Source organism: Lissotriton helveticus, chromosome 9 (genome assembly GCF_964261635.1).
Source record: "Lissotriton helveticus chromosome 9, aLisHel1.1, whole genome shotgun sequence".
Classification (NCBI taxonomy): domain Eukaryota; kingdom Metazoa; phylum Chordata; class Amphibia; order Caudata; family Salamandridae; genus Lissotriton; species Lissotriton helveticus.
The window spans coordinates 458,166,097-458,238,185 of record NC_136070.1 but is presented as its reverse complement, the minus strand read 5'-3'; positions in this window follow the sequence as shown (position 1 = coordinate 458,238,185).

The following is a 72,089-nucleotide window of genomic DNA, read 5'->3' as shown; positions in this document are numbered from 1 at the left end:
CTAACGGAACTCCCTAGGCTGCCATTACTTTTAACCATCCAATTCGAGTAGGACCCTCGTCCAAATTAACAGAGGCTGAGCGCTACTTGGATCATTCCATTGAGAGACCTTGTTTGTTATATCAATAAACTTTCTGGAGAGTGACAATCAACTCAATCACGTCATTGAAATAGATCTTCCTTGCCTGATAACGCATTGGCAAGTTTCAGGAGGCTCATCAGTCCTGATGATGATCTAAAGTCATATAGATCGAAACGCCGTCGACCTACCCAAGGAATTTCACTCATTCCATTGTATATAATTGTTGTGTTTTTAACCTTGTTGATGTTGTGTGACAGTCCGTTCACTTTGATCACTTATGTCACGTCTTGCACCTTATCACTCACTTGAGCACCTGAAATACAGTATAAAGATTTGTGTATATATGTATATATAAAAGAAAAAGAGAAAGAGAAAATAAAGATTCCTACCTGTACCTACATTTCTCGCTCCCTAGCGTTTATTAAATACTCGCTATCTTTACCTCTCCCCCTTTTTTAGGACCTTGTTAGGCCTACCTTGAACCATTGTTTCTTAAAAAGCCTATCTGCATCTCTAACTTCGAGGAATGCCCGAGCATACTGGGAGAGTTCTGGAGTAACCCATAATCATCTTCAGTTTGCTACTGGTCTATATCGGGCCATATCCTCCAAGCGCTGATATCCAGGATCATAGAGAAGGGGAGTCAAAGAGGTTGATGGGGGCCAGACCTGAAATTCCACGCATACATTTATTCTGTGCACCAGTCAAACGAGTGAGGTTGCTAAATCCCCACAATTCTGCCCCGTAAAGAACTGCTGCACCTATCTTGGCATCGTAAATTTTAAGAACTGGGGTGATTGGCCTAGTGTGGGATAGGAAAAACTCTTTAGTTAGTGCCCCTGCTAGTTGTGCATGTTTCGTGGCCAGTTGGTTAGTGTGGTGTTTCAAGTCTAGTTTAAAAGCTAGGGTAATCCCCAGATAAGAGAAACCCTGGGTCTGATCTAATTGCACCCCATTCATGGCTACCTTCCCTCTAACATACTTGGACTTGTGAAGGACCATGAACTTGGTCTTACTTACATTTACAGTGAGTCCATGCTCTTTGTAGAATACCTCAAAAACATCTTTGGCTTTTTGCAGGCCTTGTTGTGTCTTTGAAATTAATAGGGTATCATCTGCAAACATCAACAGGGGGATCAACTTACCATCCAGCTTAGGGGCATCAGTTGGTTATTGCTCATAGTAGTTGATCACCCTGTTGATGTATAATGAGAAGAGGGTCGGTGCCAGTACGCACGCTTGGCGTAAACCCATAGCAATTGGGAACTTGTCAGTTACACTCCCCTGTTGGTTCCATCGGACTTGAGCGAAATTATCCTCATGTAATTTGATTAGAAAGGACAAAATGTCCAAAGGCATGCCCTGGTAAGCAGAGGCAGCCCACATTTTTGCTCGAGGCACCAAGTCGAATGCAGATTTAAGATCGACAAAAGCCGCAAAGAGTGTACCCCCCAAACACTACCACCCGCCAATAAATTAAAACAAATCTAAACACTTTATCAATCGTGCTAGTATGGCTGCGGAACCCAGCCTGGAGAGGAGACAGTACTTCTTCCTCCTCAATCCACCCTTGGATTCTCTGCAGTACCAGCCTAGCTACCACCTTTTGTATACAGTCGATTAAACTGATAGGCCTGTAATTTCCAGGGTCTGAGCACTCCCCTTTCTTAAAGATCGGAATGATCTCGGCGCCCTTCCAGGTGTCAGGTACGGGTGAGCCTGTGGCGATACCATTTACAAGAGATTGAATATATGTAGCCCAGACCTCCTTATCATGCATAAATAAATCGGCAGGGACTAAGTCCAGGCCGGGGGCTCTACCCTTGGGGATAGAATTCAATATCTTACTAACCTCTGTTCTATCAAAACACAATGGGAGAATATCCCAATTGGAAGTGATGGTATTCACACTCGCTTCACCAGCCAAATCTGTTTAGGCAAACTGGGACGCATAGTGAGAGACCCAGAGGTTGGGTGGAACGTAATTTTGAGGTTCTCCCCTATTAATCCCCCTGCCCCACTTTACCATATCCCAGAAGGAGCACATAGATCCTTTGTTACTTGCGCATAACAGCTCCCTCCAGTAGTCCTCATCCCATTCCCGTTTCGTATCATATTGGGCTTTTTTGTAGAGGGCGCAAGCATTCTTAATTAAATCTCTATCTTTTAGTTTAACGGCATCTGCTAATACTTTGTATGCAGCCCTACAAGACTTCCCGTACCATTGATCTTCCTTTTTGACTGGCAAATCAATAAATGCACGATAATGCCACAGACAGTGCTTAATTTGGGCCTGTGGTTTCTGGTGCACTGCGCCAGCACTTAATTGTCAACACCGGCGCCTGTGACAATCTGCCACAAGGTGATGCTGTCTGGCTTATTTAGAGGTGATCACAGCAACAGTTAATTATTAGTTCAACGTACATTAAAAATGACTATTACCTGCCGCCCATGCCATTCTTGTAGATTAGCAGTTGTGGTGTTACTATCATTGGCAGCTCGGCTGTGACAATGTGTGGTGCAAGCAGCAGTGACCTCCTGGCGAGAGCCCTGGCACTTTAGGTTTACAAATTAAGCATATGCCACAGACATAGCAAGTAGGAGTTACAAGCACAGCACCCATACCGATTTACACACGCACAGGGGTTCACATATTGTGCCCATTTAGTGTTGTGGCTACAGGCAATGCTGCGGTGGTACTTGGGAAACCATGAATGCTATGGCAGGTGTTTCTAGTTCTCTGATCTTTTTGTCTTGTTTGGGTGTATAGCCTACTTCCCCCATTTTTATTAAGTGATTGTATGCCTTCAAAGAACCCAAGGTTGGTGTGTGTCTGTGAAATACCTGCAGGAAATATCTACTGAAAAAAATATACAGAAACTCAACTCCCCCTTTCAAGTAACGTGTATTCTCATCTCTTTCACTGCCTAGCATTTATCTGCCAGGTTTCCTACAATGTTCATCTGAAACTTCTCCACCTTGACTAGTCCCAGGTGCCAAAATGTGTGTTGGTTTATCTGGACTTTTTTCTTCCCTGCGAATGCACAACACATATGAAAAATCATCATGATGAGAATGTGGAGGTATGTTTTTTCCAAATTCCCATGTTTTGTGGGTGATATTAAAAACTGGTGTATTTGAAGCTGGCTTTCTTGCACAATGGAGAAAACTGACAGCATTTTGTGTAAGACCATCTAAAGGGTTGCTGTGAATTAATGAGACATCCTATATAACTGTGGGTTTTTCTATGATTTGATACTGTGTTTCATTATTGAAAGGGTACCAATAAAAACTACATTAGAGATTCATCATAAGATACCATGAACAGTGCATTGGCACATAATTTATTCACTCTTCCTGCGTGCTGTAACCCCAGGAAAGGTACAAGGAAATGAAATATCTAATGTTGAAACAAGTGCGGGCTTAGAACATAACAGCATAACAGTATAACTACAGCGTATAAATTCCCTATCTCATCTTTGCTGATGGAATAAATATTTCAGACAAGCAAAGTACTTTGGAAATGATGCCCCGTGCAGCGTTGCCTGCTCGAGTTCAATTATTTCTAAACCAAGCAATTTTCTCATATCAGTGAATCTGTTTTTATTGCAAATAGAGTTGTATAACAGGAGGCGGATGCATCGATGATACACTTACTTTATCGTAACATTACCAGCTCATACAGATTGTGGGTGCTTCCATTCACATACGCGTGCACACACACACGTGCGCGCGCGCACACACAAAGAAAAAGGAAAAGCAAAAATGTGCTGAAAATCAATTAGCAAATGTCCACTAGCAATGAAGTAACTATCTGCAACAATACAAATAAGAGGTCATCCAATACCATCCAGACTGCAGTATTGTTGTAACAAAATGTAACACATTCGTGTTCTCATGGAGGTCATAATTACTCTCCATACAATTCCATGCAGATTGTAAATTTGTTGTAACTAAATACAACACATTAGTGTTCTCGTGTAGGACATATTTACTATAAATAAACAATCAGAGAGGCTCCATTGCCAGCGATGATATTCATTAGGATTAGTGAGCTTCCATCCTGTCCTTCCAAAATGTGTTTTTCAACTATTGAAGAATATGACGGACCTACAGTGTTGGAATTGTCCCAGGAAAAGCTTCAGTGGCTTTTGGTGCTGGGATTCCAGAGGACTAGAATTCCAGATTCCATGTGTTATTTCCACAACAAATTGGGCTATTATGATTTTTCTCCTAGAAAGGGAATAACAACAAGGATCTGGGAAAACTGGGCCCTACTCTGTGTGGTTTTCCCAGATTTCGGAGAGAAAACTGGTGACATTTTTCACCTTGTCTGAGTAGGCGGAAAGTGTCAGTTTTTTTTTCAGAGTTTTATATAGCGCGAACTAGAACCAAACCGAATCAGTTATCAGAGCGCTTTACATAGCACCAGTTACGTTACATGAGGACACACTTTCATTTTAGGCACGGGGAGATTAAGTGATTTGCCCAGAATCAGTAAAGGGTTGATGGGGGTCAGACATTTTGGGGTGCGGTGATGTGATGGGGTTAGGGAAGGGCAAGGTCAGTCTAAGGGAGCATGATCTGTTCCCTCTTTTGGCGCTGCTGGGAAAGGGAAGGGAAGGGGCTGAGTTGTGCTCATGTCCCAAGCTGCTCCTGTGTCGGCAGCACTTTTACATTGTATGGATGTGCACCTTTTGAAACCATGGCCTTTTTCAGTGGGTCTAGAATTTCTGGGTAGGGAGACACTGGGTTCCTCCTAATGGCCATAAGCAGTATTCCGCCCAGAGCTATCAGTCTGAGTAGGATTAAGAGCAACTCAACCAATAGACTCAAATTAGACCAGCATTATTATTTTTGTGAACATGTCTACTGTTCATCACATGCTCATAACTACACTTAGTGCTCTTTTGATATTGTGGTGGTAAGTTCAAACGTGTGCCCTACGAGCGATAAATTATTAGTGACATACATAATAATATTTCTTTATATATACTGAAGCATTCAGTACTATCTGAACATTAGATGTACTACCTGTAGTATACCGAATGGAGCAATCTCTTATTTTTCATTAAAATATTTTGTTTTGCATCACACTTCCACTGAGCTCTGCAATGGATCCAAGACGTTTCAGATTTCAGTGCATAAGTAACTCATTTAGAGTCAGAACGGAAAGAGACAATTCTCCAATTTCCGTAGCAAAAAATGTAGATGAAATAGATTGCTCCGGCTGAATTTGCTCTATTATAGTAGTGGACGAAATGTGGTTAGTGGATTTTATGCTGCAATTAGATTTTCATTCAGAAGTGTAAGGATTTCAGTCCCCTCTGAGCACTAAACTACTTCTTAAATGTATCTAGGTATATTTTTAATTAATCAATGGTCCAGTGCTTCATATATCTGACCTTTGTCTAATCTTCGCCATGGCAACTATGCGGAAATTACTGTTGAAAGTTATTATACCGCAACTTCATTGTACATCCTTGACCTAAAAATATTTTTCGCATGGATACGATTTGTATTAGACATAAAAAGGAAGTGAAGAACTGGCTGTCCGAATCAAGATAACTGTGTAATGATAATCAGATTGTGGTTGTTTATGAATTCATACTTATAGCCCTGGCCCTGATGAAACAACATTCATAAAAACAAATGTTGACCTGCTCGTTGTTCTTGAAATGTCAAAATAGGAGTTGTAATAAATAGTTGGTGCCCTTTTATAGACAAACAGTTTGTCCAACTTTTTTGAGTCTTCATTTAGCAAACATAAATAACGAGTTGATTAACGCACTACCAGATCATTTGAATGGAAGCAGATACAATACAGCATTTTCAAACCTCGGTTGTTGACTTAAATTGAGCTAGTGCTCATCAAGGCCTAGTAGTAGATTACTTTCTCCATTTCTCTTTGATTCAGTATCAAGGCACAACAATATCTGTGAATGTTAGTGATCCTTTGAATGCTAACCACAATTTTATTTTGTTCTGGTGCTCTCTAAAAGGAGATGGGTTGTTACTCTCCCGGTGTCTTTTGTATTATGTTCATACACTTTAACTTTAAGTAAAGATATTATTAACATTTTGTATACTTTCCATATATTCTATACAAGAGAGGCGAATACATCATTGCTAACCAAATACATGTAGTGTTAAATTGACACAAATATACAACTATACATCTGTTTTCGGTGAAAGAGTCTCTTTATCTCTTTCAAAACCATTACATCCTGTAGGAACTAAGAATTCTACTTCGAAATCCCTACATATTTACTTAGTGAGATCTCATGATCAGTATATTTTCATTCCACTATAATCCTATGTTTAATTGATCCCACCCAAGGATTTGGTGAGAAAGTCAATGTTCTGTGAATATGTAAAACTGATTGGCTCTGCCATGAGTTCCTGCTCTACTTTTCAGTCCTGACACACCCTGTTTTGTGTAAAGCAAGCATTCAGTGTACTTTGTCCATAGTCACAGGCACGCTTCCCATCTATCAGCGCAGGATGTATGACGGTACGACGCGGGCTATTACCACGCGTACCGTTACAACGCGTGTTTTACAACGCAAGTCGTTACCACGACTTGCGCTGTAGGGTGCGGACTTAGGAATAGTTTAATTTACTATTCCAACACCAGTCCCTGTGGATAGTAGGGAAGGTGTTGGAATAGTAAATTAACTATTCCTTGTCCTTGAGCGCCCTCCTGTGCAAGTCGTGGTTACGACTTGCATTGTAAGAGACGCGTTGTAATGGTAGCGCGGGATAACATCCGCATCGTAATGGTAGCGCGGGGTAACATCCACGTCGTAAAGGATGTTCCCCATCAGCGCCACCTAACCATCCTCTAATGTTTTTAAACAAACAAGAGGAAACACCCTGTTGGACTTGGCCCTTTTGGCAGGTTCACCCTGAAACTTTTTGCAGTCTCCTAGCCTGTTTCTGTAACCTGCTGTTGGTGCTATTAGGCCCCTGCGCACTTTAGCACTGTGGTCCAGTGTAAAGTGCGTGCGCTCTCTGTGTATGTGTGGTGAGACTGGCCTGCCCACCCATAGGAATGCATGGGGGATAAGTGTGTCCATGGTAATTCCTAATATGAGAGGAGTGCGGGCGAGTTTAGTATGTGCAAACTCGTAAGAATAAATGCTGCGCAATAGTGGGTGCAGATTTATTGTGGTTATTTTAGAAATGCCACTTTTAGAAGTTGGCATTTCTGTGTGCTGTGGGATGTGAATTGCATGTCTGGCTTGTGATTGACAGGGGCTGGATGGTGTGGTTGGCTCCAGGAGCCAGGATGAGTTTGCCCAGTGGTGAATAGGGAGATCTGCAAGTAGATGGGAGGGAGAAGTTGCACCTGGGACCTGAATAGGGCTGTGCCTTCCCTCCACAATGCTGGCTCCTCCCCCTGTGGTGCGTCTGAGCACCTAGCCCCCACCTGACAAAGGAGAGAGGAGCTGAGCACAACAAAGTGCTCCAAAGCTCCCGTAAACCAGTTTAATCTGGTTTTTCCCCAAGCCCTGTGCTGTGTCACAAAGGGAAAATGTTGTATAAATATATGGGCTGTGACCCCATGTAAAGGGTCAGTGCTTCGCTGCTGTTCCTGCAGAGGCCCGGGGTGGCTGCCATGAGGGCTTGCCTCCCTGGGCCCTGCATTGCCCTTCACCTCTAAGGACGTTCTTTTGGGACCTTATTGCTTGTCTTTGTGCCTTGATCTCTTGGAACTTACAAAGACTTCTTCTGCATTTCTGACCCCTGAGACCGTTGTGTGCTGATGACCTTGGATGCCCTGTGATGGCATCTAGCACAGGGGGAGCGCTGTGCTCCTTTTCCTTTTTATTGCCCCGGAGGAGAGCGAGGAGATGACGGCATGCAGTGCGCTGCTGTTGTGAATCGAGGGAATCCCGACGTAGGGAATCCCCCATTCTGCGAGGTATTGCAGGTGCCCACCCCGCGTTTGGATGGTTGATTGCAGTTTATGGAGAGTGGGTACCCACCCCGCTCCCCTGCTATTTTCAATGGTGGGTGCCCACCCCACATAGCCACAAGGAATTTATTCATGGACTAGCGGGACCCCACCCCACTATATATTTTTCAAGTATAAGGGAGCTCACCCCTCGTTGCTGCAGAGAGAAGAGAAGAGCCGCTGACATCACCGCTGTGCCGCGCTGGGATTGGCCCCAGCCGCCGGGGACTCCCGCGGCATCATCAGTCTGCAACCCTGGGATTGACTCAGCCTTGAGGGCTCCCCCACACTGAGACCAGGAAGCGGAGCTGCGCGAGAGAGCAGGTCGGAGCCTCACAGGCTCCTTGAGGAAATACCGGGTCCCAGGAGGGGTGCCCGGGTGAAGAGGATGAAGGCAGTGTAGGCAAAGAGAGAAAGACCGGCCACACTGCACTGGTGGCGGGGCTCCCGCAAGGCGTGGAGAGCCCCGTGTGCAGTCTCCCAGCTGTCTAGGAGCCCCACTGCTGGATCTAGGACCACTGGGAGCAGCCCGGTGAGTTCAGAATGGCTGGGAAGCTCCGTGTGAGGCCAGGGAGGGCTCCGTGTCACTCAGAGCTGGCCCGTCTATCAGCGGGCCGCTCCAACGTGGGGAATAATTGTTTTAGAGACTAGGTGGCTCCAACAATGACACCATTATTTTATAGAGGGCCCAGAGGGGCCCAGGCTTTACCCCGTGTTGGGCACAGAATCTGAGCGGTCCCGCCTGGAGAGCGGGCCGCTCCAACGTTGCTGGAATTCTTGGTAATGGAGGGTCCAGAGGGGCCCAGGCTTTTCCCCGTGTGGGGGCACATTGAGTCCAGAGGCGCAGTTGTGCCCGCATTTTTGGCTGATCCCAGCTGCCCTGCGAGAGCGCAGGCAGCTGCAACGTTTTGCGCAGTTATTTGAGAGAGTCCCCTAGAGGGACAGACATGGCACAGTGTTACCAGGCCTTCACCATTATTTACAGCTGCCCAGCTAGTAGTGGGCAGCTGCAATGTTTAGGCCTTGTGTTTCTTTGGGGGACACGTCAGAGTCAGGAGTGAAATGCACTCCTTTGCCCCTGACCTTCACAGCTGAGCAGCACTTAGCGCCAGCTGCAAATTTAGGTTTGCGCAGTGGCGCACCCTGGATTTTCACTGCTTTGGCAGCGCGCCCTGACTCTTGGGACACAGGGCATTTCTGCCCCTTTTTGACATGGCCAGTTGGCCAGGGGGACTGTTGGGATTATAGGGTGCCAGGCCCTAGTGTGATGGTGGTGCTTGGAAATGTAATGCATGTAGTATGTTTTACGCACCCTGTTAATACCTCTAAATGTGGTCTTTTATGATTAGGAATTTAGGGTCTAATGTGTTTAGACTTATGAGAGGATTGCACAATGAGTTATGCTGGTGAGGTTGGCGTAGAATGTAATTCGCGCCAGATGTGATACTGTGCATAATGTAGTTTATGTTACAGGCTGATGCTAAGTACAGTGATTACGAGTGTTCACTGGTTGTACGTTTATGATCTGTTTTACTTTTACTAAGTTCACTTTGTGATGGTTCTTCCAGTGGTCCATGTGGCCCTGTCTTGTGTATATAGTCCCTTGTAAATATTGCCCAGTGGCAGTTGGCACAGAGTATATTGTGTGATTACTATTCTAATGTGTTATGAGAAAAAAAGACTATTTTTGATATAACCTTGTATGGAGTTCCTTTTGTAGTGAGCCTGGGATGTTGTTGCTGTGTGCGTGCGCAAATGCTATACACATGGCCACCGGGATAAGCCTGACTGCTCTTGCCAAGTTACCAAGGGGGTGAGCAGGAGTTATCTTTGGCGTGTAACTCCCTTGCCCTGACTAGAGTGGTGGTTTCTGCCTGGCTTTGGCGCAAGCCTTAGCCAACCAGAAATTCCATTTCTAACACACCCTATTACCTCAGTGATGCTACAAAAGTTGAATCATGGCATTTAAACATAATTGCTATATTGCTCAGAGCACACATCTCATCCAGTAGCAATTTTACTGTTAATGTTATCAGTATCCTGTGACTTCTTCCAGGATTAGCTTGAGGCGACCCTGGATAACTATCCAACTATTAATTACCCCTGTGTCTACCTGTATGAAGTCTTCTATCAGGTTTGTCTGCACACTCCCCTCTCTTCTATTTCCAATTCCCAGGTCCTCACACTCTTCTGCACCTCAGTACCAGTTTGTATATACCGATGATTATATCACAACTGCTTCAGCACAGGCTGACACTACAGCACATATAAAAAAACCTGGCATGCAGACAGTCACATAGTGGAAAACTGAACTGAATGGGAATTTCGAATAAATGAACAATCTAAGGTTACTGTGAATCCTGATCAGACTAAATAAGACTGAACTACTAAATATGGCAACATCATTTCTGCTCTGCCTGTCCTAGATAAAGACTAGATTGCTCATTTTTGCAGGTATGGGCACGACATTATAACAACCAGAATCCTATAATATACATTTCTGGCAGTTTTATACCATGTCTTTAGAAAAGATGAAGGTAACAGATAGGCCCTGGAAGAGGACTGAGTGTAAAATTATTGTACTCAGTTGAAAGGAAGTACCACTGTTTTGCCAGCAACGGAATTTAGAATAGCTTATATTGATAGTAAGATATAAGTATTACAATTGTTAAACCATTAGGAATGATATTAAACGTCATTTTCGAAACGATGGTTTAATATATATAGTTTATTGAAAAGAAATAAATGGTGCAAAGTCCTATAATAAAGCACAAAACTAACCACCAGAAGCGCGTAACAAAGAAAAGAAGTTTTACGGATATCCTCCTGTAACACTGTACAATCGATCACCAATCACCAGAAAAAACGACATAATCAAAGCTTCAATTTTTCTGTGAACCAACTGACGAAATACCAGCCACGGCCGGTGGTAGGTGTAACTGCAGGGAGGTGGCGTAGGGAGGGGGAGGGGCAGGGTGGGGGATTGTAATGTATGGATTACGGACTTTAACAGGTAAGTAAACATATAAATTAATACAACGAATTTCGTTGTGTGCACTGCATCACCAAATGGGATGCAGTGCACGCAACGAAATTCGTTTTATTTATTTATATGTTTACTTACCTGTTAAGTCTGAAATCCATACATTACAACCCCCCACCCTGCCCCTCCCCCTCCCTACGTCACTGCCCTTCAGTTACACCTACCACCGGCCGTGGCTGCGAAATACAATAGCATAACAGGCTATCCAGACGAGCAAGACACAATTCCAAAAATGCCTAACAACATTAGAGACTTTACCAATGAATACATTACTTCTACATCAAAACACATTCCCGAATTATCCACTGATGTTTCCTTGTTTCGACAATCTTTAGATTTGCTCGCTTGACATCCCTATCACTCTGCATGCCCATGATTTCAATGTAGGTCTTTGACAGCATCAAAAAAGACAGCAGGTGATTGTTGTGACTTTAATCCTCCAAATCTGGAACACAGGGTCATAGAAAAAGTGGTTTATCAATCATCATGAAAGATGTTGTACTCAGAAAGGGTTACAAAAGAAGCTGATAGAATATATATTACATCCATATATAAAAAAGACCATAGTAGTCTATTTTGAAACCCTTGTGGTTGTTAAAAATGTAGCACAATGGTTCACAAGTGAGGGCTGTGACATATACTGATAAAATAAATATTTCTTTCTCGGGTGATACTGATGAAATCACTTCAGCTACCTTATTTTTTTCAAATATATGTGACATATACTATCTTGCACTGATAATCTCCATATAATGTGATACAAGATGCTGGACTCATCAAAATCAATTCTAATTTGGGTGCAAGATGGGAAAGATAATCAAAAATCATCGGGAACTAATGAAGCAGATTTTAGTTTAGAAACCTTGGTTGCCTAAGATTACAGTACACTGTCATTCTTTAAACCAGTTTCTTGATAAACAATTACTCCTAGGTTGACATAGATTGGAGAGATGTTTCCAGATGGGTGTTATCAAATTAGCGTGGAATTTAGGGACAATGGGGCATATTATCAAGATGGGCGATAAAATTATCGCCGCTTTAGCACCAGAAAACTGCCGCTAAAACGGCGATAATGGCCTTGATAATATACTCTATGGAATTCTCATTGAAGCCCATGTTAGATGTGAAGGAAATCTAACATGGGCTTCAATGGGAATTCCATAGAGCATATTATCAAGCCCATTATCGCTGTTTTAGCAGCAGTTTTCTGCCACTAGGCGGAGATAATTTTATCACCTGTCTTGATAATATGCCCCAATGTATGTAACACAAACTGCTATGAAGAGGATAGTCTGGCGCAGGGATATATCTTGACACACAATTTTCACAGATAGCCTACCTGGGGGACTCCTCAAAGATGTAGAAACCAGGCCCATCATTTCCTGGAATGTCAATGGCATTCTTAAATAATTATGCAATCCTCATGCCCTAGAAATCTTGTTTAAGGGAGCCTGCACCCTGGATTAACTACCTAATATACACTAGTTATGCTGCTACCTCTCTGAAGGACAAACTAGTAGTGGATTGACTTCATTAAGCCATCCAAAATTAAGTGTGAATGTATAAGATTAGCACTGTTTCGCCTATTAGGTTTGGTGTTTAAATTAGAATAGACAGGTTAGTGGTACTCTTGTACGAATTGTTAACCCTAGTGGAAGTAATGACTTGCAAGTCAAAATCACCTAAACATGACTACCTATTGTATTCTTCAGGATTTTCAAAAAGACCCATGTTTTTGTGTGTGCGATGTTAATGCCAAACTTTTCTGACAGTTATGATGCTATTACTGCATTTAAATGACCAACCACTGGGATATCATTGTGGCCCTCTATTCTCCACTATCTATAGCTATTCTAGAGGGTGTTATACATTGTTTTAATGGATCTTGTCACTTGAATTAACATAACATATCAGATCAGATAGCCTATAACCTTTGGTATGCTGCAGTTTGCCTATAGCACTTGGCATTGAGACAGGTGTACCTCGCTATTATATTTCACTTTATCTCTTGCTCAGTATACAATATTGGTCATGATTTTCAGATAATTAATTAACTAGTAAGTGACCTTAACCACCAAAAGCTTAGGCCTCATCCTGAAGCCCATGGCCTCTTTCCCTCACAGATAGTGATTAGTGTGATAAATTTGGGGAAGACAAGTTACCCGGTATTACATGTGGGTCCCTATGGGTGTCCTTAGAAATGAGGAATTAATTCAATCCTGTTTATACTGCTTAGCCTTGCTTTACCCCTCAGTATTTCACCTGAATATTCCAATTGCTTGTTCTTCAAGGTGTCTGACTTGGCGCGGAGTAGGTTCATGACAGAAATTTCAGTTTGCCTATGTGGGCATTGGAAATTTACCCAGTAGGTTTATGCACACATTTCATATATCCCTGACATGGTGGTGGGTGTTTCATAGCATATCCTGGCCACGCCCCCCACTTTGAAAAAGCCCACCACTACTTGTTAGACAGTGCTTCAGACTGAAATATTTACCCCTGATGGGGAAACTATTCTGGCATTGTGTCTGGTCATATTAACAAACTCCTATATTGGCCAGGTTGCAGTGCCAGATGACGCTTGACCATTGGAAGATTTGCTTTAGACACTATTGGGCCTGCCTCTTTTTGTAGGGTCTTCCCAATGCATTTTGCCATTTGTTGATGAACTTGTTTTTGTTGGAATTAGGATTCTGCACACCTTTTCCCTGTTAACCAGTTGTAAAGTGCTTGTGCTCTCTCCCTCAAACATGGTACAATTGGCATCTACCTTATTGGTAAATGTAGCTTACTTTTACGTCCCTAGTAAATGGTATGCATATATCCAGGGCCTGTAAATTACATGCTACTAGTGGGCCTGCAGAACTCATTGAGCCTCCCCCTAAAGAAGCCTTTTGAAACATGCCTCAAGTCAGCCACTGCAGCATGTAGTGTAGTTTTAAAATTCTAGTTCAACACAGCAAAATAAAGTTTTTGCTAGACCTAAACAACCTTTTTAATACTTATCAGTCACCCCTAAAGTATGTCTTAACGGCTGATAAGGCGGGGTGCATTGCTTTTAAAAGGTAGGACACAGGTTTACGTTTTACATGTATTGGTAGTGAAAAGCTCCTAAAATGGTTTTTCACTTCTGTAAGGCCTATCTCTCCCATTCACCAACACTGGGTTGCCTTATTACTAGGCCTGGGGGGACTTTGCGGGGTTCTGCAATGCGGAAGTCAGCAAAGTGACAAAAAACTCTCTGTTGCAATCCATGAAGTTCCGCAAGTGGCAGAGTAAGGTAAGTTGTGCAGTACATGCTGATTTTTAATGCTTGACATTTGTCCCGCACTGTAAAATCAGTGTCAATGGCACCATGAGCATCGCAAGAGGGAGCAGCTTCTTTCTGCTGCTCGAATAAATGTTCTACTTGAGTGTCAGTTACCTCAAAGCAAGTAGCAGGTTTCTCAATGTGAGTGGTAGCGATCACCTGCATTGAGAAATCTCACCGGAAGGTGGTCTATCATTGGTTCTCCTCGCTCGTGCTCCGCGAGAGAGGAAAAACTCAGCTCTGCACCACTCTGAAAATTTGTTCGAATTCAGCGCTCTACACAGAGCACAGAGTGGGAAAAAGTTTGCAAACTCAACAAGCAGAGCAGAGTTTGCCACCCAGGCCTACTTATTACATGTAGTAAGTGATAACATCTGTGTGGGAACAGATAGAAATATGGTGTTTACAATCAAATGACATGTAAATTAAAAGGTCCTCTTTAATGGTAATGTTGAATTTCAAGTAAAAATTCTGAAAATGCCACTTTTAGAAAGTTGTCTTTTTTGTCCCAACCATTTGTGTCTTCTGCCAGTATCCTGGGTTACATGAGTGTGAATTGTTGGGGTTCGTATATTTCTTCCAGACAGTGACACCAAACAGATTAGTTATGGGAAGGATGAGTCATCCTCACAGGATGGTTGGGGAGGAGCTGTGCCTTGCCCCACTTACACTTCAAAGGGCTTGCCTTCAGCACACAGAAAGGAACCGGAAACTAGTCTTTTGTCACCTCAGACTTCATGGAGCCTTGACAGGGAAGGGAAGAACTTTCCAGAACCCGGATAGCATAGGGAATAACCCCAACTGTCTGAGCTACAGGGACACATCAAGATCCAGAGGCCTCCGAGCAACTGCTCAGCTTACCTGCTGCACTGGTCCTGCATAGACCTGCAGACTGGACCAGCCTGAGTCCTGCTGGCCTCTGCTGGATTAGTTCTTAGTCTCCAAGAGATGCCTCCCAGGTCCTGAACCCTTAGTTGACATCGGTTGAGCTCTTCCTGTGAAGAGAAGGTAAGATTGTGCGGTTTTTGGTTTTTCATGTCTGTAATCTGGCCTGTTCATCCCGAAACTCTACTGCATACAAAGACCACCAGTGCATAGCTTGGTGAACCTGACTATGCACTACCGTATCACCTAGCAACAACCGGCAATGTAAAGTCTGCACTTCTTTTGTGCTCCTGTGACAAAGGCCCATGGTGACTCTAAGCAACGCTCCAGCAACATCCATCCATGACACCCAACTGGTTTTTCACGCTGCAGTGATCGTAGCCGGCACCACCCAACCTGCTTTTCATGCTACAGCAACGACAATCCATAACACTTTTCATGCTCCTCGCAGCCTCATCCAACACAAACAGAATTCCTCACGACAGAATTTGATAAGGTTACTTTTTTAGCAGAACTAACCTGGTCAGTGTATCATGCTTGCGCTCCATTGTGGTTGGCCTGAACTTATGACTCCCTTGGTCTAGCATAACCATCAGTGGTGCTATGTGCTTTTTGGTGCTATATCTTCTTAAAATGTTTAGATTGCATATCTGTGGGTATACTAATTAGATGCTTGTCATTATATTTATTAAAATGTATCTTTCTATGATTTTATTTGATACATTTTTCTAAATTGGAATTTTCTTGTGTTTTGTTTTCACTTTATTACTATTTGTGTGCTGCATAAATACTTTACACAGTGCTCCTACGTTAAGCCTGACTTCTTTGTCCCGAGCACCAGATGATTTAGCACAGGTTAATCTAGAAATTTTTATGGTTCACCGTGATAAGGTTTGTAGTTATTGCCTGAGTGGGTCTTCCACCTCCCTCCACCCATAACTCTAATTTCTTACAGACACCCTCATAATAGGATGATAGAATGCTGGCAAGCATTGTTTCTAATAATTCCTGTTACAGTTGCCCATAGAATACTAAATTAGTTTCCCTTAAGCTCCTTGAATCAGTTTATATGCAGGCCTTTCAAGAGATTGTCCAAGTTTTCTGTAAGAATATCAATGATGGGTTACACACAGACTTAAACACACTCAGCAAACAGACATCAACGAGCTGCATAGATGCTCATAATGAAACACATTATGTCGATGCTTTACACTGGTAGCCCTGAAAACTACATGGACCCCCCAAAAAATAAACCCAATGCATGATGCATTTGCCAGCTTGAAACCCCACACCATAGTCTCAATGCATGCACAATAAACTAATGTTATGTTATGCCATTGTGATGAATGAAAAAAGTTCTGTCATGGTCTCCCTTTTTTACTCATTGGTTTTGCTGGCTTTATAATCCTGTGTGCTTTGCCACTGTTTAAAACCAGTAAAGCACACAAACAGGTGTGGTACATTGGATATTTCTGTCATACTAAACTTCCAGTACATTGGAAGGAGTGAGTAAAATACACGTATATCAGGGAAAGTTAAACTTCACGTGCGCTGCAGTCTGATCTTACGCCACCCACATATGGGAGACAAAATTACATGGCTGCCAGCCACACCACTATACTTTGGTTAGGCTTAAGTTTAAATGTCCTGCAGTAATACATGGCAGAGAAAATTGCATTTGCCTAGTAGAAATGCTTATTTTTACATATTTATAAGCTACTCCTAAAGTGTGCCTTGTATGTCCACAGAGCTTGGTTCTAATATATACCAATGGGGCACACTACATACTGAGTAGTTTGGTGTGTTCTCAGATAGAAATAAACCTCAAAAGCCACTTAGGATACCCTGGACTGGACTACACCTCACCCAGGAGAGATTCTAGAGTTGTTTCCAATTAATTTTCAGATTCTGATTAAATGGTAAAATGAGAATTGTTGATAACTTTGATGAAAAGTGGAAAGGGGATGACTGGGGAATTTTATAGTAAGGAAAAGAGGAATTGCTGCAAAGGTGTAGAAAGATGTAGAAGTAGCAAGGTGCCGCTGAATAGTATGAGTTGGGCAGGTGTGGAGGGGTAGAAAACAAAAATCACCTACCTGGCTGCCAGCCGCAACCTCTTCTCCGCCCTCTTCTGTTGACGCAGGGATTGACACAGGTCCCAGACTCCCCTAAGTCAATCAAGGTGCTGCTGTCACTAGCATGACAGCAGCATTGTGAATGGTCTGAGCAGCGTCGTTTGGGGCTCAGACAAGGAGTGGGAGTCTGTGCATCTTCTCCACCCGGCTATGCAATACAGCCCGGGGGAGAAATTCTAAGTGTGCATGCTTGTTTGGCCAGCACATGATATCTGGACAAACCGTCATGCACACTTAAGTGCACCAACCACTCCTCCTTCTGCTGGCTGTGATGTCAGTTCAGCCCAGCCCCGCCCCGCCCCACAAGTTAAACAAAACTGCCTCAGAACGGAAAAATATGATATGAACATTGTTTTACGATCATTTTATTTATCCTTTTTGCACTGCTCAAAGAGTAGTGGGGCAGCGCTCCACCAACTCAGCAGAGGAGCCACTGCTGCATAAATTACACTAGCTATTGTTATTTAGCCACATGGCAATACTGGCTGATGAACTGTAATACCCATAAACTGGTCCCAGGATGCTTGTTTCTGGTCCAGGGTGGACCTGGCTTTGCAGTTCGGTCTGGACTGGTCTCATGAAGCACAGGGTCAAGACTGATCTGCATATGGCTGGGTCTAAACTGGGTGGAATGGTGAGCAATAGAAGGATTAATTTAACCCAGATCACTTGACTGGGGTGAATGTATGATTTATTCAGCATTCCGTCCATCAATTGTTTGCATAGCACTTTTCACTCTAAGTGGGATGGGTCTGCCCAGATGCGGGTCCCTTGTTCACTGTGCCACTGGATTCAAGCTAACCTGGCTGATGAAGGGTAATACCCATAAACCGGTCCCAGGATGCTTGTTTCCGGTCCAGGGAGGACCTGACTTGCCAGTTCAGTCTGGACTGTTCCCATGAGGCACAGGGTCAAGGCTGATTTGCATATCGCTGGGTCTAAACTGGGGTGGCATGGTGAGCAAAAGAATGATGAATTTTACCCAGATCTCTTGCCAGGGGGTGAATGTATGATTTATTCAGCATTCCGTCCATCATTTGTTTGCATAGCACTTTTCATCCTAAGTTAGATGGGTGTGCCCAGACGTGGGTCCCTTGCTCACTGTGCCACTGTGTTCCAGCTAGCCTGGCTGATGAAGGGTAATACACAGAAACTGGTCCCAGGATGCCTGTTTCAGGTCCAGGGAGGACCTGGCTTGGCAGTTCGGTCAGGACTGTTCCTATGAGGTACATGGCCAAGACTGATCTGCATATGGCTGGGTCTAAACTGGAATGGTGAGCAAAAGAACGATGAATTTAACCCAGATCTCTTGACGGGGGTGAATGCATGATTTATTCAGCATTCCGTCCATCATGTGTTTACATAGCACTTTTCACCCTAAGTGAGATGGGTATGCCCAGACGTGGTGCCCTTTCTCACTGTGCCACTGGGTTTGAGCTAGCCTGGCTTATGAAGGGTAATAACCAGAAACTGGTCCCAGGATGCCTGTTTCAGGTCCAGGGAGGACCTGGCTTGGCAGTGCGGTCTGGACTGTTCCCATGAGGCACAGGGTCAAGACTGATTTGCATATGGCTGGATTTCAACTGGGGTGGCATGGTTGAGCAAAAGAACAATGGAATTAACCCAGATCTCTTGACTGGGTGAATGTATGATTTTTTCAGCATTCCGTCCATCAATTGTTTGCATAGTACTTTTCTCCCTAAGTGGGATGGGTATGCCCAGACGTGGGTCCCTTGCTCACTGTGCCACAGGATTCAAGCTAGGCTGGCTGATGAAGGGTAATACCCCTAAACCGGTCCCAGGATGCTTGTTTCCAGTCCAGGGAGGACCTGACTTGCCAGTTCAGTCTTGACTGTTCCCATGAGGCACAGGGTCAAGAATGATTTGCATATGGCTGGGTCTAAACTGGGGTGGCATGGTGACAAAAGAATGATTAATATAATCCAGATCTCTTGATAGGGGGTGAATGTATGATTTATTCAGCATTCCGCCTATCATTTGTTTGCATAGCACTTTTCACCCTAAGTGGAATGGGTATGCCCAGACGTGGTCCCTTTCTCACTGTGCCACTGCATTCAAGCTAGCCTGGCTGATGAAGGGTAATACCCAGAAACTGGTCCCAGGATGCCTGTTTCCGGCCCAGGGAGGACCTGGCTTGGCAATTCGGTCTGGACTGTTCCCGTGAGACACAGGGTCAAAAATGATTTGCATATGGCTGGGTCTAAACTGGGGTGGCATGGTGAGCAAAAGAACAATGGATTTAACCCAGATCCTTTGACTGGGGATGAAAATATGATTTATTCAGCATACTGTCCATCATTTATTTGCATAGCACTTTTCACCCTAAGTGTGATGGGTATGTCCAGACGTGGGTCCCTTGCTCACTGTGCCACTGGATTTGAGCTAGCCTGGTTGATGAAGGGCAATACTCAAAAACCAGTCCCAGGATACTTGTTTCCGGTCCAGGGAGGACCAGGCTTGGCAGCTCAGTCTGGACTGTTACCATGAGGCACAGGGTCAAGACTGATTTGTATATGGCTGGGTGTAAAATGGGTCGCATGGTGAGCAAAAGAACAATGGATTTAACCCAGATCGCTTGACTGGGGTGAATGTATGGTTTATTCAGCATTCCGTCCATCATTTGTTTGCATAGCACTTTTCACTCTAAGTGGGATAGGTGTGCCCAGACGTTGGTCCGTTGCTCACTGTGCCACTGGATTCAAGCTAGCCTGGCTGATGACGGGTAATACCCAGAAACCGGTCCCAAGATGCTTGTTTCTGGTCCAGGGAGGACCTGGCATGGCAGGTCGGTCTGGACTGTTCCCATGTGGCACAGGGTCAAGACTGATTTGTATATGGCTGGGTTTAAAATGGGTGGCATGATGAAAAGAACAATGGATTTAACCAAGATCTCTTGACTGGGGGTGAATGTATGATTTATTCAGCATTCTGCCCATCATTTGTTTGCATAGCACATGACAATACCACAGCATCACTGATACCAATGTCTCCTGCAATTACTCACAACAATCTGGGAGACTGATTTCGCTAAATGTAAATTGTACACATAGGCTAACTGAATACTTTCACAACAAATCTTTTCTAACATTCAGGAAAACAACGCGCCCAAAAGCAGTATACAATTAGAGCCATCAGCAGCCAATTATTTGCCCAATGACAATACATTTGTTCTGTGATACTCCAGATAATGTTCTGCCACATGGGCAGCACCAAGCAAAAATGGTGTTGCAATAGGTGACTGGAACTGTACCATAAACCTCCAGTGACATGAAAGTGGTGGCATCCATTAGGTACAAAGGAACAAATTGAGGAGTAGCACAGTGTGATACCAGTCAGCGTGGAGAACACAGTCAGAGGGGATAATACATCTGGTTAGTAATATGTGAAGGCAAGCAGGTCATAGGGGCTGGAAGGCTGCAACTGGGAGATACTCATTCACACACTTTTGTACAGTCACACTGAGCTTCCGTGCTGATTCCTTGGCAAAACTGCATTGTATTCACTGTTGAAAAGAGCACCTCATGTGCTATTGAACTGATTTGTTTTACAAACACTTACTTCAGAACAGACATGTGGGGGGGAGGGTCTATCAGACTACCTGAAACCCAATCTTTATTAAAGCAAAATCAAACCCCCTAATGACCACATCCACTTCTGAGGTAATCTTGACAGATGCTTAACTGTGACAGTCGGGTGAAATGAGATGGTAACATTGACCTGATTTCTTCTAGTTCTAATGAATATCTAAGTACTCATCAAGATACCACTGGAACGACAATCAAAATAGTAATTTGTTTTCACATGATGCTTCATACCACTGTTTATGTTGTTACTAAGTGCTGTCATTTACTAATGGTATTATTTCCCACTAGAAACTGTACTCAGTTTCATATCTTCAGAAGGATGGATCGAATTTGAATTTGTAACCTGCAAAGCATGATGATTGTCAGGAGTGAGCATTTAACTCAGTGACCTGTCAAACATTCACAATAAATGTACTTCAACTGAAAGGCATAGAATAATGTCTTTCTGAAATGTTCTGTCAATACACCTTTGACAATAGTGAAGAAACATTCCTAACAGTGAACAGAAGAAAGGATTATCTTCATAATCACAGCAACAAGCAACCTGACAGTGCCTCCTTGATAGGAATGCAGATGTTCTGATCAATATGTCACAACTCATGCATGTGATATCCTGCTTTCAGTATCACTTGAACTGATGTTATCTCATTTATACATAGGAAGATAAGGAGTGAGGAAACAAGGAGACTGATGGCCAAATTATCCAAAATTAGTATAACTCAGCAAATGTTGCTTTTTGTGGATTCATTTAAAGTGCAATTATATGTTTGCAGGAATGGAAGCAAAATATACAAGGGTCCTGGACTCGGGCAGTTTATAGATCAATTTATGGCTGTGGTGACTAATTAAATTTCACTAGTGGTGACGTTCGCTGGAGGTCCTGCAAGATCTCAGCAAGTCTCCTATCCTGAGAGTCAAAACTGAGTAATTGAACACATTAAAATTCTCCAACAATCAAGGACAGCTTGTGAAATTGTGCTGAATCATGCTCTTGGGGGCAGCATTTTGTGGTGAAGGTTATTGTGCACGTGATGTGAGTTGGGAGCAAAGTTTATGGATGGAAGCATCACTGGCACACAGCAACAAATTAGATGCCACTGGAAGAGGCTACCTTACAATATCTGGTTAGGTACTCCTGTGCACGGTAATGGACAAGATCATGATGCACTTAGGCAGTGTGAGAAGTTGGCCCGGTATATGATGCTCACTAGTTCTAGTGATCACCTTGTACCACGCCAAGCAACCCCTTTTGGTGCAGGTTGTAAAGTCAACCTTATAGACAAGCTATCCTAGGGGTAGCATGGACTAAGCAGTCTTAGGCTAAACTCTGTAAAGGCATGTGACGCAAGCCACGTGGCAAGTGGCCGGGATGGCGCGTCGAGTGGCACGGTGCAAAAGAGCCCTACGCAGATCGTGGAGATGCTGGGGGGCTGATCTTTGGTGCAAGGGCTGCTCGAGGTTAGGGCTTCTCAAACCCCAAAGCACAGCATCAAGGGTGCCTCTGATGCTGCGCAGTCAGCGTTTCGGGGGTCTTCCAAGATGTCCAGTCCCACGTCTCTCGGTGCCTCCACGGGTCCCTTCTTTGTAGGGACTGTGGATCGGGCGGTGAGAAGTCTGGAAGTCTGGGTCTTGTCAGGCTCTGGGCTCGGGCTCCGGCGGGAGGCGGCGGCAAAGCAGACGTCGAGTTGCTGGTTGGTGCCTGTGTTCACAGGGTGGTCACTCCTTGGCCACAAGGGAGATTCTCTTCCGTCTTCTGAGCAGCAGAATGTCGAAGTCCAGTCTTCTTCTGTATTTCAAGTTGATTCAGGATGATCTGAAGTCTCACGACACAGCTCCCACTCTTATCCGAATCTGGGGGGGCCGGATCACCTACTAGGTCCCTCCTCTGGGTGGAACCAGGAAGGGGGGTGGTTACACCCCCTTTCCTTTGTCCAGTTTCACGCCAGGACTGGGGCTGGAAGGCCCCAGCACCGGTTTGAACTGGCCTATGCACATGGACACCTTGTGTGCCCCAGGCATGTCTGATTCTATTCAGCCCTGTCCTACCCAATACACAAAATCCTGTCTGGGGTGGTGCTAGCACCTCCCAAGGCAGGAAACCCTTTGTCCAAGCTGCCCTCGCTGGAAGGACTCCCAGCAGCAGGAGGTCAGACTTGTGTCTGCGGTGGCAGCATCCATCTTGTGATGCTGAGGCTCTGTTTAACTTTAACCGGGGTTCAGGCTAGGTACATGTCGTGTCCCTCTAGAAAGGTGGAATGCCACCCCCGTCGTCAGAACTGGTGAGGGGGTAGTATTCCAATTCGTATGACACCTTACTCGACATGTTTTGATAAAGCCAAACCCAAGATAGCATTTAACCGCGAGGATTATAATGCACTTAAGAGTATATGGTATGGCAGTATCATGAAACAGCTAAAGGACATGGTTCTGAAAGCTGCAGACAGGCTCAGCTCATGCCAGAGTACTATCTCACATATTTCCAAGCACTCTGCCTCCAGGATTGATGAGGCCTTCCATAGGAGTGACTGATAGGAACATATGTGTCCATTTTAGGTTAGGTATAGGCATACTACACCTAAGTAAGGGGTGGTTACACCGACTTACCCCAGCTGAGTGATCAGCCAGTTGTGTCAAATATGGAGGCCAGGCCAGGGGTGGCACAATATGTGCTGCAGCCCCTGGTAGGCCTTGGAAGCACCTATGCCCTGGGTACCTGGGTACACTGTTACAGGGGCCAATAAGGTGAACCAATTCCAATTGGGTATGTACCTAAGGTACATGGAGTCCATTTTAAGGAGAGAGCAATTAGCCTGGGGCCCTGAATAGCAGGGTCCCAGGCCAACTAAAGTAAAAAGTCAGCTAAACACCAGGCAAAAAGTTTAGGGGTAACCATAGTCAGATATCCACCTTCCTACAGGCAGTAACAGTGCTCTATACACAAGGAACAATACCCAGGGTATATGGCCACCTGCAAGGAACAAATTCAAAATACTTATGCATGTGTATAGCTACAACTTCCTCGGATGCATCTCCATTGTATGCAAACAGGGACGGCCTGCTGCACACACTTTGTTGGTGGCTTGAATGCTGCAAGTTTGTAGAAAGAAGGCAGCACTGCTATTATCTAACTTCCGACACATCATCTAATTCTGTAGACAATGCACTCAGGACTGTCATTTTCAACTATGATGAATCTACATAGGGAAAAGGTAGTTCACTTTGATGCAAATAGACTTGTTGGAAGAGCAACATCAACGTTTAGTAGCAATCTCCCACCCATATAGCCACTAAGGCAGCCACTCACTCACCCATACAGCCAATCACATTCAATAACCAATACAGCCACTCACACAGTCATTCACATACCCATAGAGCTACTCACACATACCCTTATTCACCTATACATCCACTCACACACATACAGCAATCAGACACAGACTTCCACACTAATACATAGACACACACCCACTCAGATGGCATATGTTTTAAATAGAATCACTCATTGCTACTTTAGAAAGAATATTAATTTAACTTATGCAGTAGCTTGCTGTACATCTGTAAGTCTCAGAAACATGCATGAAGCATTTTCACTCACTGGATGATGTCATCAGTGATATAATTTGAGATGTCATCAGTGATTTCACTGACCGTGTCATGACTGATATAATATGTGATGTCATAAGCAGTGTATTGCGGGGGCATACGTTATAGTTATCTCAGGTAACTATAACTGCTGAATTTCAATGGTTTTGTATGAGTCAAATCTGATCCTAACTATAACATCCCTGTAACTGAATTATAACTATAATGCCCCTGTACCCTTTGTTTTTTTTGTGAAAAAACAAAAAATATATATATATACATATATAATATTTATATATGTGTGTGTGTGTCTGTATATATAAATATATATTCACTAAAAAAACATAGATTTTAGGCACATTATAGTTATAAATTAGCATTTAAAAAACCTTAGAAATTCACTGAAAAAAACATAGGTTTTCAGGGACGTTACAGTTGTTGGACATTCTTCTCGTAAATAAAACATAGAAATTCCCCTGTTGTAGTTAGTTCAGCTAACTGTAACTCGTGCACCGACAATGCACTGCTGATGACATCACATATTATATCATTCATGACATGGCCACTGATATCACTGATGACATCACTGATGACATCATTGGTGACATCATCCAGTGACTGTGTTTTTTCTTTAAAGTGTAAATATGTATTATATATATTCCAAGCTGTATTTAAGAATGAGTGGGTGTATAAGTGTCTGGATGAAGGATTTAGTAGGTGCGTGACTGACTGTTTAAGTGATTACATATGTCTTACTGAATGCATGGGTTAGTGACTAAACTGTGTGATTGTCTGTATTAGTCTGTCTGTTGTATACGCTGCTGCTTGGATTGGTCAGTAGCTACATAAGTGTCTATGTGGGTTATTGATTGGCTACCTGAGAATTTGTATGGGTGCCTGAGTGTTTGTGCGTGTGTGTGGGTGTTTGGGAGGTGTGTCACTGTGCATAGATGTTTGAGTGAATGATTCACTGTGTGTAAGGGTTCAAGAGTGCATGTAGAAACCGCTGTATGGGTGGGTGAGTGTGTGTATGGGTGTGTTGGTGAGTGAATGGATGTCTCAATGGTACATATCCAAGTAACTACATATGTAAAAGGCAGTGTATGTGAGAGATGAAGTATATAAATATATATATTTGAGAGTCAGTGATTATGAGAGTGGCTGTATGGATAAGTGTGTACTTGTATTAGTGATTGTATACAAGTGTAAGTATGTGTTTGTTTCTGTTTGAATACGTGATGTGGTGTGTGTACAACTGTATAGGTCAGTAAATGGAAGTGTGTTTGATTATGTAACTCTGGATCAGTGGTGGTGTGTGAGTGCATGTATAGGTGTATGAGTGGTTATGATAGTGTTGTATTGATGAGTGACTGCATGTACGTGTGATTTTATGGGTGAAACAGTGGATGTGTGTGTAGAACTAGGAATCAGTGTGTATGTATGTAGTAATTGGTATTGGTGTGTCAATAGTTTCGAAAAAGGTAGTATGTATTTTACAGTGGGTGTATCAAAGGCTATATTAGAGTGTGAGGAGGTGCATCAGATTTTCATCTGGATGATGTCATCAATGATGTAATTTGTGATGTGATCAGTGATGTCACTGACCTTGTCATGATTGATGTAAGATGTGACATCATCAGCAATGCATTGCGGGTGCGCGAGTTATAGTTAGCTGAACTAACTATAACGGGGGAATTTCAATGGTTTTGTACGAGTAGAATGTCTAATTTTTAAATGCTAATTCTAACTATAACGTGCCTAAAACCTATGGTTTTCAGTGAATTTTAAAGGATTTTAAATGTTAATTTCTAACTATAATGTGCCTGAAACCTATGGTTTTTTCAGTGAATTTCAAAGGTTTTATAAATGCTAATTTCTAACTTCAATGTCCCTGAAACTTATGTTGTTTTCAAGTAAATTTTAAAAAGACGTGCATACTTTTTGTAGCGAAAAACTAACTGTAACAGTAGTCTGTTATAGGTCTGTTATAAGTTAAAATTTAACAATGGTTAACAATGATTAAAACTAAACTATCACTAATTAACATATAAGTGTGGTAAAAGTGTGACGCAGCAGCTAGGATACCTGACTTAGAACAACAGCGTTCACAGTTTGATTTCCGGCTTCGGTGGCATGTTAGCCCACCACTGTGTCACTGTGTTTAATCTTCCCGACATCTCCAAGCGCCGGGACACCTCTCTGGACGTAGCTGTATGCTTTACAAACGCTAGCATTTGTTTTATTTAAAACAATAGTGATAAGAAATATTAGCACATATTATTTTTTCTTCTATTCTGAGCGCTATTTTTTACATGTCTTCTATTTAGAATTACGGCAATTAATAGATGTTTTTAGTCACGAGAAAGGAAATAACACCGTTTGCCGGGTAACAGTTTTGAAGCTCTCCAACGTATGTACATATTATGCTGCTTATACGTGTGAGGATCAAGATCAAAACCTTTACCGATTCACATTTTGCAACTTTTCCCAACAGCAGGCAGGCTATTGTTCGCATGCTTGAGCGTGGTGCTGTAAACGTCCAGATTTGTATCTGACTACAGCCTCAGATATCTGGCAGCTGCCTGCTTTCTATTGTGACTCACTCAGAGCAATGAACATTTGTATAATTGAAAATTGACGACAGAACTTACGAAAAGGAGATTTTATCTGTTTTGCAGGACCCCATCTCCCACAATGCACCAAGGGACAATGCAATCGAGACACGCCCCTGTAGGGCGGGGATGGGAATAAAACTACTTGAATGAACATGCAAACAGGAATCTGTTGTGAATTTTATACTGCCCAAGAAGAAGGGGCTGCTGGGCCCGAAACGCGTAGGCACCTTGAACCACTACACGACAAAAGCAAGCAGGTTGCATGAAAAGGCCGGAGGGCAGAGCCAGGTTGTGTTCTTTCCCAAGCTCCTGGGCGTTTGCTTTTCATATGTACACACGGCCGCGACGGCCGTGGGGAAAGGAACCATCGATACCTGGAAAAAACGCCAGCTGCCAGATATCTGAGGCTGTAGTCAGATACAAATCTGGACGTTTACAGCACCACACTCAAGCATGCGAACGATAGCCTGCCTGCTTTCTATCGTGACTCACTCAGAGCAATGAACATTTGTATAATTGAAAATTGACGACAGAACTTACTAAAAGGAGATTTTATCTGTTTTGCAGGACCCCATCTCCCACAATGCACCACGGGACAATGCAATCGAGACACGCCCCTGTAGGGCGGGGATGGGAATAAAACTACTTGAATGAACATGCAAACAGGAATCTGTTGTGAATTTTATTCTGCCCAAGAAGAAGGGGCTGCTGGCCCCGAAACGCGTAGGCACCTTGAACCACCACACGACAAAAGCAAGCAGTTTGCATGAAAAGGCCGGAGGGCAGAGCGAGGTTGTGTTCTTTCCCAAGCTCCTGGGCGTTTGCTTTTCATTTATATATATATATATATATATATATATATATATATATATATATATATATATTCACTGAAAAAACCAGAGGTTTCACACCAGTTATAGTTAGGAATTAGCATTTAAAAAACCTATTAAATTCACTGAAAAAACCATAGGTTTCACACCAGTTATAGTTAGCTGGAAATTTTACTCGCATAAAACCATTGAAATTCCCACGTTATAGTTAGTTGGACTCACTATAACTTGCGCGTGCAATGCACTGCTGATGACGTCACATATTACATCACTCATGACATGGTCAGTGACATCACTCATGACATCACTGATGACACCATCCAGTGAATGTGTGTCTTTCTGAAAAATAAATATGTGTTATATATGTATATATAAAAGTTGATGGAAGAATAAATGTTTAAATAAGTGTTTACATGGATGTTTTAAAAAAAAAATTGATTGGTTAACTGGTTTATTAAGTGTATCTTAGTGAATACATATATTAGAGAGTAATGTTTAAATATTCAAATATATGTATTAGTGTTTCACTTTGTGTATAAGTGGCTGCATGGGTTGGTGAGTAGCTACATGTGTATGTATATGGGTTATTAGATGTTTTTCTTAGTATCAGTATGAGTGTTTGTATGGTTTGGTGGGGGTATTACTTACCACCTACATGCATAAATGACTGACTCTCTCTTTGTATGTGTTTTGAAGACAGCATATGTGCAGGACTGTATGGGTGGATGAGTGTGTACATGTGTGTGTTAGTGAGTGAATGACTGTCTCACTTGTGTCTTTATCAGTAACTACATATGTTTTAATCTAGTATATGTGAATATTGATGTATATAAGTGAGTATATGTGAGAGTGAGGGATTGTAAGAGTTCCTGTTTAAATTAGTATGTGTTTTTATAAGTGATTGTTTAAGAGAGTAAGTATGTGTAAGTTTCCTTAGAAGTAAAGTGGTAGTGTGTGTATAGCTGTATATGCAAATTAATGGATTTTCAATAGTTTATTTACATGTGTGAGTATGTGTGAGAGTATCTATTGGATGACTGTCTGTGTGTAACAGGATGTATAGGTGTATCACTACATATGATGAGTGAGTATATGTATGAGTGACTATATAGAACTGTTGGTGAATGAGTGGATGTGTATATAGATGGTGGAATTATTGAATTGGTTGTTGTAACTGGTATGGGTATCTCCATTTTTTTGAACATTTTAGTTTCTATTTTTGAATATGTGTTTGAAGGGTTACATTTCAGTGAAAGGAGGTCTGTCAGTCTGTCACAAGGATGGTGTCATCAGTGATGTCATGAGTGATGTCACTGACCATGTCATGAGTGATGTAATATGTGATGTCATCAGCAGTGCATTGCATGCGCAAGTTATAGTGAGTCCAACTAACTATAACGTGGGAATTTCAATGGTTTTACGCGAGTAAAATGTCCAGCTAACTATAACTGGTGTGAAACCTATGGTTTTTTCAGTGAATTTAATAGGTTTTTTAAATGCTAATTCCTAACTATAACTGGTGTGAAACCTATGGTTTTTTCAGTGAATTTCATAGGTTTTGTAAATGCTAATTCCTAACTAAATATAGGGCCTCAAACCTATGTTTTTTCAGTGAATTTCATAGGTTTTTTAATAGCTAATTTCTATAGCTATGAAATATAATATTTTTTATAATAAATCCTATATTGTATATTTATGTAATACTATTTTTTTTATGAATATTTATTTATTTATTTTTGATTTTTATGCCTTGATGCGCTCCCGGTGCGTGTACCGGTGAACGCACGGGTAAGCGCAGTGTTATGGCGCGCCCCGGTGCACGTACCAGTGAGCGTCCCGTTAGCGCCATTGCCGCGAATGAAAACATCATCGTGACGTATCGCGTAGGCGCGTGTTGCGTCTTATGACGCACGACATCAGCGCACCCGGAAGCGCCCGAGGGCATACGATCGCGCAACGTAAGCGCCCCCGGGCGCGCACCGGGGCACGTAGCGTAAGTGCCTCGGGTCATGTGACCTGAAAATAGCAGTTTTCATTGGTTCAGAACACTTTTGGTTTCCAAATGATGAAAGCCCGGGTCATGTGACCTGAAAATAACACTTTTCATTGGTTCAGAACAGTTTTGTTTTCCAAATGATGAAAGCCCCCACCTTTTTTCTTCATTCTCACTTTGTTCTTTGAGTGAGGAAGACCTGCTTCTATTGATAGAGAAATGGCTACATTAGCAGCAGCAGCTGGAGCATCTGCACCACCACCACCACAAGGGCCACCACAACATCACATTGGTGGTGAACAAGAAGAGGAGGACGAGGAGGAGGATGAGGATGAGAGAAGGCAGTTCCTGCCGGAAGACAATCCCTCATATAAACCAAAGGAGCACTTTATATGGGAGTTTTTTAAAATGCCAAGGGGTGCAAAGAAGGTAAATGCTGCAAAGGTGACCTGTCTCATCTCCGGCGCTATACTATCCAGGGGGAACCCTGCGAAAAAATATTCATTTGGGAATCACACAATGATTCGCCACATGCAACGATTGCACCCCAATAACTATTCTGCAGCAGAGGTGAGAGAATTGTGCAGAAACCTTCCCCAAACATCTTCCAGAGCCTCAACAAGCACAGAACCCACTCCATCGGGTCCAGAGGCAAGGGAGATGATACCAAACATTCAAACCAAGTTTGGTAGATACAAAATTGTTTGTATATATTGTGGTAGAACAATTAGCTACGGTGAGCAAAGTATAAATCTCATCAATGTTGCTGGTGATATCCATAAGTGCCCAAAGCACCCTTAATTTTTTCCTGATTTTTTTTTGCTCCAGTTGAGCCCTTTACAATTCCGTTTTTTGTTTCTCCCCATAAAAAATACAAAAAAAATATAAAAGTGTTCAGAGAAGCCAAAAAAAGTAAAAAAAGTTCAGAAAAACAATAAAAAAATATAAAACAACAAAAAGAATAAAAATAACAGTTCTTTTTAGAACTACCTACAATTTATAAAAAAAACTACATTTTAAAAAAAACTCTGTCATTCTTTTTTTTCCAGGGTACGCGCACCGGTACGCGTACCGGGGCGCGCACCCAAATTTTTTTTTTTTTTTTTAAATAAAGGCGTGAGCATGAGGGAAAGACACAGAGAGAGTGATGTTAAGAGAAAGAGAGCTAGAGGGAGCAACACAGAGGGACTGTTCATTACATAGTAAGACAGAGAGAAGGTGTAATAGGGTGTAAGTGAGAAAAGGAAAATGAATAAGGGAGCGAAAGAAGGGAAGAGAGAGGAAGAAGACTAAAGCAGAGGTACTGGGAGAATGTGAGTGGGTGTTGAAAGTAAAAGGAAGGACAGTAAAGGATGGGGAATGAGGGGTAGTGACGGAACCGGAGTAAAGGAACAACAGTGAGGGAGGGTGAGAAAAGAGCAGTGAGTGTAAGTAAAGAGGAGTGAAAGAGGGTGGATAAAAGTGAATAAGGGTAAGACATGGGGAGTGACAGAGAGAAAAGACAGAGAGTAAAGGAAGGAGTGACTGAAAGGGTCTGAGTGAAGCAGCAAAGAAAGGTAAGTAAGGGAGTGTGGGTGAGTTGTAGGGAGTGAGCATGACAAAAGAGTAGTGACAGAGTGAGGGGACAGAGACAGCGATGGTAAGAGAGACAGAGTGAGGGAACGGAAGTGAGGAACTGTGAGGACAGACAGACTGAGAGAAGGAGTGAGAGGAGTGAAGTAAATGAGTAGGGGAATGAGTGAGGGAGCGAGGGAAGGGAACAGAGGGTAAGGGAAGTAAAGCAGGGGGACTCAAAGAAGTTGAATGCGGTAGGAGAGTAAGGGAAAGAGGAGTAAACATGGAGGATAAGAATAAGTGAGGGAAGCAGAGTAAGGAAACAGGAGTGAGGTAGGGTGAGAGAATAGTAGTGAGGTTAAAGCAAAGGGTGATGACAAACTACATTTTTTAGTCACACTTACCATATAATTAATGTAAATTTAATTACATGTTTTACTACACTTTGTATCTGTGAAAGAGATAAAAAAAATAAGTTATAATTAGTAAAATATATATTTTAAAATAGAAGAGACAAGTCAAGAGGTTAAAAATCATAAAAGCTTACTAAGAAATAAAGTAAGAGTGAAGGACACAGAAAGGGAAATAAAGTAATGTAGAAGGACAAAAAGAGGGAAAAAGAAAAAGAAGGAGAGCAAATTACTAAGAGTAAGGCAGATACATTTAGTGACAGAGAGGAAGAGAAGAAGAGAGAAATGAACTGAAGGTAAGAAAGATACTAAAAGAATGTGAGTTAGCAAAACAAAATCAGAAAACAGGAGTAAGTAAAAAGGGAATGACTGAGAGGGAAAGGAGTCTGATTGAGGATGCATTTACAAGAATGAGGAATGGAATATGACTGAGAGTGAGTGAAGGGGAGTCACAGAGTTAAGGGATGAAGGGAGAGAGGATAATATAGAAGGATTGAGGGAAAAGGAGTGAGGAAGTTAGTAGACAGAGGGACTAAGGGAAGGACTGAGTGAAGTGGAGTACAATCAGTGAGGAAAGGAAAATGAGTAAGGGAGCAAAAGAAGGAAAGAGAGGGGAAGAGGACTAAAGCAGCGGAACAGAGAGAATGAGAATTTAAATTACACAATACAAACTATAGAATAACTTGTACTACATGTTACAGAGTTTATTTTTGCTGTTGTCAGAATATATTGAATTTCACAAAAAATAGTGACTTCAAACTACTCATCATATGACAGCGGGGAAAAAGAAACACAATCTAAAAGATTGTGTTTAAAAAAAACATATAAACTTACAAATCACATATGTACACTTATCTTTGATTCACTTACTTTTCTTTTAAGCCAAATAGTACATCATGAAGGTCCTTTTCATTGGTAAATACTCTACTGTTCTCTAAAACTTCCATTTCATCGACTTTCTATAAGAAAAGCTCCAAGAACATGTGAAATATTTCTCAATGTTTTCATTTCCTTCTTGTGTTCAGTCATGACTCTTTGCTTATTCCTTCACTTTTCCATAAGGCCAAATAGTGTCAGATGTATCAGTATGTTTTCAAATAACTCAAAACAAAGTCGGAAATTACAGTTTTCCCAACGTTCTGAAAGAAAAGCTCCTACAACATTTTCACAATGTTTAAATATGCATATTTCCATCTCTGGCTCACTGTTATTCAACATTTCCTATAATACTGATATCACTTACTATGAGATCCATTTACAGTACCTATATGACAACTAGAATTTTTATATTATCTTGAACACTTTTACTCACAATATAATTTTAAACAGCAGACTAACTTTTATTAACTGCTCCCGTTTTCATAGGCCAATAACCTTTACTTAAATTTTGGTTCTAAAAACACTAGGGGGTCGATTCCGATCCGGTAAAATAATCCGGCGTACGAATCGTATCCGGAGCCGTTTCCGTATGACTCGTACAGACGCCGTACGACCGGACGATTCCGATCCCGATCAGCCGACCCGTACGCGATTCGTACGGTACACGTCGATTCGTACGGAAAAGCGCACGATCACCTACACACCGTACGGCGCGTACCCCCCATGATCGCAGGGGTACGCGGCGTACCCCTCTGGTCATGCGGGGTACATGCCGTACACCCAGCGTACATGGGGTACGTGCCGTACACCCACTGTACATGGGGTACGGTGCGTACCCCATGTACGCTGGGTGTACGGCACGTACCCCGCATGACCAGAGGGGTACGCCGCGTACCCCTGCGATCATGGGGGGTACGTGCCGTACCCGGGGGGGGGCCTTCCGTACCTGTTTCGGCGCGAACTCTGCGTTTACGACTGTTTTCGGCTCCCGTAGGAAAAGGGTCGTACGGCGCGTACCCGACACGGATCGTACTTGCTGGGTCGTAAAAACGTGCCGCGATGTCGCGTACTGCGGGTTCCGAGTGAGATTCGTCCGGAAATTTGAGTCGTACGGAGTCCTGTACGACTCGTACGGAGTTCGGCACCTAGTACGGATCGTACTTCATCGTACGTACGGGACGTCTACGGATACGATTCGTACGGGGAAAAAACTCTCCGTACGACCATTCGGAGCGCATTTTACCGGATCGGAATCGACACCTAGGTATGAATTGTTTGAAAGTCAAATGAGTATCATTACAAGTAGTCCAACCTTTTTGACGTTTTAAATAAATTGTATAATGCCCTGATGCTGTTGAAGGACCGTCATGATAAATAATAGCTACAGTTGCAAAAGTTATTCCTGAAATTGATAACTGAGAAGCCACGACATTTTTAATAGAAGTTGTCAATTTAGTTCCATCAGGTCTACATCGTTGGAACATTAAAATGACATACTGACCATAATTTTGTATAAATAATGTGGACAGCATTGCAGACTTACATTGGGTACACACCATATTGTGATCAGCTGCTTTAACTAGATTATTAAAAGGCACTGATTTGCAGTCTGCTAAAGTCAAATATATAAATCTTTCGGTGTCTATTGTAGTAGTACTTGATAAACTACAGTTGTCGCAGTCATGCTGCCATTGATAAGAAAGGCTAAAAAGATTTCTTATATCTACTCCTTCATCTTCCATTACATCAAACATATACATTAAAAATTCCTGACAATCTTGCTGAATATTCTGTGAAAATTGTTTTTGACCAGAACATATGTCTAAAAGATTTCGAATTTCTGAAACACTTTCTATTTTTGCTCTATCACTGCTACATTTCTCAAACACAGAATTCAACAAACAACAGAATCTTTGATCCCGATTTTCAGCAAACTGTTCTTGTAAACTTTGAAGAAAAAAAACAACATTAACCACTACATTAGCATAGCAGTTGACACCAGAACTGTTTTCAAACTGAAATCCAACAACATCTTCAACAGAATCCTTTTTCTTTCTGCTTACAATTACAGTTTCATCTACTTTTTGTCTTTTTGCTATTACCTCACTGCAATTATTCTCATTTCTTCTTTTTCGGCCTACCACACGTTTTTCAAACAGAGGATATTGAGGCAAATGTGGAGCATACTCTCTTCTTAACCTATTGTATTCTTTAACACAATGTAGATCTGCACAAATCTTTGTTTCATCACACTCAATCAAGTACAATCCTGATAAAGTTCTGACTCGTGATAATGCCACATATGCCATACCCTCTTTAAACACAGAACTTCCAATGTTCACCAAAGCGCTATCTACACTTAAACCTTGAGATTTATGAATTGTCACCGCATATTGCCAAACAAACAGGAAACTGTTTTCGGCGAACATATAAGTCTTTCACAAGCAAAAATCTAGCTGAACAACGACAAATTTGTTCTATTTTGTCAATGCCATCAAATTTAATTTTTAAAATTTCAATTCCATCTCTATTTTTGTAATTCACAAAATCAACAACATGACCCATTGCTCCATTTACCAGACCTCTTTCAACATTTAAATTCCTTCTCAAAATGATACGACAATTTAAACACACATTCAGAGTCCTTTCAAAACCAGCAGTTTTAGATATAGTCTTCTCTAATGAATCCAATTTTGATTTCAAATTTTCAGACAAAATAATTGTTGCTCCCATATGCTCTATTTTATCTATAGCTTCCAGTTTCACTATCTCTTCATTTTCTAACTTTAACATTTTGTTGTTGAAGATGGAACATTCTTGCAGAGTTGGCATCAAACATATCCCAGATTTGTTCTCATTAATTTTCTTAAAAATATTCTCTGGAAGAATGTTTTCATTTGGGTACAAATTTGAAATTAATCGTGCATGTAAAGCTTCTTTCCCATGCTCACTTACTTTTCCGATTCTTACATCTTGTAGAATATTTTTATAATCTTCATCCTTTGCCTGTCGCATATTTTGGAGTAGTTCTGCATATTTGAAATGTAACCATATATTAACGTTTTCAATGCTTCCTAGGCACTTCCTGGTATCTTCATGCGTGACCATTTTAAACACTGGTTGTCCTTTCACTGGAGTCAACTGCAGTAGATCTCCAAAAACAATAATGTATTTCCCTCCAAATAACACATCATACTCTGTTCTAAGAATTTCTTGCATTCTCAAATGCACAAAAGCAAGCATTAGATTTGAGACCATGCTTACTTCATCAATGATAAGAAGTTTCATTTTCTTCAGGACTCTGGAAACTACGGAACACGCATCTCCAGATAGCTTGTGGTATTGCAATTTGTTATCATGCTCAACTTGTAGCATCAGTAAACGATGTAAAGTAAACCCTTTAATGTTATGTGCTGCCAGCCCAGTTGGAGCGGTAACAACACAAGATAGCGGTGATTCAGTCCTTTTCTGCAGATAAGTTGCAATTGCTTTAATCAGAAAACTTTTTCCAGTTCCCGCTTCTCCGCTCACGTACAGTTGCACAGGCTTAAATGATGTACATGAGCACTCTTTTTTCTCATGACTGAATCCATGTTCAATCTGTTCTGTGACTTCGTCATATATCTGTTTCTGCTCAAGGCTTAGTTGTTTCACCAAATCTTCTAAGTTAACTACATCATCTTGAGCTTGTTCCATAGCTCTTTCCGCCTCATCCATGGCAGTGGCAGCTTCATTTTGGATAATTGGTCCTCCTAGTGGATCCTGACTCAATGAAGTAGAACTCTGACTGTCTTGAGAACTGTCTCTAGCAATCTCTACAGCAATTGTAGCTTCTTGCTCTATTTCTTCTTCAACATTTGCAGATAATTTGGAAAAACAGGACATTCTATGGTATCCTTGGTGGCATTAAAAGAATCTTCGTAACAGAGAAAACCTCCAAGTAGTTCCTCTTCTGTACGCCATGGCTTAAAGAGTTGCAAATGAGCTAAATAATAAAATTCCCTTTTCTCTGGATTTTCGAAACTCAATTTTCGATGATTAATCGAATGGCCTTTTCTCTGCTTCACTAGACATCCTTCACACCCAATGACAGCATATATTCCATTATTGATATGTTCTCTGATGTTCCTCTTATAAATATAGTTTTGCAGAACTTCATACAAACAACTGTTCTCAAGATGACTACTTCTATTTGGATAGTATGTATCCAACATGCTTGTCTTCAAAATATCTGTACTGTTTGGTTCTTTCTCCGCCAAATACTGAATTTCTTGTACAGATTTCAAATCTCGGTTTCGTGTTGTAGCAAGACCTAGACTTGCCCAAATAATTGTTCTAGACTTGGCGTAGAGACTTGCTGATGATAACCGATCAGAACATTCATATGCTCCAATTTCTCGATGCGACAACATCTTCAGACTGAAACTGTATCATTTTTTACTTATACTCTTTTCATGTGAAATGTCCTCCCACATTTCCTTCAGTTCTGTCTTTTCTTTTTTTGTGATGTAAGACGTCACATATCGAGCCACAGCAATAGAGTTGTCAGCAACGGACTGAATATCCATGTTAGCATTCCACATGGACAAAATCACTGGGTTGTAGTCTTTGATGTACTTGGACTCTTCGTTTCTTTTAAATTGTATGTATTTTTTGGTGATTTCCTCGTCACAGTATGTCGCAGAGAAGACATCAAATTATTTACTCTTCCTTTAGAAATCACTGGTCGTGGAAACCCGAAACGACATTTTGTGGAGAACTTGTCCTTGTTTCTAAATTTTCGACGACAGTACTTTCCACAACGATGGGATTGAAAGCGTAAAACTTGTTGCCTTAAACTGTTTTCTTCGGTAGTTTTCGGAACAGCACATGTTGAATACTCTTCAATGAAGCTCATCACTGTCTCATCCGAATCTGTTCCAAATTTGGGTGCATCTTTAATCCACAACAACATATGTATGTGAGGAGCACCTCTCGCTTGATACTCCTTTCTCCAAAAGAAATCCAAAACCTCTCCAAGGGGAGGATTTTTTTTGTTGGTAATAAAAGACATCATAGCTTCAAATCTATGATTGAAATATCTGCATACATTCACTGGATCGAAAGAACACAGTTCTCCAGGAGTTTTGAATTCTATATTTTGTATATTTGCATTTGCCTCTCGTAGAAATTGAAGTAAGTCATCCCATGCATACTCAGCACAGCTAAGAGTGATGAACCATGTAGGAGTTCCTAAGTTTCTTAGCATACATTTCAATTCCCCATGACGACGGTACCAATACTCGTTTATACCACGCTGACATGCCATGAGATTGATTAGATGAGATTCCAAAATATTATCTTGCAGATTGACTTTCTCCATAAAGTCCCTCGCCGAAACATTTTGCAGATGTGCTCCACTTTTCAGTATATGGTTTACTGCATAAGAAAGCCCAGACAAGTCACTTTCATACAGTAGATGAAACAAATATGGAATGCATTGACGAAACCTTGGATCTTCAGCATATAATCTTAAAGTTCGATATTCAGATGCAGGAATTTGAAGTGGTCGATCGTCATATCGGCCACCTCGACCTGTTGGAAATAAATGTGGAAAACAACGAGCTTCCAAACTTTCTTCCCATACACTAATGGGACTTCCTTTTGCTGCTTTCATTTGAAACAAGTCAATTGCATTCCCCATTACTTCTTTGGAATGCAAAGGATGAACAGTATAATGTTCATATATTTCTTCACTTCTAGACACATCAACTTTTTCAATTTGGCCAGCTGAACAATCACTGTCTTCATCTGCAGCTGTTTCCTCTGCTCCAACACATACATGTTTGTAGTACTCATTGTTTTTGACCAAATACAACGTTGCCTTTTTGACTTTTCTAACATCCACTAAATCTTGCCAGATTTTCTTACTCTTTGTCGGAACCCCATTAACTAGAATAACCAGAAGTTCCTCTTCCACTTTCTCTACACCAATTGTATCAATATTTTTCTTCAAATCTAGAGGCAAATAAACAACTCTTTCCTTTAATCCTCTCTGTAAATCTGAAGGAGGCAATTTCCCTATCTTAGGCTCCATGCGAACAATTGCCTGAAAAGGATGGACACATTGAATCAAAATAGACTCATATGTATTTAAATCCATCAATTCAGGAGGAATGTCTACCAACTCAAGAATATTATGAACAGCTCTAGCAGGCATTCTGTTTTGATTTAATTTATTATAACAATATTTACAAATACGCTGATCAGAACTCAAATCAAAAGAATTCTCCACCAACAAATAAGTTGCAAAATCCTTCCACTCATAATTATTTATCTTTTCACTTTTTACGTATAAATCAACTAATCTAGTTTGATGCTTATAATGAGTTCGTCGACAACACACACAAGTAAAATTAGGCCTTTCACTTGATTTCACCTTAAACCTGGTAATTTCCTGGTCAAACTTTTCTGTACTTGAAATCTGTACATTGTCTTCCACATTACCTTGAATATCTGTGTCAATTTCTACACTGTCCTCTTTTTCACCAAAATAACAAATCTCAATTTCTTCACAAATCTTCTTCACATCTAATTCAGTTCCATGCAAAAGAACACTGTTTAATTGTTTAAGCTTAAGTGCTGGACTTTTTGCATAATACAACCTTCTCACTAATTTCCTCATTTTGTTATGATGCACTGCTAACATCCTAAAATGATGAAAACCACTCTGACAGACTTTTCTAGAAAGACAAGCCAGTGAATGCCCTTGCAAACCTGTGTTTTCTCTCACTCTGCAAGGATCTAAGTCTTGCAACATCTTCATTTTCTGTTTGAGACTTTTCTTACTATATGTACGTAAGAAATTACGAAACATATCGATTGAATCCTGTCGCACACTACAAATACTATTACACTTCCAAGTGTACACTGGACCCTTAGTACGTCTCCCTAAAACTTCATCAGTTAACACCTCTTCTGCATCTCTAGGCACAAGTTTCTCTTTTTCAATCGGACAACCGTCTTTCACCTCATATGCTCGACCACTGGTGTCAACTGCATGCACTAAATCATTCTCCTGGAAGTAACTCTCCTCATTAAAAAATGTCTCACAACTTGAACTATGCATCCATTCTCCAGAAAAAACTTTACAAAAATTAGTCCGATTAATTACTCTTTTGCATCTACTGTTTGATTTAAAAACATCAATTATCTTGTTAAGTGTCCTAATTCTATTGATTATTAAAATAAATATTTTTTTCTTAACTTCAAAAGCCTGATCAACAATCTTCTCTACACTTTTTTCTTATAAAAAGAAAGCAGCTCTCTGTTTACCTTTCCTAATGTTTTTTAACAAATTTAAAACCACCCTATTGCGAAACATTCGTTTACGAATGTCCCTAAATTGATACTGCCTTCTATTCCTATACATAATATTCTCTCCTGCTCCAGTAGTAACATTTTTGGGGGGCTTCTCCTTCCTTTTCAAATTTGCTCTCTCCTTCTCTTTATTCACATTCTCATCAACATTTTTTTTTGATCTACATATGTTCCGTAAGAAAGACTTAGGGGCATATTATCAACACAGGCGATAAAATTATCGCTTGCTTTATCGGCAGAAAACTGCCGCTAAAGCCGCTTTTGCGGCAGTTTTCTGCCGCAAAAGCGGCTTTAGCGGCAGTTTTCTGCCGATAAAGCCAGCGATAATTTTATCGCCTGTGTTGATAATATGCCCCTTAGTTGTCTTACCAGGAGCTTTTTTTCCTGTTTTTTGAAGTATTTGTTGTAGAGGAGTGCTGTAATTCCGTTGCTGTTTTTGATTCTTTCTGCTTGGCATCTTTTCTTCTCCTCTGCCTTGAGGGCATATTTCCTTACTATTGAAATCTTGATTTCAATCTGTGGTAAAGAAAAAAATAACACATTATAGACCACTATTACCAAACAACAAAGCAATGACAATAAGCAAACGATATAAACACTAGTTTACAACATATCTAAGTTCATATCACAGCAACTATGTCACTCGGAGTAAGACAGAGAAAAAGAGCTAGAGGAACTAACACAAAAAGACAGAGAGAGTCAGACAAAGAAACAGTTTGGGGGAGTAAAACATAGAGAAGGAGTAAGACAGAGAGAGTGTATAATATGTTGTAAGACAGAGAAAGAATGTAATAGGGAGAGGGAGTAAGTCAAAGAAAGGGATAAAGGGAGTAAGTCAGAAAAAGGGTGTAACAGGGTGGAAGACAGAGAGAGTGTATAAGAGGATGTAAGACAGAAAGAGGGTGTTAGAAGGTGAGAGGATGTAAAAGAGACTAAAAGAGAGAGAGGCTGTAAAAGGGAGAGAGAGAGCGTAAGTTTGAGAGAGGGTGTAAGTGGAAGTAAATCAGAGAGAGGATGTAACAAGGAGTATGTCAGACAGAGGGTGTAACACGAACAGAGGAAGAGAATAAAAAAGTCAGAAAGAGGGAGAGTGGGTGTAAAACAGACAAATGATGTAATAGGGAGTAACTCTGGGAGAGAATCTTACAAAGAGAAAGGTTGTAAGACGGAGTAAATCAGGAAGAGGATGTAAGAGAAAGTATGACTTACAAATTGCTGTAAAAAAGAGAGAGAGGGAATACATTAGAGACAGGGTGTAAGAGAAAGTAAGTCAAAGAAAGAGTGTAACAGAGTGTAACACAGACTCAGGATGTAAAAAGGAATAAGTGAGAGAGAGGGTGTTAGAAGGGGACAGGTGGAAAAATAGAGTAAGTCAGGAAGAGAATATAATAGAGACTAATACATTGTTGATAATCCTTGGTAAAGAAATGTTAGTGCATAAAGGAATTGTATTTTCTAAATGAGTGAGGGTTCAGTAGTGTAATCAAATGCTTATACATATGACCTATGCTCTGTTTTGTAAATGTTATTTAAAAAAAGATTTCGGGCACATGAATTGGTTTTACATTATTGACAAGGATTAGATAGTATCTGCATGATTAAAAAAATATATTAGCACATTTCACAATCATGTCACCTGTGTTTCCTCAGATTAGTAAGCAGATTGTGCAGATGAGGTGAGGCCTGTCCAGGGGTGCAAAGGAGGTGAGGCCTCTGTCCATGAGTGCAGTGGAGAGGACTGACCTCCTCTGACCCTTGGACAAGCCTTACCTCATCTGTGTCCTCTGGACAGGCCTCAAAGTATTGGGTATAATTGATGGTAACTGGGTGCAGATGAGGTGAGGCGTGTCCAGGGGTGTAGATAAGCTGAGGCCTGTCTACGGGTGCAGATGAGTTGAGGTCTATTCAGGGTTGCAGATGAGGTGAGGATTGTCCAGGGGTGTAGAGGAGGTGAGGCCTGTGTTGAAGAGTGTAGTGGAATAGAGGTCTGTCCAGGGGTACAAAGGAGGTGAGGCCTGTGTCTAAGAGTGCAGTGGGGGATAGGCTTCATGAAGTGTAGTCCACTGCACTCTTAGACACAGGCCTCACCACCTATGCTCCCCAGGAAAGGCCTCTCTCCCACTACAGTCTTGAACACAGGCCTCACCTCCTCTGTACCTCTGGACATGCCTCACCTCATCTGCACAATCTACTTCCTAATCTGAGGTAACACAGGTGACATCATTGTGAAAGGTTGAAATATATTTATTTAATCATGCAGACACTATTTATTCCTTCTCAAAAATGTAAAAGCCATTGATTTGCCCCAAAATCGTTTTTTAAATAACATTTTAGAAACAGAGCGCAGGTCCTATGTACAAGAATTCAATTTCACTACTGAAACCTCACTATTTCACAAAATACAAATCCTCTATCTTGCAAATGTTGATACCAAGCATTATCAAAAAACATGACACAAACCAACAGCAAAGAAGCTCAATGTGCTTCCTAATCTGAGGTAACACAGGTGACATCATTGTGAAAGGTTCAAATATATTTTTTTAATCATGCAGACACTATTTATTCCTTCTCAAAAATGAATGTAAAAGCCATTGATTTGCCCCAAAATCGTTTTTTAAATAACATTTTAGAAACCGAGCGCAGGTCCTATGTACAAGCATTCAATTTTACTACTGAAACCTCACTATTTCACAAAATACAAATCCTCTATCTTGCAAATGTTAATACCAAGCATTATCAAAAAAACATGACACAAACCAACAGCAAAGAAGCTCAATGTGCTTCCTAATATGAGGTAACACAGGTGACATCATTGTGAAAGGTTCAAATATATTTATTTAATCATGCAGACACTATTTATTCCTTCTCAAAAATGTAAAAGCCATTGATTTGCCCCAAAATCGTTTTTTAAATAACATTTTAGAAACAGAGCGCAGGTCCTATGTACAAGCATTCAATTTCACTACTGAAACCTCACTATTTCACAAAATACAAATCCTCTATCTTTCAAATGTTGATACCAAGCATTATCAAAAAACATGACACAAACCAACAGCAAAGAAGCTCAATGTGCTTCCTAATCTGAGGTAACACAGGTGACATCATTGTGAAAGGTTCAAATGTATTTCTTTAATCATGCAGACACTATTTATTCCTTCTCAAAAATGTAAAAGCCATTCATTTTCCCCAAAATTGTTTTTCACATCACATTTAAGAAACACAGCACAGGTCCTATGTACAAGCATTCCATGTCACTACTGAAACTTCACAATTTTACAAAATACAATTCCTCTATCTTGCAAATGTTGATACCAAGCATTATCAAAAAACATGACACAAACCAACAAGAAAGAATTTCAATCTGCTTCCTAATCTGAGGTAACACAGGTGACATCATTGTGAAAGGTTCAAATATATTTATTTAATCATGCAGACACTATTTATTCCTTCTCAAAAATGTAAAAGCCATTGATTTGGCCCAAAATCGTTTTTCAAATAACATTTTAGAAACAGAGCGCAGGTGCTATGTACAAGCATTCAATTTCACTACTGAAACCTCACTATTTCACAAAATACAAATCCTCTATCTTGCAAATGTTGATACCAAGCATTATCAAAAAACATGACACAAACCAACAGCAAAGAAGCTCAATGTGCTTCCTAATCTGAGGTTACACAGGTGACATCATTGTGAAAGGTTCAAATAATTTTTTTTAATCATGCAGACACTATTTATTCCTTCTCAAAAATGTAAAAGCCATTTATTTGCCCCAAAATCGTTTTTTAAATAACATTTTAGAAACAGAGCCTAGGTCCTATCTACAAGCATTCAATTTTACTACTGAAACCTCACTATTTCACAAAATACAAATCCTCTATCTTGCAAATTTTGATACCAAGCATTATCAAAAAACATGACACAAACCAACAGCAAAGAAGCTCAATGTGCTTCCTAATCTGAGGTAACACAGGTGACATCATTGTGAAAAGTTCAAATATATTTATTTAATCATGCAGACACTATTTATTCCTTCTCAAAAATGTAAAATTCATTCATTTGTCTCAAAATCGTTTTTTAAATAACATTTTAGAAACAGAGCGCTGGTCCTATGTACAAGCATTCAATTTCACTACTGAAACGTCACTAGTTCACAAAATACTATTCCTCTATCTTGTTAACGTTAATACCAAGCATTATCAAAAAACATGACACAAACCAACAAGAAAGAAGCTCAATCTGCTTCCTAATCTGAGTTAACACAGGTGACATCATTGTGAAAGGTTCAAATGTATTTCTTTAAGCATGCAGACACTATTTATTCCTTCTCAAAAATGTAAAAGCCATTCATTTTCCCCAAAATCGTTTTTCACATCACATTTAAGAAACACAGCACAGGTCCTATGTACAAGCATTCCATGTCACTACTGAAACTTCACAATTTTAAAAAATACAATTCCTCTATACAGTAAAAACTTTTTACCAAGCATTATCAAAAAACATGACACAAAGCAACATTAAAAAAACACAATTTGCTTCCAAATCTTCTCCATAGAGTATACAAGTCTCTATCTATATTAAATGAAACATTACTCACCTTTACAAATGCTTTGGGAGATTGAGAACAGTGTCAGACACACACACCAATATTTCTTTAGCAGAGCAAAAGGTATGTACTCCAGGCACTGCAACCATGAATGGCTCAGAAAACCTCTAATTCTACACACATATCCCTCATTTTAACCAATTAAAACTCTTCCCTCTCTATTTTCAAACCAACACCCTTCCCCCCTCAGCCCTTTCTACCTGTTACCATAGCAACTCCCTCCTCACTGAGCTCTCAGGTTTAAAAGTTTATTCTACAATGTTGCAAATGAACTCAGCAAGGATGTTTGACCTCTCAATACACCAGCTTATCCGGTGCAATGTTTCTTTAAATGACTTTTTCTTAACCATTCAAATTACTTCTTTCACAAAACAGAACCATGCACCCTAACTTTCAGTTTTCAACTATCTGAATCCACCAATCATTGCTTGTGATTCAAGAGCACTGAAACTCCACAGTTTTTTTTTACAAACTCCTACAGTTCCAACTGCCATTTCATTCCCACACTTCATCTGACTGCACCAGAACCTCCTCTTACCATGTATTCTGTCTGGATTATTGGACATAGCTACATCCACTGGGCTCAAAGGTATGCAGCTACTAGAAATGTTCACAACCTTGATTTATCAAATGTAGACATCAAGTGGATTGGCCAAAGAGGATTGAGATGTCATCAATTGATACCATTGGTGAAAACCTTTTTGCATCTGCCACACCCTCACCTCATAATTCTGCACTGTGGTGGAAATGACTTAGGCACTTTGACTGGGGTAGGTCTGGAAATGCTTTTAAAGGACACCTTTGAGCAATTGATGGCACTTTTTCCTCAAACTGCCTTGGTATTTTCCAATATATGCCAAAGACAGAAATGGAAGTGGTCCAACCAATTTTGTCCACAATTTGAGAAAGCACGGAAACATGTGAATAAATCTGTTTATGCTTACATGAGAGACTATCGAATGGGTTCAATATACAACAATAACTTGCGTTACAACATGCAAGATATCTACAGAGGAGATGGTGTGCACTTCTCAGATGAGGGGAATAGAATATTCCTCCTGAATTTAAGACTGTGCATTGGAACCTACTTGTAGGTACCTAAATCAGCCACAGAACCCAAAAGCTCTTTTCAGGGCTACCCTACCTCTGATCACTCAAAATGATTATTTTACTTTAACTTTTTTCACTGTTTTTCACCAAAGTACGCTCCCCGGTACGCGTACCGGGCGCTCCCCCCGTGAAAAATTAAAAACAAATTTTGTTTTTTTTGGCCTATATGGGCCTCCTAAGCCCCCCTCAGAAAACCTAGGGGGTCAGAGGGTGTCTACCGTGTCCCCTTTTACCCATTCCCAACGTTGTTTGTCCTCCATCTTGTGTCTCAAATCTACCGAAACACAAGATGGAGGACTCCCGTAGCGCTGCCGGTACGCGCACCGGTAAGTGCTCCCAAAAAAATGTAAAAGTTAATTTACATAAAAACCACTGGAGAGACTTTCACCAAATAAAGAATAGGCCCTACTACATACCAGTCCCTACCATTTTCACAAATGTTGGTGGAATTCCATTGAGCCATTTGGGCTGTAGCCCTGTCTAAATATCCTGAGGTAAATTACATGACAAAAACACATATGAAGTGTTAGAATTTATGACCAATTAAAATGTTACTTTCATTTTCTACTTTTTTTTCCTGACATTTGATTGGTTATGTACATGAATATAAATGAAAAATGAGAGGGAAACACGGCCATTTTTACTACAACTACCTGAGGTACATCTTTAAAGGATTTTCTCATTTATCTTCATCACCTTTCTATAAGTTAAGTTGTTAATTTGTAAGGGGCACTTTAAGTTAATTTGTAAAAACGTTTTCTGATACTTATTTATGTCCCTCTGTTATAGTTACAGATTGAGATAGGCTTCTCTGTTATAGTTATAGATTGAGTTAGGCTTCTCTGGTATAATTATGAATTTACTTAGGCTTCTTCACATACACTTTTTTATATTTCTACTTCCTGCCTGATACCATACACTGCCCAAAGATAACTTCACTGTTAAAAACTCAGAAGTACCTGTCTGAACTTAAACCCAACAGTGCCCTAACTCTACTGATATATTTATTTTTTATGCAATTTACAGCAAGAAAATGGAAGGAGAACAAAACAAATTTAATATTTCTTTCGAAATTGTTGTGGAGAACAATCCTGAGGAAGAGATTGATGACTTAGACTTTTTGGATCAGTCTCTGGACCAAGAGTTACTTAATTGTGTGGAAGAAATAGAATCATGGAATCCAAATGAGGACATTTCCTGATGATGTAATGTTGGAAGTTCTTTTAAATTTTGAAAAATCACAACAATAAATTTTTATTTAATAATTAAAAATTGTTCGAGACATTATTCATTTTTATATGTAATTCATGAAAAAGTACCAAAATGAATATAATATAAAGTGAGACTTATAGTATACTGTGCAACTTTTTTGTGTTACATAGTAATTTTGCTCATAGTTACTTCCTTTCTCCCACTATATTATCTCCAATGTGTATTTGACATCTCTTTTTCGTCTCCTGCCTCCGTGTTGTTTCTGCTTTCCTGACAGACTATGGTATAGATTCCATGTACCACAATAACTTCTGTAACAACATGCAAATTATCTACAGAGGAGACGGTGTACATTGAATTTAAGACTCTGCATTGGTACCTACATGCTGGTACTTAAATCACCCACACAACATAACAACTCTATGCAGAGCTACCCTACCTCTAAGCACTTTAAATTATTATTTTACTGTTTCACTGGGTTTTCCCCTTGGTACGCTCCCCGGGACGCTCCCCGGTGCGCGTACCGGGCGCTCCCCCCGATTTTTTTTTTTTTTACCCCGCGGGGCCCTTTTATGGCCCACACATCAAACCTAGGGGGTCAGGGGGGTCTACCCTGCCCCCTTTTGGTAATTTCCCCCTTTGTTTTTGCCACCTCTTGTGTCTCGATCCTACCGAGACACAAGATGATGGCTGCTCCGGACTGTTTGGAATGTTGACAGACACCCGAGAGCCAATCAGCTTTCCGCTCGCGAACTCGCGTTACGCGCTGGTACGCGCCCCGGTGCGCGTACCGGGACGCGCTTAAATATATATTTTTTTGAACCTAGATTACTCAAAATCCTCTGGAGCACATATCTTGAGACATAGCAAAGGCACATTGGGGTACCAGTCCCTACAATTTTGCCAAGTTTTGTGGGAATCCATTCAGCCGTTCGGGCTAAAAGTGAGTCCAACCGCCCTATGGAAATTAACATGGGGAAAACACGTTTTGGGACCCCCTTTTATCTTGGCCCCCGCTTAACAAATCCCCCCAAACTTTCAGGGAAGGAGCGGAGCGGAGCGGGCCATCTAATTTGAGAAATTTGTCCACCGGCGCCAAAGTTATTCCCAATAGAATGTTGCGGATTTCCTATGGAAACTAGGTCCTAACTATAACTACCTACTGGCGACCGCCAGTAGGTAATATATATATATATATATATATATATATATATATATATATATATATATATATATATATATATATATATAGATATATAGATATATATATATATATATATATATATATATATATATATATATATATATATATATATATATATATATATATATATATACATATATATATATATACATATATATATATATATTCACTGAAAAAACCATAGGTTATAGACCATATATAGTTAGGAATTAGCATTTACAAAACCTTGAAAATTCACTGAAAAAACCATAGGTTATAGACCATATATAGTTAGGAATTAGCATTTAAAAAACCTTATTTTACTCACACAAAACCATTGAAATTCCATATATAGTTAGTTGCACTAACTATATATCGCGCACCCGCAATCCACTGCTGATCATGTCACATATTACATCATTCATGACATGGTCAGTGACATCACTGATGACATCACTGATGACATCTCAAATGACATCACTGATGACATCAATGATGACATCTCATTTGACATCATTCTTGTGCTAATACGATAAACCTCTTCAGACTCTAATATAACCTTAGATACACTCAGTGTATACAGACACTCACACACTGTCACTCATCCATGGAGTTACTCACACACCTAGTCAGTCATGCAAATAAACAATCTCACCTCCATTTCTTCAACTATACAGTTATACACACCTTACTTATTCAAACATATACTAACACATATTTACTCTCTTATACAATCCCTGATACAAGTTCACAATGATCCATACAACCACTCACACATTCAGTGGCTCTCATGCACAGTTATTTATATATGCCAACTCTCACATGTACTGTGTTTTACATATGTACTTACTATGACATGTAGCATTGAGATATCCATTCACTCATCAATACACTCATGCACACAGTCAACTGCCCATGTAGCTGTTTCCACATGCACTCTTGAACTCATACACCTAGTGAATCAACTGCTCACACATCTATGCACAGAGTCACACACCTCCCAGCCACCCCTACACAAACTCAATCTCCCATACAAATATTTGGGCAACCAATCAATAACACATATAGCCTCTCGTATAGCTAATGATCAACACATGCAGCAGTTTACATCACAACAGACATTATGATGCACAAATTAAGACAGTTTAGTCACTAACCCACGCATTCAGTGAGACACATTTAATCACTCACTCATACAGTCAGTCACGCACCTACTAAATCCTTCATCCAGACACTTATACATCCACTCATTCTTCAATATGTAAGACATATTTTAACTTTACAGAAACATACAGTCACTGGATGTTGTCATCAGTGATGTCATCAGTGATGTCATTTGAGATGTCATCAGTGATGTCATCAGTGATGTCACTGACCATGTCATGAATGATGTAATATGTGACATGATCAGCAGTGGATTGCGGGTGCGCGATATATAGTTAGTGCAACTAACTATATATGGAATTTCAATGGTTTTGTGTGAGTAAAATAAGGTTTTTTAAATGCTAATTCCTAACTATATATGGTCTATAACCTATGGTTTTTTCAGTGAATTTTCAAGGTTTTGTAAATGCTAATTCCTAACTATATATGGTCTATAACCTATGGTTTTTTCAGTGAATTTTCAAGGTTTTGTAAATGCTAATTCCTAACTATATATGGTCTATAACCTATGGTTTTTTCAGTGAATTTCAATGGTTTTTTAATAGCAAATATCATACACTGTCGAATGTCAAGTACGTGGTAAGTAAAAACATTTTCGTGTTCATGCACACTGATCTGCTTTGAATGCTTCCCTCCACCCCTCATTTCTATTAGGAGTACTCTCTCTTTGCAGATAGTGAAGGGTAGTTAACGCAGGCCTTTGCCCCCGTTGTAATCCGTCGTGCCTGCTTCTCTCTCCATTTGATTGATTGTTCTCTTTGGTTCATTCTCTATTTACAAACAAGCACAGAGTCGCAATACTCTGTTTAGTCTTTGCAGATAGCGAAAAATCGTGTAAAAAAACAAAAGGAATCGAGCAAAATCAGTAGGCCACTAATGGGATCTCTTTTTGACCTCGCTAAAATAGAAACATTAGGAACAACCTGTTGAAAATAGCAATGTGTATGTACATAAGCGGCGTTCATTTGTGTTCACAGTACCCCTTGTTGATTGTTTGAATCGAGCATTGAATTGTTCGAAGTTGGTTCTCTTAAGGATCTTCTCTGACTGCAAACGAGGAAGAATAGGAATATTCTCTCTCCCTTTGCAGATAGTGAAGGGTAGGTAACGCAAGCCTTTAACACGTCGTACCTATTTCATTCCTCATTGATTGATTGATTGTCCGAACATTGACTGTTTGGGAATTAGTTCTTTTTGGAGGTATTCCCTGTTTGCAAATAAACGTAGGAAAATCTTTGCAAGTAGTGAAAGGGTACGTAATGCGGACCTTTCTCCCCCGTTGTAATCTGTCATGCCTATCTACTCCCCACTGATTGATGCACCTGTTTCACCCGGACCATTTACTAGAGATAGGTCATCTGGCCCGACCAGAGAGCACCCCTAGTGAAAAGGACATATGCAATAATAACGAAGTGATCACTGTATCCTGTTAACAGAAACTTTAGCATGAAACAACCTGGAAAGAAAAGAATAGGAAAACGAAAATCAGTAGGCCACTGATGAACTTTTTATTAAATAACAAACAAAGAAACGATAACAATACGTAATGATAAAACCTATTATTGTCCTAGAAACAAGAAACGTTAGAAGTAAGCCCGTAATAAGAAACCTGAAAACATCGCCCCTCACTGCCCCAAAACGTGTCTGTCCCACCGCCTGCCATGGCCAAATAACGGCAAACTGGGAAAGATAGAAGTCAGCAGACATCCGCCCCATTCTAGAAACTTCCAAAGGGCAACAGGTTTTCGACTACGCCCAGCCGGAAGCAACACATATAAGGCGGGTCCTGCTGCCACGCCTCGGCCAGGAGATCATCACGTAGGGTGTAGCCGGAGGAGAGGCCGAGGCCAGCGGGACCCGGCCAGGGGGATTGACAACACTGGAGAGTTTCAGGGGGGGAATGTCCCTGTCCTCGACCCTCCCCTCTCTCTCCCAGTCCGGCCGCGGTGGCCCTTGAGAGTTGCAGGTTGTCCCTCCACACTCTCTCCCGGTCCGGCCACCAACGGCCGGGGGCTGGGGCCGACGGGATCCGACTGCAGCCGATGAGCCAAGGAACCCGTTCATGGGGCCAGAGCAAAGGGCGTCCGGCCGCCATCCACCGGAGGTGCGGCCCAAAGACGGACGGGACATTTCTTCTTTCTTTTATAATGGCTGCGACAACACTGGGGGGGGATGTCTTGCACATGCCTCCGACCCCCCCCCCTCATCCTCATCGCCTGGTCCGGCCATAACAAATGTCAAGCGAGACGCCGTGGGGTGCACTGGGAGGGAGAGACGATGCGAACAGGCCTCTCCCGCCTCCCCAGGTGGAGGCTTCCCAGCTGCACCCTCAGCGCTCCAGGCGCCCGGAAAAGGGTTCTTCCACTGTGGCGATGCTGCAACGTCTCGCCCGGCAGGGTGGAGCCCGTCCGCTCATTTGACCCCGCGATCGCCAGTAGCTACCGAACTCTCAAAATGGCGGTCGACCTGGCAAGAGCGGGCCCAGCATAAAGAAATGGCCCGGTCACTGGTTGACTCCACCACCGTAGTCCTCCACGACCTTGAAGATTCTAGAGGAGCCGTGGGAGTCTCCGACCCCCGCAGACACCCCCGATGGGGAATGACTGCCATGATCGCCCGTGGAGTGACGAAACTGTATCCGCGGGACGTCGGCGCTCCCATGCTGCCACCAGCCTCAGTTTGAATGACTAGAATCCTGCAGACCTCAGTTCCGGTGAAAGCACAGTGTGACCCGGTAGGAAAAATTGTTGCACCCCCTCCCCTTTTTGACTGATAGTTCAAACCACCAATCCTTTCCTTTGCCCTTTTACCGGAACTATGGACTGCCTCCCCCTCTTTTACATTTTCTAGAGAAAACAAAACATTAACCACTACATTAGCATAGCAGTTGACACCAGAACTGTTTTCAAATTGAAAACCAACAACATCTTCAACAGAATCCTTTTTGTTTCTGCTGTGACCCTGCTACAGCACAGGCATTGTCCCCAGCAGTAATTCTGCAATGCCGATAAGTATAGCTGTGGTGCCTACTGGACTCACTCACCCCCGCGGCGCCCCACGCCGTTATTTGCTGGGCGGCAACTTACTAGACATCACCTTCGTGACATCCAGATTTCAGCGCTTTCTGCTGCCTTGGAACTATTCGCACAACAGACCGCTACTGACAATCCACCCCCCGGGACGCCCCACGCCGGATACCCAAATCAGTGCGGCACCCAGGCAACATCTTCTAAATTTTCATAATTTGAAAGAACTAGTAACATGTCCTCATCAGGAATTTCCTCATGAAAAGTCTGCAATGATGATTCTTGTAACTCTATGTTCTCCAAACATTCGATAAATTCGCCATCAAGAGATTGATCAAAAAAATCATTCAAGTCTTCTCCTCCTTGTGAGAATATTTCATTATTGGTGCTGTCGATTTCAATAAATGTATTGGATAATTCAAAAGAAATTGCCACGGTCTCTTCGTTGTTTAAATGTTTTTACTGTTTTTGTTTTGTTGTATATATTTATAAGTTATTAAAGTTTTATAATCCTACTACTTTGTTGGAGTGCTATATATTTTTAATATGACACATAATTGTAAAAACTTTGATGTACAAAGAGTCATCCCTGGAATCTTCCGCTTCAGGCTCGGTCCCCTCCCCAATCACAATACAGGATGGTTTTCAGATAGTAGGAACACGTGTGGTGTGACGGATCTCATCGGGTGTGGGCCTTGATCTACTATAACTCCTTTGAAGAGGGGTGATTCTTTACAGCTGGGGCCATAAACTACATCTGCAGGGCTAGCTGATAGCCTGGACAATCGGACACAGAGGAAGAGGAGTGTCAGAGGGTGCGGTAGTGAATAGGGCGAAAGGGAGGTGTCGGGCGGGCACAGAGTGTGATTCTCAAGGAAGAGCAGCGCAGATGGGGGAGGTTTATTGCCCATGCATAACACAGAGAGCGGGGGTGACCAGTGCCTGGGGAAGATGCTTGCGAAGGTGGGGAGCCATGCTAAGGATCGACAGCGTGCAGAGAGTGGGTCTGGTCAAGGCATCTAAAATGGCTGCCGTGCACGACAAAAGTGTGGCATTTCAAAAAAGGCAAGATGGCGCAGACAATGTTTTTCAACACTTCCTCATTTCCTTCGAATCGAACGTTAACAGACGTTGGTGCATATTACCAAAGTTAAGCGATATTTATCGCTAACGATGCTTAGCAACGAATTTTTTACCGCTAAGCATCGTCAGAAATTATCGAAGATAAACCTTGCTATTATCAAGGTTTATCGCAAATGCGATAAAAAACGGCCGCAATGCATGAATATCGCTAAAAAGTCTGCGATATTCATGCATTACCGAGCTAATGCTCTTAGCCATGTTATCCACCTCCCATTGGATAACATGGCTAAGAACTGCTCAGGGCAGGTGTTAGTTTTTGGAGATATTCGCGCTTAGCGCGAATATCTCCAAAAGTTGGTAATAGGAGATAGATATCTTGCATGTTGTAATGCAAGTTATTGTGGTATATGGAACTCATACCATAATCTCTCAGGAAAGCAGAAACTGATCCTTTTGGGACCGCCTGAGAAGGCCTAGGAGGTGAGGGGTACTCTTCTTTGCCCCCTTTTCACGTTCCGAACTATTTTTTTTTACTCTCTTCTGTAATTACACAAAATGGCAGCGATAAGATGCATCAGAGACAGACAGTGAGAGAAAGGAGGCCGGAGATGAAGAAGAGATGTCAAATACACATTGGAGATAATATAGTGGGAGAAGGGAAGTAAATATGAGTAAACTTACCATGTAACATAAAAATGTTGCACTCTATACTATAAGTCTCATTTTATACTACAATCACTTCGCTACAACCTCATAAATTAAAAATAAAAATGAATAATGTCTCAAACAATTTTTGATTTCTAAATATAAATTTATTCTTCTGAATTTTCAAAATTTTAAAGAACTAGTAACATGTCCTCATCAGGAATTTCCTCTTCAATCATCTCATCTGGAATCTCCTCATGAAAAGTCTGCAATGATGATTCTTCTAACTCTATGGTCTCCAAACATTCGATAAATTCGCCATCAACAGATTGATCAAAAAAATCATTCAAGTCATCTCCTCCTTGTGACAATATTTCATTATTGGTGCTCTCAATTTAAATACATGTAGTGGATAATTCAAAAGAAATTGCCACGGTCTCTTCATTGTGAGCCATTTTATTTTGAAATTGCTTGCTGTAAATTGCAGAAAAAAATAATCACTTTCATTTATCGTTTTTAGTAATACATAATATAAAACTAACTTTATCAAGTATTTAGTATAACAGAAGGACTGTAAATAAATAACAGAAAACATTTTTCAAATTATCTTCAAGTGTACAACATAGTTCCCCTTACAAATTAACAACTCACCTTTTTAAAAGTAGGAGAAGTGTTAGTACTGTGTAAATCAAACACCAGCAATTGACCACCAAAAATTCCTCACAAATGTACCTCAGACAGTAGTATCACAAAATGGCTGTGGTTTCCTCTCATTTTAGATATATACATAACCAATTAACTTTCATCACACACAAATACAAAACCAAAGTAACATTTTAATTGGTTCTAAATTTCAACACTTTCAAATGTGTTTTCCCCATGCAATTTTCCATAGGACATTTAGATACGTCTACAGCCTGAATGGCTGAACGGAATTACACCAAACTTGGCAAAATGGTACATCAAACCTAAGAGGTCAGGGAGGATCTACTATGCCCCCTTATGGTCATTTGCCCCTTCGCTTTGGCCTCCTCTTGTCTCTCGATCCTACCGAGAGACAAGATGGCGGCCGCTACGGACTGTTTGGAATGTTTACAGACGCCGGAGAACCAATCAGCTTCGCAAAGCTCCGTAACGCGAAAAGTATGCGAAGCGGAGCGCTGTTACAGATATATATCTTTTTTTGAACGTTAATTTCTCAAAATCCACTGGAGCACATATATTGAGACATCGGGCTACCAGTCCCTACAATTTTGCCAAGTTTCGTGCAAATCCATTCAGCCGTTCGATTATTATTATTATTATTTTTTTGCCCCGCGGGGCCCTTTTAAAACCTCCACATCAAACCTAGAGGGTCAGGGAGGATCTACTATGCCCCCTTATGGTCATTTGCCCCTTCGCTTTGGCCTCCTCTTGTCTCTCGATCCTACCGAGAGACAAGATGGCGGCCGCTACGGACTGTTTGGAATGTTTCCAGATGCCGGAGAACCAATCAGCTTCGCTTCACAAAGCTCCGTAACGCGTAAAGTCCGCGAACCGGAGCGCTGCCTGGTCCGCTGTTACAGATATATATCTTTTTTTTAATGTTAATTTCTCAAAATCCACTGGAGCACATATATTGAGACCTAGCAAAGGCACATCGGGCTACCAGTCCCTACAATTTTGCCAAGTTTCGTGCAAATCCATTCAGCCGTTCGGGCTAAAAGTGAGGCCAACCGCCCTATGGAAAACTCAATGTTAAAAACACGTTTTGGGACCCCCCTTTTTTCTCGGCCCCCCCTTGACGAACCCCCCCCAAATTTTCAGGGGCTGCTCAGAAACAAAATGTTCCATTTTCCTGAAAATTTCAGCCAATTCCGTCCACAAACGCCAAAGTTATTAGACATAGAATTTTCAAAAATCCCATAGAGAAAAAATCCTAACTATATATACCTACTGGCGACCGCCAGTAGGTAATATATATACATATATATATATATACATATATATATATATATATACATATATATACATATATATATATATATATATATATATATATTCAAACAGGTGCTGTTTTGTGATACAAAAAGCAAAGCATAAGCCCAAATCCTTAAAGCGTGTTATTTATTCATAACAAAAAGCATCAAAAAACACCCGACGCGTTTCGGTGTAGCCGCACCTTGGTCACGGGTCCAAGGTGCGGCTGCACCGAAACGCGTCGGTGTTTTTGGACGCTTTTTGTTATGAATAAATAACACGCTTTAAGGATTTGGGCTTGAGCTTTGCTTTTTGTATCACAAAACAGCACCTGTTTGAATATTGGAGGGGTCGCTCCCTCGCTCGAAGCCCGCCGTCGCTGGAGGCTGGAGGATTGGCAAAATTGCTCAGAAGAGATATATATATATATATCCAAGTTCCACCCCACAGCGGGAATAATGCACTCTCAGGACACAACAATCCACGACATAGTAATACTCAAGATTCTTTAATGGCTCCTCAATACACGTTTCGGCTGACCTGCAGCAAGAATCTTGGGCATTACTAAGTTGTGGGGTGTTGTGTCCTGTGAGTGCGTTATCTCCGCTGTGGGATGGACCTTGGATGAATCCAATTGGCAGTTTTCTTCGCCGGAGCAGGCACCACCTTCCTCGGGTCCGTGGTCTGGGAAGGAGCATTGTTTTATATATATATATATAGATCGCCAGTAGGTAGTTATAGTTACAACCTAGTTTCCATAGGAAAAGCATTTTTTGATTTGCTAATAACTTTGGCGTCGTTTGAAAAATCTTTGCGAAATTCTCCTCAAAAAAGTCTATTCAGGTCAGCCCCTTTCCTGAAAATTCGGGGGTGATTCGTCAAGCAGGGGCTGAGAAAATGTTAAGTTCCACAGGAAATTTTGTGATGATCTACAGCCCGAACTGCAGAATGGAATTACCCCAAATTTGGCAGAAAGGTAGAGCTTGGTTCAGAAAGCGACCTTTTTTTAAAATGGTGTAAATCCCATCAGTAGTTTTTGAGAAATTCCAAAAATAAAAGTCAAAAAATCTATTTCCCATAGGAAATTTTGTTCAAGGCTACATCCAAAACTACTGAACGGAATTACCCCAAATTTGGCAAAAAGCTAGGTGGGTCAGAAAGCGACCTTTTTGATAAATGGAGTAAATGCGTTCCACAGTTGCTGAGAAATGAGAAAAATAAAAGTTTCAATATCTGGGCAGAGCCTAAGTCCCGTACACAAGCTTCACTGTGATTGTCTGCCAACACTCCAAACCAGGAAGTGTTGGCAGCCATCTGGTGGCGGGGTAAAAGTGAGTCACTAGAAAGCAGTGAAACAAAGGTAGAAAACAAGAGAAGGGGGCAGGGTAGAAACACCCTGACCCCTAGGCCTGCTCAGGGGGTCCCAGAAGCAACCCCCAGGGCCAAAGAAAGCATTTAAAAAAAAATAATGCCGCAATTTGCGATGGGGTCGCGGTTTCCCAAGTTTTATTTTAATGAGACCCCGGGGTGGGCTAGGTCCCGGGGGAATTTCTTAAAAAATAATAGCCGGGTTTGCTGGGGTTGTGGGGCCCGCTGGGGTCCCAGCAGTCTTGGTGGCTTCACTCATGTTGGTAGGGGGTTTCGTGGCCGCCCTCCTGAAGCCCTCCGTGTGCTTATATCTTTGGTGACGTTTTACAAACCTTTACGAAATTTTCCAAAAAGTTTCTCTATTTTGATCAGCTCCTATCTTGAAAGTTTAGGGGTGATTGGTCAAGGGGGGGGGGGGGTGCTGAGAAAAAAGAGGAGTCCGAAAAAGTGTTTTCCATAGGAAAGTTTAGACAAGGCTACAGGTCAAACTGCTAAATGTAATTACGCTAAATTTGGCAAGGAGCAAGGTCTTGGTCCAGAAAGCGCGCTTTGTTGTTGAAATGGTGTAAATCTGTTCAGTAATTTTTGAGATAATAAAGGAAAAATTGTTATATATATCTGGAGGGTGCCTAACTCCTGAGCACAAGCTTGCCTCCGATTGGCTGATAACCAGGAAGTGTCCTCTGATTGGCTCCAAACACTTCAAACCAGGAAGTGTTAGCAGCCATCTTGTGCCTCACATCATGTGAAAATATAAAAGAAAGGTCCTGGGCAATTTAATATACCAGAGCTCTGTCTGTGCGAGATACCCCTTTCATGCTGCGTCTCCCCACATCAGCAGATAATGGACTCTCTTCCCCCATTAACAGCATACCTCCAACAACCTTCTTGGGCATGCAAGTCTCCATCTGCGAACCATTTGTCGGCTCACAGCTCTTCGGGTGTGAGTTCTCTGGTCTGCAGTTATAATGTGTGAAGCCAAGACTGGAAATATACCACAGGTCTCTCTCTGCAAGATACGCTCTTCATGCTCCCTCAACCCACATTACTGTTCCTCAGCTATCCCTTTGGAAGCCGACGGCCCGCACCTTTCCCTATACCAGTTGCCCCGCAGGTGTTCCTCTGCGAGCTGGCCGGTATCTCTCCCTCTGAGAACTGACGGGCCGCGGTGCTCCATCCATGAGCCAGCCAGTCAGCTCGCAGCTCTTCTCTATGAGCCAGCCCGCCGGCACGTAAGTCTGTAAGAACAGATGCAATGGAGGCAACGATCATGCAGGTCAGACACCCAACACTGCTCTGACATCCTACAGCAGGAGCTTCTTGTGCGCTATCCCCCCTCACTACCACCCCCCACAAACAAATATAACAGTCATGTTAGGGAATGTGGAAAGTAAACAATTGGGAAATGTTATACAATTGATAAGAAGATGCTTGTGAGGTTGGACAAATAAGAATCTTAGCCATGTATGGATTGGCATATAAAACATTTTATTAAAACAAAACAACAACAATTAAAACTATGTACAGCCAAGTCGTGTCATCGCTGGACCATTTATGATTCACAGCCTGCACGACAAAAAGAAAGATAAGATTGTGCGTCATGCGTCCAGAAAAGAACAAAGAGAGAAAGAGAGAGCAAGAGAGAGAGAAAGAAAGAAAGAGTGAGAGAGAGAGAGGAAGACAGAGAAAGAGAGAAACAGTGAGAGAGAGAAAGATAGAAAGAGTGAGCTACAAGGAAGAGATAAAGAGAGAAACAGTGTGAGAGAGAGGAAGAGAAAGAGAAAGAGTGAGAGAGAGGAAGAGAGAAAGCAAGAGTGAGCTAGGGGAAAGATTGAGAGAGAGAAAGACAGAGAAAGAGAGAGAGAGGAAGACAGAGAAAGCAAGAAAGAGTGAGAGAGAGAAAGAAAGAGTAAGATACAAGGAAAAGAGAGCGAGAAATAGTGGGAGAGAGAGGAAGAGAGAGAGAGAAAGAGAAAGAGAGAGAAAGAGAGCAAGAGAAAGAGTGAGAGAAGAATGGAGAGAGAGAAAGAGTGAGAGAGAGGAAGAGAGAGAAAGAAGGAATAAGAGAGAGAGGAAGAGACAGAGAAAGAGAGAAAGTGTGTGAGAGAAAGGAAGAGAGGAGAGGGAGTGTTGACACTGGAGAAAATCTTCGCAGCTCACCTTTGTGCCACCGGGGTGTCTCCAACCACGTGCCGGGATATAGTGCACCCTCAAGTTTAGTCATCTGAAAGATAGTATAGAATTATTAATTGCAGAGTACATACAACTGCATACGCCTAATCCTCTGTTTCTGTAATGCGCACTCAGGCTGCTGCACCCTATCCACTCCTACTGCTCGGAGGTGTCTGTGCGCTCTTGTGCGGCCAGGCTGCTGCACACTATCCACTCCCACCGCCCGGAGGTGACTGCACGCTGCTGCGGAAAGAAGCCTCTCTGCTCACCTTCCGCCACCGGCGTGTGTGTGAGAGGGTGCAACACATGCCAAAGCAACCTTCGCAGGCGTTGTCAGGATGGCCACGCATCATCGCAGGTTCTAAATGCGTTCAGCTGTGATGGTGTTGCGGGCGGCGTTGATTCGTGAATCACAGCCTGAAGGATAACAAGCAATATGAGATTGGCTATCATGCGTCCATTAAAGGAGAGAGAGAGAGCGAAAGAAAGAGTGAGAGGAAGGCAGAGAGAAAAAGAAAGAAAGAGTGAGAGGAAGACAGAGAGAAAGTGAGAAACAGTGGGAGTGAGAGGAAGAGAGAGATAAAAAGAAAGAAAGTGACAGGAAGACAGAGAGAAAGCGTGAGAGAGACAAAGAGAGGGCGAAACTGTGAGAGAGGAAGAGAGAGAGAGAGAAAGAGTGAGAGAGAGGTAGAGAGAGAGAAAGAGTGAGAGAAAGGAAGAGAGAGAGAGAAAGAGTTAGAGTGAGGAAGAGAGAGAAAGAGTGAGAGAGAAGAAGACAGAGAAAGAGAGAAAGAGTGAGATACAAGGAAGAGAGAAACAGTGTAATAGAGGAAGAGAGAGAAAAGAAGAGGATTCTCTGTACTTACTAGACCGTTGCTGTTGTCGCCGTTAGGCTTTCCAGACTTTTTACCCTCGCCTTTGCTGACACCCGGCCTCCCTGTGTCCCAGGAGGGATCGACCGCCCTCCCGCAACGCTACAAGTTGCGGCACCCGCTTCGCGGGCGCTGCTGCGCGGTGAGTGGCGTGGGGTCGAGGCTGGGAGAGCACTCGCGCTGTTGGGTCTGTCCCAGGAGGAGGAGCACCGAGACAACATCGAGGGAGCGCGCCGCAGGGACTCAAAAGACCAGGAGTCCCTGCGCAGCACAGGTGTGCACGGGCGCGCCCCCAGGAAGACACGCCCCCTGCTTGTCCAGCCTACTTAAGCGGGAAACTGTGTAGCCTCCAGCGGGATTCTCTGTACTTACTAGACCGTTGCTGTTGTCGCCGTTAGGCTTTCCAGACTTTTTACCCTCGCCTTTGCTGACACCCGGCCTCCCTGTGTCCCAGGAGGGATCGACCGCCCTCCCGCAACGCTACAACTTGCAGCACCCGCTTCGCGGGCGCTGCTGCGCGGTGAGTGGCGTGGGGTCGAGGCTGGGAGAGCACTCGCGCTGTTGGGTCTGTCCCAGGAGGAGGAGCACCGAGACAACATCGAGGGAGCGCGCCGCAGGGACTCAAAAGACCAGGAGTCCCTGCGCAGCACAGGTGTGCACGGGCGCGCCCCCAGGAAGACACGCCCCCTGCTTGTCCAGCCTACTTAAGCGGGAAACTGTGTAGCCTCCACCGGGATTCTCTGTACTTACTAGACCGTTGCTGTTGTCGCCGTTAGGCTTTCCAGACTTTTTACCCTCGCCTTTGCTGACACCCGGCCTCCCTGTGTCCCAGGAGGGATCGACCGCCCTCCCGCAACGCTACAACTTGCAGCACCCGCTTCGCGGGCGCTGCTGCGCGGTGAGTGGCGTGGGGTCGAGGCTGGGAGAGCACTCACGCTGTTGGGTCTGTCCCAGGAGGAGGAGCACCGAGACAACATCGAGGGAGCGCGCCGCAGGGACTCAAAAGACCAGGAGTCCCTGCGCAGCACAGGTGTGCATGGGCGCGCCCCCAGGAAGACACGCCCCCTGCTTGCAAAACCTCCTTATATTTAGCAGCTTACCGCATAGCGGGACGCGAGCGGGACGCCGAGCGAAGCCCGGGCAAAGGGCGGGCCCTCTGTGGCCCTCAGAGGCCAGAAGAGGCCAGGCTGGGCCACCCCCCTGAAAAAATCGTACTTTATAACTCTTGACCCAGGCTTCTAGTCGGTTACATCTGCTCTAGTAAAATCTACCATCTGTATTCAGCACCACAGATTATGAGGAAGACCACCAAGAAGCCCAAGATGCCCACCTTAAGGTCAAGCGCAAAAAATAAAACGGATCCTCCACCGCCACTACCAACACTGACCGCGATTGACAAAATGCTCAAACAAACATTAGGGGCAGTGTCAAATGCTATCGCAGATACAGAAAGAAGAATGTCACTACCACCTGTGACAATTATTCAGGAAACCCAGGAATCCCTCATCAACCTGACCGAGGCCTCTCGAGACTCGGTAGAGGAATTCGACACCAGCTTGCCCCTCTCTCCCTCCTCTTTTGCTGACCTACCTTGTGCGCAGGTCTCTGCAGACACTCGCAGCGAGAGATCTGCTGTACAAACACACAACCATACTAACGCTCCCTGCAGCATTGAGAAAAATCTGCATAAGGAGGGCCCTAAACGCGGGGGGGAAAAAGGATCATCAAAAGTATCCTCTAAAACTAGAAATCACAACTTGGTTACACCAATAAACCCACCTGCTTCGGGAATACCGTGTTGGATCACCAATATGGTAGCTGACCTTAAAACGGACCTCGAACATTCCATTACTGTGCTGCTAAAACCCCTCATAGCTAAAATAGACAGACTAACCTCAATTGTAAATAACAGAGGGAATGGCACAAAACCCCAACCAGGGCAAGAAGGCGGTTTAAGAAAACAGACCGATGTTACACCCCATAGCCAAACTAAGGACAAGGTCCCTACGATCCCTGATGCGCCCACAAAAACCCCAAACAGAGCCAGTCAAAAAAGTAGCAAAGATAAGCAAAAGGTTTCCTCTACACCAGACAGAGGGAAAAGCAGCAGAAAAACAACCACTGAAAACAATAAATCAAACCCAGGACCTCCCCAAACGTTGGAAGCAAATAACGTCCAAACTCCCAACGCGAACCCAAAGCCTCCGCCCACTGCACCAACTAAAGAAAACAAAACATCTACTCGCTTTAGGTCAATTAACCTCCCGCCTGAAGCACTGCCCTATGTAGTGGTGTTAACAGGAGTTCCACCTTTAAGGGAAGGCCAACGGGAAACACAAATAGAACTGAAAAATAAATGCGCACAGTGGCTACAAACACACAGACCCTTGCCCCCCAATGTTTTTGGGGGAATCCTGTCGGTAAGAAGAGGGGAGTGGATCGGTAATGGCACCAAGACCATAGCAGGGGATATAATTACGATAAACTTTAGAGATATGGACGCAGTCAATTTTATCTGTAATGCCCCCCCTAGCTATACCCGAACACAGATCCACCCGGTACATTTGTCTTATTTCTATCCCTTTGCACCCCAAAGAATCAGGCAGAACAACAGAACCTTCCCTAATAACTTACCATATCCTGGTATCCACTATGGTCCACCACAATGGCAAAGACCAAACTTTGCCATACCAAACTACGACTCCTCCCTAATGCAATACGCACACTGGAACAGATTCGGTGCGCTGGAAGAGGTCGATTGACAGGGATGGGACAATCAGTCTTCCAAGACTGAGAGGTTGAAGGTGGAAAATCCACCACTAACAGGAAGGGAAAAAGGGATGGACAATGAAATAGTGGACGTGCCCAACAGAGGAGGATACACCAAAATCCCGAATACCAGCCTTGGAAGAGAAAAAGGGACAAACCCGCCAAATATTTTTAGCGACACTCATTTCAACAATGCCACCTTAACAGAAATAAGCAAACAGGTTACGCCTCTACCAGATGAACCAAAAAGAATCATTAAAGAAATGACGCCACCAAATCTACTAATAGCATCCTGGAACATTGCAGGACTAGCGGCCAAGTTCGAATCACAGGAATGGCTGAGCTACATCAAAAAATTCCAAATCATTTGCCTGCAGGAAACTTGGGCCCTAGAATTACATGACTACAGCCTGGAAGGATACAAAAGCTTTTGTGTCCCAGCCAAAAAAGTAACCTCTGGGAGAGCAAGCGGGGGTCTGGCCATATATGTCAATCTAGACATTAAGGGCACTTGGAGTAACATCAAATGGGCCTCACATAACCTACAAGTTCTAAGGTTCAACTCAGCAAGAATAACCTTTTTCCTAGTTAATTGGTACAATTCCCCAGCATTGATGGAGAGGGGAAAAGTCATTTTCGAATTAGAGGAATGCTTAAGAAACTTAAACCTTTTACACAAGACACCAAATGAATTGAGCGTAATACTAACGGGAGATTTTAACTGTCATTTATGCGACAAACTAAAACCTTTTAATAAAGACTGGTCAAGATGCACTTTAATGAAAGGCCCACACTTTGCACATACAAAAGAGGGATGGGATTTGGAGAGATTAACGAAAAGGAACAACTTAAACCAAACGCTAGACCTTGTGACTTTGGGCGAACTAGGAGAACTGACACCAACGTACAAAGGAAGAGGGTGCCACTCCTACATTGATTTTATTCTAGTCTCGCCCATCCTAAAAAGAAACATTACCAGCACTAAAATAGAGGCCAGCAGTTTTAGTGATCATAACCCGGTCTTTATTGCAATTGAAGGTTTTGATTTTAACACATGCCCAAAGAAACCTGACACCGTGGAAAAAGCTGTGGATCAGGGAAGAAGAATTAAATGGATAAAAATTGATGGGGTCAGTTTTTATAAAAAATTATTAATAGATGCTTCAGATGCAATTGACAAATGCTTAGACCCAAGTGTATGCGGGGACCGGGTGGTCAAGGCTTTCGAAGAAATCGCACAACACGTAAATAATTCACTCACAACCACGGGATCTAACAAAATTAATTTAAATCCCCGCTGGTTCGATGCGAACTGCACTAAGGCGCTTAAAGAACTGAAGGATAGCCTCCACTGCAAACCAAGGGATAAGATCAGGGTGACAAAGAGTAGAGCGGAGTATAAAAAGACCTTGAAAATCCGCAAGCAAAACCTACAGAACCAGGCCTGGGAGGACTTAAGGAACGCCGCTGAAAGAAAAGACATTGTTAGCTTCTGGAAAGTGATTAATTCCCCTTGCTTCCAGGACCAAGGGGCTCCAAAAATCACAAACATCATCTTACCGGAGCAATGGCAGACCCACTTCCAGAGACTATATAACCACTCAAATCACCTAGCCCTGGAGGATACATCGAGGAAACATCAGCCGGCAAAGCTAGACTTCTCTTTGAAAGAAGTCAAAAGGGGAATAACTGGTCTAAGTAAAAATAAGGCCCCGAGCCCGGACGGAATTCCACCAGACCTGTACCTGAGTCAACCTGATTGGTGGGCACCGTTACTCACCAAGGTTTTAAACGAGGCGGTGGTGGCAGGTCTACCCCAGTCCTGGTCAACGGCGACCATAGTCCCAATTTACAAGAAAGGGAACCGCGACGACCCCCAATGTTACCGACCCATATCGCTTATAGACGTGACCGCAAAAGTTCTAGGGCGAGTCATCCTACAGCGATTGCAAGATTGGGCCGAGGAACACCAAATCCTCTCAGAAATGCAATACGGCTTCAGGAAAGGCAGATCTACTACTGACCAATGTTTAAATCTTTACCTCCTGATAGCCAAATATACCATCGCGGGAAAGGGGTCCATCCACATGGGGTTTATGGACCTTTCAGCGGCTTTCGACCGTGTAAATAGGAGAAAGCTATGGAGCATGTTAGTAGAACTAGGAGTGGACCAACCGCTAGTGGACACCTTGCAAAATCTCCACCGGAACACCACTGCAAGTGTAAGGTACAGTCAAGAGGGTAAGAAGACCGACCCCTTCACTTGCACAAGTGGAGTAAGGCAAGGATGTATCCTTGCGCCCTTTTTGTTCTCCATTTACATTAATTCGCTGAAAAAAGACCTGCTTAAACTCAAGGTGGACTCACCCCAAATTGGTCATCGTGCGGTACCTGTGTTATTATACGCCGATGACGCGGTTTTGCTTGCTAGAACCCCCGTTGGCCTGCAAAAACTGATTGATGGGTTTGTCAGATTTATGGACAAACTAGACCTGGCAACTAATCTGGAAAAATCCTATATCATGTCCGTCGGAAAATCTATAAAAGGATCTTTTTTCTTTCACATTGGGTCACACAAAATCGACAAAGTTCAGACCTTTTCGTATTTGGGGGTACTATTTGATCATCACCTCACTTTTAAACCCTTGGTCGAAAAACATTCTACGAAACTTGCAGCTTCAGTAGGAGCTATCATGGGATATGGGCAAAGACTGGGAAAATGGTCCCCGGAACAAATCCTGAACCTTTATAGGGCAATTTGTTGCGCGAAAGTTTCTTATGGCGCAGAAGTGTGGGGCTTCTTGGATAGTAAAGCCCAGCAGATACAGACTGAAGAAAACAAATTCATGAGGAGAATTTTGAAGGTCCCTCAGAGCGTATCGGCCCACATAATCCATGAAGAACTAGGAGAACTCTTCATAGAAGATAAAATCAAAATTAAACCCCACCTGGCATGGGTCAAAATATGGACTAACCCAGAGGCCGGCCTAACAAGACAAATCATCGAGGACTGCCTCAAAAAAGATAAAGGTGATATCATCCCTTGGCTGAACTATGTAAAGAAATCCCTAGCCGAAATCGATTGCACAAACTTTTTCACATCCCCAGACTCTATAACATCTGAGAGTAAATCATTGGTAAAGAACCTCTTCTTGGCACAGCTCAAGCTATCAAGAGCAGAAAAAGAAAATTGTAAACCCACAAATTCCATCTATAACGAACTCACAGCAAAGCATGGAATGGAACCTTATTTAAGAGTCATGTTTAACGCCCAGGACCGCTTTGTCATGACACGGTTCAGACTAAACATGCTACATCATATTCTTGCGGTCCCGGCAGGGTTTACTCACACACTGGCGGAGAAGGGTACCTGCGGCTGCGACCACAGGTCTCCGCAGGATACCCTTCACTTTGTCCTATTGTGTCCATTTTATACCATGCCTAGACGTAAGTTCCTGGTGGGGATTCTGAAAGACATAAAACCTAAACATGCAAGAACGGCCCTGAGATTCCTACAGGAAGCAGAGGACGCATACACCCTCTTTTGCACCATAAATTTTATTCGTGTAGCGATAAGACTAAGAAACACTAGAGAAAATTGACCATTGACACTTGCCTGTCCCCATGATGAGTTAAATTGCACGAACATTTTGATCAATGACTCCCGTATTTAGTGATTTATTTATGTGTTACACTAAAAGCTTTTTATGTGTGTACTTTGTATTTGTGCTTTTATGGTGTCTTTTTAAGAACCGAATAAAGATTATAAATTGAATTGAAAATTGAGAGAAGAAGAGTGAGAAAGAGGAAGAGAGAAAAAGAAAGAATGAGAGAGAGGAAGAGACAGAGGAAGAGAGAAAGTAAGAGAGAGAGAGAGAGAGATAAAGGAAGAGATGGAAAGGGAGAGGGAGTGTTGACACTGGAGAAAATCTTCGCAGCTCACCTTTCTGCCACCAGTGTGTCTTCAACCACGTACCGGGACATAGTGCACCCTCAAGTTTAGTCATCTAAAAGATAGCATAGAAGTAGTAATTGCAGAGTACATACAACTGCACACATGTAATTCTCTGTTTCACTGCTGCGCACCCAGGCTGCTGCACCCCATCCACTCCCACTGCTCAGAGGTGAATGCCCACCGCTGTGCAAACAAGCCTCTCTGCTCACCTTAAGCCACCGGCGTGTGTCGAAGAGGGTCCACCATGTGCCAAACCAACCTCCTCACCCATTGTGTATTCGCTGTGAAGCAGAGCACACAATTCAGGATGAGTGTTGATTGCAGGATGGCCACGCATCATCGCAGGCCTGCTAGAGAAAAAGCAATATATGATTGTGCATCATGCGTCCATCAAAGGAGAGAGAAAGAGAGAGAGAAAGAAGGAGTGAGAGGAAGACAGAGAGAAAGAGAGAAACAGTGAGAGTGAGAGGAAGAGAGAGAGAAGAAGAAAGAAAGAGTGAGAGGAAGACAGAGAGAAAAAGTGAGAGAGAGGAAGAGAGAGAGAGCGAGAGAAAGAGTGTGAGAAAGAGGAAGAGAGAGAGAAAGAGAGAAACAGTGTGAGAGGAAGAGAGAGAGAAAGAGTGTGAAGGAGAGAAAGGAAGAGTTGCAGAGGGACAGTGAATGCCCATACTGGGGCCAACACCCTCACAGCTCACCTTTACGCCACCGCTGTGTCTCCAACCACGTGCGGAACCTAGTGGAGCCCTCAAACTCCCACATCTGAATCATAGTACAGAATTAGTAATGGTAGAGTATATACGACTGCGTACGCTTCAATCGCTGTGCATTCATGCTACTGTACCCCATCCACTCCCACCGCTGCGCACCCAGGCCTCCCTGCTCACCTTTTCCCAGACAAGGCACCCTCCACATCATGCAGTCTTACATTTGGTGCTACGTCTTGATTTTTCCATGGCAGAGGACCTACTAGTGCACCTGTCATCATTGCAGGTTCCACACCTGCTCAGTCCTTGCGGGTCCACTAACTCAGTGACCAGTGAGGCCACTCATGTGGTGGTAGGCCCCCCTGTTCCATGGCTTTGGCCTACATGAGGTGTCCGGACCATCGGGACGGGCCATCACAGTGCATGCGGTGGGAGCAACTCTCAAATGGCATAGAGCATGTGCACCTGGTCTTTTTTATTCGTATGGTCATGTGTCCTGTGACACCTGTGCTGGATGGGTGTGGTGTGGGTGTATACCAACCGTGAGGGAGTGGCTGTGGCATACTGACAACTAGACCTGTGACCAGCAGCTCACTACAATGAAAATCTGGGCCATGTAGCTTTGTTGTCCTTCCCTGTAAGCGTAAGCAGTGTGGGGTGGCCTGGCGAATGCCAGTCCTGCGTGAAGCTGTGAAGAATGACTGCGGAGCTATGGGCATGGCTCCATAGTGAGCTGTATGAGGAGTCAACTGATGCTGCACTGTTGCCAGATTGGACTAGATCACAATGAATTGGGCTATATTTTTCCCGGTCGTGCGGTAACAATTTGGTTTGTGTTAGTTGCCAGATTATAAATATGTACACAGCGCTCCAGCAAAGTAGTATGTTAAAGCGCTTTATAAGACACATATTTACTTGGCAGCCTGCTGCAACATCAATTCCAATGCATTCACCACCTGCTTGACGATGTCCCTGCTCCTCCTTCCTTAAAGTAGCAATATTGGGCTAATTTGAGCTACTTTTTGGTTGGCTTTGGGCTAGAGAATGCTTAAAAAATCAGGTGCTGCCGTCACCCTGGTCGCAAGCATCAATGTGTCACTCTGTGAGCCTAGTCCCACAACATGGCCAACATGGAAGGTACGGGAAATCACTGACCCTACATTCATCCATAGTTCCACACAAGAAAGATGGTGGAGATGACACATCTGTGTGGATGTGAATGTTTATTGCACATTCCGTGGAGTATTGCAGCTGTAGCAATACAGGGCCATTCAAAGCCCAAATTTCAGTGTTTGGCACATGGAGGGCAGCCAATTAGAGACAAGCTCATTGTGGGAGTTAGACTGTGCCAACATATGTACTTATACAATCTCTCCGCCAATCCGCATGCACTTATAAATTCACTATACACTCTCCTTGCAGTACTCTAATCATCCAGTCTCTACGTACTTGTAAAATGTCCGAGACAAAGTTACAAAATCAAAGTTTTCTCCAACTGTCAAAGGTAAGTTGGACGCATTCGCTGTCCAGAGCACAATGTAATGTGGTAGGGCCCAGGGGCAGCATGTTGCATACATAATGAACACACGGACACAGATAGATAGTGAAACTTGGTACGGGCAAGTGCGCTTGTGTGTGTGGGGTGAGTGTAAGCTAGCCCTCCGGGAATGGTTGGTGCTGGCAAGTACAACAGTAATCATTGGATCAGACACAGATTCAATCATAAAAGGTCAATGATTTGTGCTGCACTAAGGTAGGGGCACCTGATGTGAAATAATACACAAAAGACTCTATCTTAAAGGGTCCATGACTTGTGATACACTGTGGTAGGGGCACCAGATGTGACATTATACACAAAATATTGTATCATAAAGGGTCCATGAGAGGGCGTGGCTTGAGCGCCGATGTAGGCAGAAGCGGGACTCCGGAGCTCCTCCGTACCCGACCCTCTCTGGCAAATATCCTGACCCCTATACTGGACCCCTGACCTCCACAGGCGCATCGGAGATCCTGGGGTGCATTGAGGTGGAGGCTGGAGGTGCTGGGGGCCCCACGGTCACTGAAAACTTCATTTTTTCCCGAGTGCAACGTCCGGGGAGGCGGGCTCGCAAAATTGCGGCTGAAGTCCCTGCCCGTGATGCCTGACGGGTGCGCTGCAGGTGACAGGAGTCCATTGGCGGTGGCAAAGACCTGCTGAGGCTGGAGTGCAGGGACCCGCGAGCAGTTTGAGGTGGGAAGCGCCGCTGGAGATTGCGGGGTGGTCGAACCCCGGGAGCGGAGTTCCGGCGAGCTGCCTGACCTTGAGATGGCGGCGCCGGCGCAAATTTGTTAATCCCCAGCCCGTGGCTTGCAGACATCGGGGAGCCCGCAGCTTCCCCTCGCGAGGGACCCACCCTGCTATTGGGGCGAGAACACCAGCGAACATTACCCCTGGGGGCAGCACCGACCATTGGCTGAGTTCCCTGGCTGCCTGGGGGGTCCGCCCTGAGTGGTGGGCAGGAGTGGTGAGGAGCGCCTTTGCAGGGCGCCCGTGGGGGTCTGCCACCACCGCTGAGCTAGATGTTGAGAGACTGGTGCCCTGGATACCGGAGGTGACTGTGGCTCCTGCTTCCTCTGAGCCCCCCAGTAGCACTAGGTCCTGGGACCCCTACATCCTTCTGCACCTTCAGCTGAGTGGTGAGCGTGGCCCATTGCGGAACTGCGGAGGGAGGGTCGTGGACCGCTGAGGGCTGATCACTGGTCCGGAGCAAGATCACTGCGGCTTGTCCATTAGCCTGCTGAACGCTGCGGCGGACCACCTGGAGCTGACCCTGGGGCGTTCCCCCTGCACTGCCCTTGCGCCCACTGAAGGTGTAGTGGATATACCTACCACAAGAGACGGAGGAGTATAGGGCTGGCAGTGGCGATAAGCTGTGGTGCCGTCGTCGGACTAGCGAACCGGGTGTGCTGGGCCAGGGTGGGCGACGCCTGTGGTTCCAGCGTCATCGATCGAGGTGGGCATTGAACGCTCCCGCAAGATGGTCAGGGGGGCCAGAAAGAAGGGCTTTGATGTGCTGAGGCTCGATGATCCGGGCACTTCCAAGACGGGGGACGGGACGGCATCTGGTTCTGGGGACCCGGCCCCGCCACAGGACCCCTCCCTGAGCGACATTATGCAGGCCATTGTGGCATCACGTGAGGACCTGGAGAAGCCGATGGACACCATTGGATCTGACTTGTCCTTCTTGAAGGATGACCACAGGAAGCTGAAGGAACGTGTGACGACTTCGGAAACGAACATGAAGGACGTTCCTGGAGACTTGGCTGCCATGAAGGCCTCATTGGCGGAGGTGGCGCAGAGGGTCCGGGTGCTGGAGCTTAGGGCTGAGGACAGTGAGGGGCGCTCCAGACGTAACAACTTCCGTATCCTGGGTGTCCCGGAGACAGAGGAGGGCCAGGATGCGGTGTCCTTCTTGGAAACCTGGTTGCGAGCGGCGGTGGCGCCAGAGGGGCTCTCCCTGTTTTTCGCCCTGGAGCGGGCCCACAGAGTCCCGACACGTCCGCCTAGAGATGGCGGCCCGCCGCGCCCGATGGTGGCACGCCTTTTGCATTACCGGGACCGTGACCACATTCTACAAGCGGCCAGGGGGTTATCGGACCTGCGCATCGGTAATTGCAAGGTCATGATTTTCCCGGACTTCACCAGAGATGTTCAGCGGAAATGGGCTTCCTTCCTGGCGGTCAAGCAAAAATTGAGAACTATGCACCTACCCTATGCCATGCTCTTCCCGGCCCGACTGAAGGTAATGGCTGGAGGCGACACGCACTTCTTCCCTACACCGCAAGCGGCTTGGGACTGGATAGAAACCAGGAGGGAGGCTGGCGGGGACACCCCCCCTGCGATCACGCCGAAAAGAAGCTCCGCTGATGTGGCGCCGCCGCGACGCCCTGGCTCTCCGGCTGGGTGGCAACAAGAAAGGAATAAGGCGGTGTTGGCGGTGGCGGCCATCAGCCAGGGGGAGGTCAGCCCCTCCAGTAACGCC